Below are 72,089 nucleotides of genomic sequence, written 5' to 3'. Positions count from 1 at the left end.
CTTATCCTCCTCGTCATTATAAATTTGATATTTTTGGATCATTCAAATCGGATGCACCGTTCTTTCAAAAACTCAATTTCTATTTTTTGCATTCTTTGCTTCATATCTCCGTAACGGCTGGATCTGCCTCTTCCAAAAACTAATCAGCACTTCTCCCTAGCAATAGTGATCGAATGTTTTTGAATCAAGCAAATCGGTTGATCCGTGCGCCGAAAACGTGAACGAATAATTGCGGACACACAAAACACACACACACTTCCATTTTGTCTGAAGTATGCTAAAATCATAGATAAACAAGCTAAAATATTCATAAACCTCTGAAACTCGTAAGATATGCACAATTTTCATCATCTTCGATTTTCGGCTCATTACTATAACTTCTTCTCATGGGAAGTTGAAAATCACATCATCATCATATATTTTATGCAGATTTTAATAATGATATATAAATTTCGTTTACTTTCCTATGGGTTTCGTACCAATATTTATTGGTTAGATTGCGACACGGTGCTTATACGCGACTTGATATTTTTTCTCTAAGACCATGCACGAGGTGAAAAGGACCAACTGAAAAGGACCCTTACCTTCAAAAAAAGTGTAAATATCAAAAGATAGTAACTGAACAAATAATGAAGTTAAAAACAGCATTTTTACAAGGAATAAGTTAAATAAACTGTTTATATCCAGTGTTATATTTGTAAAAAGTGGCTATATAATTTCATTGAATTATTATTACGTAAATATGTTTGAAACTGTTTGCGCCCTGTCTGAACTATGTTACCTTGCCTATGGTGTAAAAAGCAACATCTTACAGCAAAATAGTAAAAAACCATATTTCCTTAATTAGGAATGGATTCGAAATTTTACTGAACCAAGTACAATAGTTGTTTGATACGCGTTATGGGTTGTGATGTACTTCATTTGTTTAAGCAGTATAATTACCTGAAGTCAATTAGGACCTTTGTGCCCCTCCCTACTCTATACGCATATGTAAACTAGTTGGTATTGGTATTTTGCCTTGAGGCTACTTACATGAACTTCCCGATATGTGTAAATCTTATTCAATAAAAAGATACATCGATTTATGAGTGATTAAAAGTATTCCGAGTGAGTTAATTACACTTCATTGAAAACGAACGAACACAATAATTTGGAGTATTTTCTACAAGGAAAATTTCATAAATCAATGATTTTCATAATTGAACCAGTTTCCGTAAGTCTTTAATTGTTTAGAATGTTCATTTAAACCAAGTACTTTATCGTTATACCAAGTGAATCATCTAATTTTAATTTTGACAAACGTCAAAAAAATACTTATCTTACATTGTCATTTTAGCTCATAGGAATCTTTATGTATTTCTGATTGCTAAATAAAACGAGTTAAAAAAAAAAAAAATTGACAAACGTCTACTTATTTTCTCAAACTTTGATGAATTTTCAAAATTAAACTACTTATCCAGTAAGTTCATCAAGTTCTATTAAACCATGATATATATCGCCAAAAAAAAGTTCCGCTTAGATTCCCAACCAATATTTTTTGAACAGTTTTTTTCAAAATGATAAATTTTCAAATCAGTTCAGAATTGCGGGCTGAAACGTGGACAAAATTTTTTCACTTTTTTGCGATTTACAAAAAAAAGGTTGGCTGATCGTGATAAACGCTAGTCCTCATCGAGATACATCGAATGGCTTTTAAATTTTTGAAATCGGTCCAGCCGTTTTTGAGAAGTCGTAGATTTACGGTAAAAAATCTGTTCACACACACATACTTTTACCAAATTTGGTCTCATTCGATTCAGATGGCTTGAAACATCGAGAGAACATAAAATTAGCAAATCGAATTTTTTGATGAAAACATAAATTTCTCCTTCGGGAAGTTCATTATACTAAAACTTACTAAAGTACTTTATCTATAATATCTAGGTTCGCCATATAAATTGCACAGAGCTTTTCGCGCTGCTAGGCCCACAGCATCTCCTTTATAATAACATTAATTTTACTGCATCAGCGAAGAAAAGCACTTGTCGTAAAAGGCCTTTCACAATCCTCTCGTTATCACTAAGTGATGGATAATTTATTAATCCTTTTATCATTAGAGAAACAAACCGATCCCGATGTGTTCTATCAATCACAGCTATAAATATATTTTCTCCTGAGCGTTGTATTGCGGTGCTTGTACGTAATTGCGTATGTAAGAACATCATTCATCTTGCGAAGTGAGTACAAAACTCAAACAATTGCGAGGACTGAGGACGTGGGCTCACAGGTCGTTGGGACATGACTTATTATATGTCACGTCATTTGTGCTAGGCAACACTCGATTTCAGGGATGTATTGGATCATTAACGATATAATAAATAAATTTGTCAGATTATCAAGACCTGGAATTTTTGGCTCCTCTGACAATGAGTTGATTCATCATATAAGTATTCCAATAAATTGTCTCAAAATATTGTTGGTCGTCTGCGATTGTTGTATATTGTCTGCAAGTGGTGTTGCCACTAAAAAGTGCAAAGGTGTTGCAAATTGCCTACAACGTTGTTGGTGTCTAAATTTTCAGAATAATGAATACTGAATAGTGGTTGTCTACTAAATAGTGATAATTGTCTCATGATGTCGCAATTTTTTTGACAATGTTATAAAAGTAAACTGCAAATTGTCTATAAAGGAACTTATAATAAATTATCTGAAAGTTGTCGACAATTTGAATTTGTTGTAGATTTTCCGCAAATACTGTAATTATCTGAAAAAATTGTACAATGTCTAAAGGTGCTGCAAACTGTATATTAACGTTACGTATGAAAATAAAGCAAAATTTCTGAAAATATCCTAGTGCAATAGTAAAACTTGTCTGAGGACGTAGCAAATGATCTCTTACTTCATTCATATAAGTATTCCCATAAATTGTCTCAAAATATTGTTGATCGTCTGCAATTGTTGTAAACTGTCTGCAAATATCTGTAATGATTGCCTGAAAAATTATCTACAACGTTGTGAATGGCTAAATTTTCAGAAAAATTTCTACTGAATTCTACTGAATTACTGAATAGTGGAAATTGCTTGAGGATGTCGCCAATATTCTGACAATATTATGAATGTAAACAGTGTATTGCCTGTAAATAAACCTATAGTAAATTATCTAAAAATGTTGTTGGCAGTCAGAGTTTCTTGTAGATTTTTACAAATACTGTAATTAGCTGAAAAATTGTAGTAAGTTTACAGTTATCTATAAACGTTACGTCTGAAAATACAGCAATAATTCTGAAAATAGTCTAGTGTAATAGTACAACTTGTCTGAGGATGTAGCAAATAATCTGAAAATGTTACGAATGCTCGAAAATGTAGAAATTTGTCTAAAGATGTTATAAACTGTCTATAAATGCTGCAGCCTAAACGTATAGTCTAAACGTATTATGAATATTCTGAAAACGTAAATTTTCTGATTATTTCGAAAAATTCCCTGAAAATATAGTAAATGTGATGATCTGAAAAATGTCAAAATCATTGTCTGTAAATACTATTCAATTTATTAGACTTGCAAATTTACACCATTTTTAGAGTCAAATATTTTTAAATTTAGCACTTCAAAGTAGGAGTGAGACATTTTTCTGCCACTCAATAAATTATTTGAATATTTTATCCTATTTTTCAAATTTTCAAAGTCATAATTTCAAATATAAATTAAAATAGATGATATGTGGCTTTTCATACTTAAAACATATTATGAACCAGATAATTAAAACAGCAATTGATCCAGTTGTAAGTTCAAACTAATGATTGACTTGGATTTAATCCTCTTGTACATTAACTAATTAATGGGTGAGGATAAAGTAACATATTTTTAATTATATATTAAAAAATCTGTTCACATACACACACACACATACTTTTTCCAAATTTGGTCTCATTCGATTCAGAATGGTTGGAAACGTCGAGAAAACATAAAATTAGCGAATTGGATTTTTTTTGTGAAAACAAACTTCTCCTTCGGGAAGTTAATAATATATACCTAAATTCTACAATATTTACTTCAGAAATTACAAAGTCACTTCAGAATTCTTTTTACAACGGCCTAATTAGTCAGTCAGTTGTGATATTGCAACATTTTTCAAATATAATTCCCAAATTATAATCGTAAGAACCTCAGCTTTGCTACCACAAAGTATCGAGTTCAAATTTCGCACTGCGTCCAATCTGGTATCAATCAGTAGTGATATTCGTTTTCGAATGAAGAATAGAGCAAAATATTATAGTAAGAGTAAGAATGGTCTATCGTGGTATTACTGTTCTATATCATATAACAATTAGAAATATGTAAAATTTTCATGACAAAGAAAAAATGGTAATCATTGGATTGCCTTCTAATAAATTTAAGTAGTAGACAAAATATTACGAATGATCATATAGTTTTGATTGCTGTTCAAATAATAAAAGTAAATTTGTAACTGGGTTCAAATGATACGGTTCCTAGCCAGTTACGTTAAGAAAATTGGCGATAATTTTATATGTACGAGATATGGCTTAAATGATTATGGCAATTAATCCAATGATTGCAAAAGAGTATAATATTTCTCTTGTCCTATTATTTACAATTCTACTCTTGGTTTTCTTGGAAAATTTGAATTCGATACTGGGCTCGTTGACACGTACTAACTTGTCCGACAACGATGCGCGATTCAACGAACGTGGAGCGATTCGCGCGTGCCGCCAAGTTTAAAAGTAATAATAAAAACAAAGTTATAATCGTGAGCACAATATATAAACCTTTGTTACTGTTGACATAGTGTATTAGTTAGATTGGTGAGGTTCTCATAGGAGAAGCAGACTATGTATGTATAGTCATTGGGAATGGCTGTTTTAATTAATTTATTTAAAAATCGAACTTGAAAATAATATTTCAGGTTAATATTTTTCCTAGAATTTAGACCAACGTTTTTTTTGTTATTGTTGAACATAATCAGAGCCTAATAGTTTTATAAACCGCTGTGCTGATTTAATTTTAATTTAACTTAATACGAGTCTCTTTGACAGGTGGCAACCCAATTAGTTGTCACATCTCTGTATGATATATGTATTATTATTACAATTTCTGTAATAGAGCGAGTATTTTTATTGGTGCAGCAATGCCGGATGAGGGCTTTTTACACTTGGAAACATATTGCTATCTATATTTCCAATTGAAAATCGTTGTCACTGCTGTTTCATAACAGACTGCTCGATTGGGTACAGAACCCGGGATCTCTGAATCATGTCCCGTCGCTCTTAACCGCTTTCAGGGCATTCTTATGAATTTATTTGCCTTGGTGTAAAAGCATTATATCAGGCGATCGATTTTGTGAGGTAAAGGTTTAGGTAAAGTTAAAGGGCCAGGTGGAGGTAGAGGTAGAGGTAAAGGTAAAGGTAAGGTGAAGGACCAGGAAGAGATAGAGCTAGAGGTAAAGGTAAAGGTAAAGGACCAGGTAGAGGTAGAGGTAAAGGTAAAGGACCAGGTAAAGGTAGAGGTAAAAGTAAAGGACAGGTAGAGGTGAAGGTAGAGAAAGTAGAAAGAACCCGCTAAGCACACTACCTCGTAGGTGGCATTTAAACGTACTTTTCAAAGTGATATATCTTTGAAACGGTGGCTCTGCAAAAAAAAGTATTCACACATTTTTTGTAAATAATTTCATATTCTACGCTTTTGTCTGAGGTCATTTTGCGATAAAACTGACCATTTTCTCTGAAAATCGGAAAAATTCATTTTTTGACTTTTGACTTTGTGCCAATTTTTTAGCTTGCGCCGGAAGGATGATGACTTTTAAGCTTTCTTTTATAATTGTATTTTAAGCAACTTTACCAAAAAAAATTATAAAATGAAAAGATAAGACTTCACATAATGTTGAATAAAATTGATTTTTTTTGTCGACATTCACTGACATATCAATTAATAATGTTCAAATTACTTCACTATAAAATTTAAAAAAATACATACATTAATATAATTAAATATTTTTTTAGTATAGTATGTATTTATAGTAAATAAAAACAATCTATATATAAATTATTTATAGATAAAGAAAAATTGCTTGAACTTTTGAACAAAATATGTGAATAATACAACGTAATTATTGGATATTTTAAATTATTCAAAGTTCTTTATGCTAATAAATTGAATAAAATTACTGGAGCAATTGGAATCGGTTTTGATGATCTCATTATAATGTGGCAAATCTCTAAAGGATATTGACATATTTTTATCGTATGCCAAAATTATATTGATTTTTGCGATTACAATAACATAGTCTAATAAACATTTTAGAAAACAAATTTTGTTATTTTAGAATTATTATTATTAACTTAAAAGTGTTTAAATCTAAGAAGATAAATTTGAAAACGGGTTTTTTTTAAAGACTATTTGGATCTTGATCATTTATTTATTCCGGCAGCTGCTGGTTTTATTTAACGATTCTTAATCCCTGACCCTTTAATGATCGATACCTCAGCGTCAGCTCCATTATGCACATGTGAAGGTGCTCATAGAAGAATTCCAAGTGAAGTTTCTATTGATGTCATCTTACGAAATTCAGTTGTTGGTTTTATGATTCTCTTATTGATGTTCGGAATGAATAAACACATCAAGTGTGTTTGCACTCGAATCAAATGAGTTTAATTGTTATTTTTCATTCGCACCTGAAATTCTAATCATGAACCTATGTTCTTTATTGGAATTTCTTGTATTGTGTAGCTGCACGTCTTAAGTACTGTTTTCATTTTGTGTTTGTTATAAACAAATTGTTAAAATTGATCTTAATTATCAGAACGGTTAAAGTATTTCTTTGTTTACTTGTCTAGATTTTTGCGTGGATGTATCAGGGTTCATATATCCAGTATTACAATTTTGAAATTTCAAAAAAAGTTTCTTCTCAAAATTTGTTATTTGCAAATGTAACTAAATATAAATTTTCAAATATAGATAGTTGCCAAAGCAATTTTCTCAAATTTAAACCAGTTATATTATAAAACAATAAACGCAGTAATTTATATATTACAATATTGTACTTCTAAAGAAATTTTGTTTTCAGTTTTATTATATTATAACAATATTTTATATATGAGAAATGTTCAATACACTATTTTGTATAAATATTTCTGGTATTATGGTTCAATATTCCCTGTATTGTATGGGCATCAGTTATTTTATAAACTATATCAAAAAATACAATAAGTAATAGTACTTACTTTATTATTTTTTAAATCTTAGCTGATATACGTTATTCCAATTCATCATTTATTTCTTATCATCTTTCCATATAATATTTTTCATCTTTCAATGTATAAATATAACTAGTTGGTATTGGTATTTTGCCATGAGGCATGTTACATGAACTTCCCGATATGTGTAAATAATCGACTTAGTCAATAAAAAATAAATTAATTTATGATTGATTAAAAGTATTCCGTGTGGATTTATCGGAGTATTTTCTAAAAGCAAATTTTCAAAAATCAATAGTTTTTATAATTGAACCAGTTTCCGTAGGACAATAATGATTTAGTATGTTCATTAAGATCAAGTACTCTATCGTTATACCAAGTAAATCGTTTAATTTTAATTTTAACAAACGTCAAAAAAAACTACTCATTTTCTCAAACTTGCCGTAATATCACAGTAAATTTTATAAGACGAAGATAAAAATCGGGTTTTTTTTCAACAGTTAATTACAAGAAAACGGCTTGGTAGATTTTCACCTAAAACTAATCAGTATCATTCCCAACTAATATCTTTTGAACAGTTTTTGATTTTTAAAATCGATTCGGTAGTATGAGCTTAAATGTGGACGAAAAGTTTAACACTTTTTTCCAAATGACAAAGAAACGGCTTGGCAGATGATTACAAAAAATAATACATATCAAATAACATATTTTTTGTTTTCCAAAAATATGTTACGTGGTTCTTTTATTTCATTGTGATATTTTGTGAACCAAATAGATCACAACAAACTAGTGGTGCATGGCATCGTGCCTTAAAGCAAATTGCTGGAACTTCCTGTACCAAACATTAAAATTTTTAAAAAACCTTTGAAATTTTTTGAAAACTTTGAAAAAAAAGAGATTTATGAGAATTTTGAAACTTTTGAAAAAAATTGAATTTTTTTTTATATTTCGAATTTTTTGAGAAGAAGAGAAGAAATATCGAAGCGCTTACGCAGTCTAACGGATAAACATTAGTACGGAGCCCATAGAAATTTAAACAAAATTTATACTATTATGGAAATCTATAAAATATCTGATAATGTGATGTGCATATGTCTAATGAATATTTTTTATTAGATCTCCGCAAAAGCTGGACCTGCAAATCTCCCACAAATTTCACCAGTTTTTCATTTTGTCGATACAAATAAATTTTTCTTGAATTATTCGAATCGGACGCTCTGTTCACTCAAAAACTGAAATACCAATTTTGATACTTTTTGCTCCGTATCTTCGAAACGGCTAGACCTGCCTTTGCCAAAAACTAATCAGCACGTCTTCTCATAAACAGGAACCGAATGTTTTTTTGAATCATTCAAATCAATTGAATCGTGTTCTCGAAATCGTCAACGAAAAATTGTATCCGCACATGTGTGTGTATTCATACACACACACATACATCCATTTTTTCTAAGGTATGCCAAAATGTTCAGAAATCTTTGAAACGTAAAGATAGTTTCTAGAAAAACCTAGAAAAAATGAGGTGGAAAACCGTATGATGGTCATCTTACTAATAGGGCTATACGTGATTGCCTTTTGCAACATTATGAAATACGGCTACAATATCAAAATATTATTTATGAAATTCTATAAATATTTTTTTTATATATAACATTATCTTTAAATTCAAATTGTTCAAATTCCCTATCTTTCTGGAATGCACTTAATGTGTGGAATATGAAATCGTAAAATATTCGGCAATGACAAATGATTCTGTCAACGGGCGACTCCGCGGGTCGCCTCCGTGACATGAGGCCAGGAGATGTTGCGTGCTTTTATGTGTCCCCGTGTATTGTACATCTCTCGATAATAAATAAATTATTGATATTTTATTGCTTGAAAACCGTCTCAAAAACGAGCAATAATATCGAACGTGTGACAAATCGATATAAAGGATCAGATCTGATACGATCGCATTTATGATTAATTTTTGGTCGCCTTTCTGAAGTCAGGAATTTATTTTACTATACTTCACTGCAAAATGATTGTTCATTGAATTTTAACAAGATTGCGAAATGTGACATGAAACAAATTACAAATGACAAATTTGTTATTTCATGTATAGTTTCTGTTTCCATTGATCTCTCATAATAATTGTCTGGAAAAATTGGAAATATACCAAATAGGTTTGAATAACTCTTTCTATCAGTCGATATATCGATTTTTTATATATATCAAAGATATTTTGTACATTATTGGACAGATTATGATTCATATGAATAAAAAAATAATTTTAATACCAACAAATCGAAGATAAGCAAGTCAGCTATCACTCTGTTCGCGGTTTTTAAAACTGACGATAAGTCCAATTAATTTCCGAATGAGAAGTTAGTAGTCACCAAAAAATGCGAAATGCTAAATTAATGTTTTCTTTATATTTAAAATCATTTTGAATTATTTGACACTAAAGTGTGTATCTGTCAAAATTTGGCTTTTCGTCGACGTTTTCTTAAAATTCGACTTCAATACTCCAGTTTTGCGAAACGATTTGCCAAGTCCTTTTTATAGAATAGTTGAGAATACTAGAAATTAGTTTTTGATAAAGTTTGGCAGGGCCGATTCTTCGCGATTACTCGCTTATAAAAATGTTTTTGCAATTTATAAAAAATCATTAATGTTTGGAACAATGGGTCTTTTAAAATTTTAGAACTAAATCGTTGCCATTTTCCCAACTATTCTTATTTAATTCGGTTGTTTACACTTAACAGTAAGTTTATACAACTTTCCTCGAAGCAAAGTGCCACTTACACTTAGTTTATTTTTTATTTTTCAAAATATATGTATTTCAGGTTAAAAAATAATGCATATATTACATCTTATCATTAATAAATAGTAATAAATTCAAGATTGTAAAATATTGATATTAAATTTCATTCGCACTACTAAGCGCCTAGTAAGAACAATGTGTTATAGATGTTCGTTTAAAATTGGAATTGCAATACCGATCGACCGCTATTTAATATAAATTAATATTGAAAATACTATGTTACTATTAAATATAGAAAATCAAATATTAATATAATAAACTTATTTGATTTGTTTTTGCATTCTACATGAAATTGTCAAAAAATACAAAGTTGAGTGCGCAACAAGCAATTAAATCTGCTTTGTTTTTTAATTGCACTTTCTACAGTAACTTTAGAGTTCTATATAAACCTTTATCTTGCGTTCTTTATGTATTTCAAAAATATTTTTTGCGCTAGAAATAAGTAAAATACCTACATAAAATTATTGATTTGTTAAGACTCAGGCAAATAACGAACTATGCAATTTGATATTATTCTTCTATAAACACACAGCACATATTCAAACAACTAATTTTATTGTAGAAACACAAACAGTTCGAAGAGCCTCTTCAAAACTCATGTTGACTTTCTACTGAGGACTTGGAGTTAAAAATTAATGGAATTCCGTAATTTGATTATATAGGACTTAAAGACAAATCATTGGTGAAAATACCTGAAATTTCTATCTACTCATTTGTAATGATGTATAAACAATCTTCAGACAGCAAATGATGTCTTATTAAGACTTTAACAACATAGAAGCACTTTTAAAGAAAATTTCTTCAGCAGCACTTGCGTTGATATGACTTTTAAATTAAATTTTATAGATAATTGTTTAGTTTTTATGAAGTTACCGACAACACACTCCCACATTCCAATAGTTAGTTCTTTTATATCTATTTATGCTTCTAATAGTTACTTTTGTATATTTAATAGTAACATTTTGTATATTTAATAGTAACAGTAAGAATGATATTGAATAATATCAATATTTTACTATTTTGAAGTTATTACTATTTATTAATGATGGAGTGTAATCTATTTATTATTTTTTGAATTCAAAATACATTTATTCTAAAAAATAAAAAATAAACTAATAGTAAGAGTAAGCAAAATCAAGAAAGCGTCGTGCTTAAATTTAAAATGCATAAATATCAATACTTTCGATGGATTACATATTTTTATTTATGTGAATCTAGATATTCTAATTTTTTTTTACTTGGTAGTGCCGTAGCTTAATGATCAGATTCACCTTGCAACAACTGGGTCACCACCACTGATATTTGTTTTTACTTAGATCTAAAATATGCCACTAAATGAAAATAACCTTTCTGCCTAAAAAATTACATATGTGTTTGAAAAAAATCTAATTATAAATACAGATATATCAAATACAGATAGATTAAGGAGAAATATATAACGGTGCTCATAGATCTGTTGAGTACTAATTGCTTTTCAAAAAAAGAGAAAAATCTCCATTTAAAAAGTTTTGGAAAATTACTTGCATACTCTGACTAAATTGCACATATCGCTCTGAATTTAGTGATCAAATTTTAATTCACATTACCTGGATATTTCTACAATTTTCAGTTTCATTTTGCAATTATTATATTTTGAATAATATATTATATAGTGGCTTAGTACGGCTTTGTAGAATTAATTACAAGGGACACTTTATGTAGAAATATAATGAAAAGAATAATAATCAAGCCTAATAGAAGTTAAGTAATAATTTAATTTTGTTTGAATATTTTAATAATATGCATTTTTAAATGTCATAAAAATCATAAAATGTTTATTAAATCAGTAGCAGTAAATTTAGAAAAATATAAAACAAATTTAAATTACCATAATATTTCATTAAACTTCATTATGCACCTGAACTAAGAAGTGCCCCATATATTAAAATACATATAGATCATAAAGATAAGAAATGCTAGGTTTGACGACATTCCTGAAGTTATTCTTTTAATAATTTATGTGGTTGTAAAAACAGTAGGAGCAATTATGTAAATCAGGTCATAAAACGATTGACTCGAATGCTTACGCCCAATCTGGGGTAATCAAATTAATATCTACCTGTGTATATATATTTCAAATAAGTAGTAAAATTACATAGCAGGGCTCACTTTGTTTAACGTATACCGTAGATCAATTTAGTTCCGCTCTTTCATTTATAGATAGTACCTGTCACAATTCAATGTTAATTTATTTGATAATATATTGCCCAATCTGTATCAAAAAACATAAAAGAGCGTAATCAATATTTTAATTAATTTTATTACTATAACAGATTCAAGGGCTATTACTTGTGTTAACGGTGAATGAAATTATCGATTTTTTTTAATCAATTTAAAAATACTCAATACTATGTGTTGAACACAATATTAGAAATGGGAATGCAGTATGCTGTAAATGACTCAATTTTAGAACTAATTTAAGTTATATTGGCACTTTTTATTAGCAAAATTAAAATAGCGATTTTCCACAAATGATTTGTTATGTAAAACTAGGAAAAGTAAAAATAAATTAAAATTAAACTTTTATTGAGAAGTACTTGAAATCTAGAGTTACATGAAAAGGTTTTTATATAAAACTAGCTATACCCGTTCATGCTTTGCTGTGTTTTACTTTCAATTGAAAATTAAAAAAAAAAAGCATAGTTGTTACATCTAGTTTTCTTATCTTCCATTTTACCTGTCTATATATCAATCTGTCTACCTCACTACTTATCTACCAGTTTACCTATCAATTTGTTTATCATTCAACTTGTTTGTCAGTTAACTAATTTACGGGTCTACTAGACAGCCTGTTCACCAATATACCTGTCCACTAATATACCTGTCAATTGGTTGAAGTAGGACTTCTTCAGCCGCGGCATGGGTGTAAATCCGTACAAGTGCGACGGAAGTGAGTTACGGCAAGGTTGAGTGCCAATGATTCGTTATTCGCTATCGATGAGATTATTTCAATACGAGTCGATTCTGATTGGTCGTCGTATTTGTGCGAGGCTTCTTTATATGCGTGACTTTATACGTGCGTACGTCACCGAAAGCGTGAAGCATGTTGCTCATTATTCGGTGTTTCATGTCATTACATTTTAAGGTTAAATATTAGTACAAATCTTGATTTAATGTCTCGATCGGAAGAATATTTTATCCCGACCTCGAAAAATAATTATAGTGTAAATAATACAGTAAATGAAAAATCTGTGCCGTATAAGAAACGTAAGTTTATTGAAGTAATTTGTAATATTCGTGGTTACTATGTATTTTTGAGGTTACTTAAATGGAAATTATTTTTATATGCAAGACAGCTACTACAACTATTCAAAGAACGAAACTGTATCGCCAGCGAAAAATTAAAAAAAAAACAAGAAATCAATGATTGTATGTTAATTTTAATTACATGAAGTTCTTCAAACACAATTACATGACAAGTGAAATTGTAAAAACAATATTTATTTAGGCGTTGTTCAACATAATAATTCTCTGCATTTTTAGAGATATTAAAAAATATTAAAACAGTACAGCTTTATTCTAACATGCCGAAAATATATCTTTCTCAGAATTATATCTCAGATACTTTTGGAAGTTTAGAAGAAGTCTACAATGATGGTGATGGCTATTAAGTATTACAAAGTTGCATATTTTTATATACAATAAAGAATAAATTGATATTCAGATTTATTACTCTAAACAAGAGATCAAGCACAGCAATAGTTTGTGTAGCTGTGTATCATTTATATACAGATATACTTTATAATGGACATCTATGCAGTTTATTCTTCGCTAGTGTTAGTGATTAAGATTTTGTTATATTACTGTTTAGTGTGTGAACGAATATTATAGAATTTGTTAATCAGTTCTCTAATAAAGGTTCAAGTCCTAGATGCTAATTCTAATGACAAATCGATCATGTCGTATGGCTTTAATTGCCTTATTGTTTTCAAATATTATTAATAGTTTTAATGCTATTATAAATTTATAATTTATTATTATATAAATATGTATAATGGTTGACATTAAAAAATGTGTGCATCACGACTCACGAGTGTTACCATATTGTTGATGAACATTATTCAAAATTGTTATATGATATATTTATTTTTAAATTAAATGCCATCTAGTACAATAGCAAAAAAGTTTTACTTCAATCGCGTGTGCGCATTTTTTATCAGTCTACCAATTTAGCTGTTCAACAATCTCAAAAACTCAATTCCTCTTATCTGCACTTTTTGCTTCATATTTCTCGGCTGGACCTGCCTTTGCCAAAAACTAACCGGCATATCTCCCTACCAATATAAAACGAATGTTTTTTGAACCATTGAAATCGGTCGATTCGTGCGCCCGAAAACGTGGACGCAAAATGTGGACACACAAAACATACACACACACGCACACACACATCCGTTTTTTCTAAGGTATGTCAAAATGTTCAGAAGACTTCAAAACGTGAAGAAATGCAAATTTTCATTTTCGATTTTCGGCCCATTAATATGACTTACTCCACGGGAATTAAAAAATCCAAATCTTCATTATTTTGTCAACTCCGGTATATATACACAACTGATTACAATGTCTATTTAAAAAACTTATCACTCTCTTGCTTACTTGCGCAAATTTTCGGCGGCGCCAAATCAACTTCAGAAGCATCTTAATATTGTTAAAAGTTGATTTGTGACTCATTTGAATGATGTTATTGTGAGTAGCGTTCCGATATGTTTGTTTGCTTACCTCGGTGCCTGTTAATGGTGTAAATTATTCCAGCAAACATTTGAGATGTATACAGAACAGAATAGAAGTAGCACGCGTCGTGGGAAAATGCACAAGTCGGCACCTGAATGAACCTTTGACATGTCTTGGCCGGATCGGACGGAAAGGTGTGTGTCCGTGCATACATTGGGATGAGATGAATGCGGATTTTAACAATGAGATAAATGTATTACAGTAAATGAATAATTATTATTGAAAGAAGCATGAAAGCTAAGTGATAAGATTCAGGATAATATGAAACTTTATTCCCGATAATGCTTCTTTGACGTGATGGCATCTTGAGAACTTTGTGCTAAAACAGGCTTACACCGAGCATGTATGTTTTTTTTTTTTTTTTTTTTTTTATTTATTATAATGGCATCTGATCTGGATCATATTGCCACCACTTAGTTTACAGAGAGATCTATATACAAAAATCTTTGAACACTAATCAATATACATAAACTTTGAATATACAATACAATATGATGTTGAATTTATAAATTAAATTTCTAAACTACTGTCCATAAGAAATTGATTAATAATATTATGTATGCTTTCAGTACTAATTAGAAGTAATTGATGAACGCTAGTAGGAAACTCAATTTTCTCTTTTTGCAGCTTCTTGTAAAATTTTTCCCTTGCAGAGTGATATCGGGGACATTCAAAGAAGATGTGATTGAGGGATTCTTCCTCATACCCACATGTGCATGCTGGGGAATTGATAATATTAATTTTATTTAGGTGTTGTCCAAATCTCCCATGACCTAGTCGTATCCTACATATATTTGTAATATATTTTCTATGTTGTTTTATTTTTTGAAACCAAGATTTCGTGGATACTTTCGGGTTTATTGAGCCGTACTTGTGTCCTTTTTTCTCTAGAGACTTTGTATAATTGAGTTGCCATTGATGCAGTGCGATTTGCTTGAGTTTCTGTCTTAGGTCCGAAGCTGGGATTTTATGTCCTTCCTCCCCGAGTTGACAAGCCTGTTTTGCAAAATTGTCTACAGCTTCGTTGTTCTTAATACCTGCATGCGCCTTCATCCACACAATGTTTATTTTATATTTTCTGTTTTCTAACTTTTCTATAGCCTCTAGTATTTCCAAAATAATGTTATTTGTCTTACTGTCTATTTTTCCTAACGCCTCTATTGCACTCCGAGAGTCGGTTAGAATAACACAGTTTTCTATATTATTATCTTCAATAATTTTTATTGCGTTTTTGATGCCTATAAGTTCAGCAGTAAAGATAGAAGTCGATTCTGGCAACTTGATGTATTTGACTGTATTGCTTGTTGGTTCAAAAGCTGCACATCCTGCTAAGTTCCCTATTTTGGCTCCATCTGTATATATAAATTTCGCTCCAGGCCATGTTAATCTTATCTTATAATTAAATATTGTGTTTCGTAAGGTTACATTCATAATGTTAGTGTTTACCAGATTTTCTTCTAGGTATGTGTTTATTTTTTTATATATTAATTTTTGTGGTAATTTAAACACTGGCAATGTGGAATTTTTAATTATATTATTTTCATATTTTTTTATATTTATGAGGCAATCTACTAATATTGGATTTTGTTTCTTGCGCCAATATATTTTTGTAGAAACTAGTTTATGTAACAGTTCCATTTGTGCAGGGATATTTTCGTTATCATTATGTATCTTTGTTAAAAGAAAATTATTTCCTAACATTGTTCTGCGGATACTTAAAGGTGGTTCACCAGTTTCCACCAGAAGAGCATTGGTTGGCGTTGAGCGCATCGCTCCAATGCATACTCTTAGGGCTGCGTATTGTATTCTGTCTAGTTTTTCCATTAATGATTTTGCTCCTCGACCATATATATAGCTGCCATAGTTTATTACGGATCTAATTATAGATTTGTAAATATTTATACATATCTGGGGATCTGCTCCCCACCAAGTTTTAGCTAATATTCTAAGTAGATTAATTCCACGTTCGCATCTCTTTATTGTGTATGTTATATGTTCTCTGAACATAAGTTTCTCATCCAGATGAAGTCCTAGCAATTTAATGCTCCTTTTCCTTGGCAATAACTTGTCGTTGACTTTAATTTGTGTCAATTCTTCTGGTATTCTGTGTCTACTGAAAATTATACTGGCTGTTTTATCTTGTGATAATGTTAGATGATTATTTAATGTCCATTGATGGAATTTAGACATTTCCCGTGTGAGTTTAGATATACATTCGTCAATACTATTTTGGGATGTATATATGCTTATATCATCTGCATACTGTAGTATATGTGTGTCAGCTGTAAATATTTTTTCTACCTGAGCCATGTATATATTAAAAAGTAATGGTGATAGCAATGATCCCTGTGCTAATCCTTTATTTGTTTTTTTGGGACCGTATAATTTGTTGTTTGCCTTTATAAATATCTGTCGATTTGTTATCAGCTCTAAAATTATATTCCTTATAGATCTTCCGACCTTAAAGTGTAATAATTTTTCATGGAGTATGTCTATATTTATTGATTCATATGCTTTATTAATGTCAGTAGTAATTAGGAGTAAATATTTGTTATATGAGTTAGAAATATGAATATCGTTAATCAATTTTGCTAGATAGTCCATGGTTCCTTTTCCTTTTCTAAATACATATTGTGTTCCTCCTAATAGTGATTCTTTTTCTAACAACCACTCCAATCTACCTTTTATCACCCTTTCAAAAGTTTTACATATACATGATGATAAAGCAATAGGCCTGTATGAGTTCGCGTCTAATGCGTTTTTGTTTGGCTTTAATATTGGCACAATAATTTGCGTTTTCCAATCCGGCGGTATAAAGTTCTTTATTACAAAGTCATTGAAAAGATTAGTAAGGTATGATTTGGCATTATCTGGCAAGTGGAATAGCATAATATAATGAATGTTGTCAATACCAGGTGAAGTATTCGCGCTATGTTTGATGGCCTTTTCTATTTCATCAAAGGAAAATTTTTCAAAATCGTTTGTGTTTTCTTGACAGTTGTTTTGCAAACTATTATTTGGAATATTATTACCTTGTACAGCAAATAAATTCATTAGTTCCTCTATAATATGTTCTGGAATTATTGTATTGTTTCCACTGTATTGTTTGTCTAATTTTTTTACTGTTTTCCATATTTTCTATTTTTGAATGTTCCATATATTCTATTTGTTTTTCTATTTTCTTTTTTTTGAAAAGCATTTTTGTATATGCATTTATTTTGTTATACTCCTGATAATTTATAAAATTAGAATTTTCCTTATACTTCTTGAAAGCTGTCTTTCTACTTAAGAATGCCTTTTGGCATTCTTCATCCCACCAAATTGCTGGAGTAAAATTGTTCTTGTAAAACTGTTTGTATTTTCCGACATATATTTCGTTGGCGGTATTAATTGTGTCGATAAAGATTTCATATCCCTGATCAGGAGATTGATATTCTTGACATTCATCAATTAATATTTTTATTTTTTCGGTGTATTTTACCCAGTCTACTTCTTTAGTCTTCCATTTTCTGGATGGAGTTATTTCTGTACGTAAAGGGATGTTTGATCTAATTGTAATATTAATCGGTAGATGATCTGAACCAAGCGGTTCATGAATCACTTCCCAATCTATTTTTGTCGCTAAATTTACTGAGCATAGCGTTACGTCAATCGGAGATGAACTGCAATTTGGTTTTTCAATCATAGTGTTTGAGCCATCATTGAGTATCACTAGGTTATAATCTTCAATTGCTTCATAAAGTGCATTGCCTTTTGAGTCGCATGAGTTACATCCCCAAGCATTATGATGTGCATTAAAATCTCCCGTAATTAGAAATGGACTAGTTAACTGCCGAAAAATTTGCTGAAAATAATGTTGTTCCAGAACAGCATCAGGAGCGACATATGTACTAATTATCGATATCTGTGTTGTTAAATTTATTGAAATGCCACAAATCTGAATTCTTGCATTATTGTTATTGATTTGAATCACTGAGTGTTTTATTGCTTTGTTGATAAGGATTGCCGTTCCTCCGTAATTGTCGTTTCTATCGCTTCTGACTATGTTATAATTCCTGATCTTATATATCAGATGCGGTTTGAACCAGGTTTCTGATAAACACGCGACCGCAATCTTATGTGTGTTTAAATAGTGTTCTATGCCACCTCTGTTTGCTGTAAAAGATCTACAATTTAATTGAATTATTTTGAAAGAATCCATAGTGATTATTTATGATTTTGGTCTTGAGTGTATACTAAGTATGAAAGATTTTATTTTATCTAAAATTCTTTCCGGTGCTACGTCATTCCTATTATTTATAATTTCCGTTATTGTTTTTGTGATCTGAATAATATCTGACATTGGTTGTTTTCCTTTGTGATTATTATTTATGATGTTTTGTTGATTGGTTTCATGTTTGAGTGGTGGTCTTACTCGTTGAACTGTAATGTTTCTTCTGTTGTTTTCTGAGGTTGTGATGCCTTGTCGTATTTCGGGTTTTAATAGTGTTGTGTCGTAATTCTTTCCCTGAGAAGTGTTCAATTCGGTGCTAACGTGTGGAAATTCATTTTGATGATTTGAAATTGAAAATCCGGCTGTGACTTTGGCGTAGGATTTTCCTTCAATTATAGCTCTAGCTTCCTTATATGCAATATTATTATTTGCTGCTAGTTCCAGTATAGTATATTGTTTTTTATATTCGCCACATGTTTTACTGATTGCTAGGTGGGGTTCATTGCAATAGATACACTTAATGTTCTCCACGGTACAATTCTTGCTGTTGTGATCTTCAGCACATTTGAAGCATCTCGCACCACTCCTACATTGCTTACCAGTATGGCCAAATCTAAGGCAATTAAAACATTGGGTAACCTTAATATAAGGGTTAACGCGACATTTCACTGCATATATTGACACTTTTTCTGGAAGTGATTGACTTTTGAAAGTTATAATACAAGCTCCTGTATTAACTATTTCCTTCTTATCGTTTTTTCTCGTTATGCGACGAACATAAGTTATTGGATATGGTGATTTGATATTTTTTATTATTTCATCCACTGTCAAAGAAGGGTCTACATCCGTTATAACACCTGTTTTAAAAAACAAATAATTTGGAGCGTAACATTTTAGATTATGCTCCGCAAAACTTTTTTTGTCCAGTATTTCATTAGCTATTTCTGGTGATTGTAATTGTATTTTAATTTGATTTCGGCCTACCGACTGTATATCTATCACTTGATTTCCCATATGCTTAAAAATATTTCTCCCAATTGCCATCGGGTGTAACCTACCTATGTTTTTTTCCGTTGATTCTATATATACTATAAATGGACCACTGTCTGAAGGTTCATATTTGTACTGATTGTATGTCGTTGTTGATTTGTGTTCATTCTCGATTGAGTTCTTTTCATTACGCATATCTATATTGTCTACAGATTCATTATTTACAGTTTTGTTGTATACGGTTTTGTTTACAGGTTGATTATTTGCATTTTCTTCGTATTCCATTCGTTCCATCATTATATTGTCGTTAATTTGCGTTAAATTATTCGTTTTATTTTGTTTTATATCAAGTTTATTAATGTTTACCGTACCTGATTTTATTATTGTTGGTATGATTTCAGAGTTAATTTTTACATTTTTTCCTGCGTTTTTGTTGACGTTCGATTTATTTTTTTGTTTTATTTTAATGTTTCCCACTGATTTTTCTGGTTTTTTTTCGCTTAGTTTACAAATTTCCATAATTTCGTCATTATCGACGTTATAAATTGTTTTTATAGCACTTGACACGCACTCACCAAGGTCATCGGGCCGAGGCCCTTTGTACCTGGTATTGTTTTGCTGCCCGAAGGCAGTCTCGTTCATATCACTACACTTATGTAATAAATTTCACTTAGTAATTCACTCGATGTTGACTGTTCGGCTTCTCGATTCGAACCCATGTATGGGTTCAGTTTTGTGAATTTGCAATATTTCTCCATACTACCATTTTATTTCTGCAAAAGTATAACGGCATTTCAAGTTCACAAGAAATTATGAAGCTTGATCGGCTGTGTCAAAATTAATTTGTTCTGGTGATTTATTACTCAAAGATACAAACGCTATGGTCATCCAGTTTAAGTTGATTTTAAAGATATTGTATACTTTTTCTCTCACCATCTAACCAAATGATGCTATCTATATACAACAGTTGAAGAAAAACTGTCTAAATTGACAAATGTAAACTGTAATTTATTTCATTATTGACATTACATATATTTGGTCACTCGGCAAAAATCATTAGAACTTATTTGAGATGTTTGGCCATATCCACCTTGAAACTCTTTGAATGGTAGACAATTCAATGATTATGATGGAGTCAAGTTGTAGGTACTAGTTTTTTGCTAATAAAACCCAGGAGTTTTATGAATGTGAGATGATGATATCGCTTGTAGGATGACAAAAAGTTATTGATCAAAATTCAACGTATTTGTTCTCTATATTTATTATTTCCACAACAAACAGAACTGTTCCTAGCTTTCTAAAAGCAGCAATGATATATTTTTTACCTAAGATTAATTCAGAGCCAACCCAATTTTTGTTTGACAACTTTCTTTGGAAACAAAATTTTTGCTCTACATTTCTGTAAAGTGTACAACAAAAGCTATTTTTACTTTCACTACTAAACTTGAAACTCTGTGATTGCAAGGCCGAAGCTCTTATCTGTTTACTACGAATGCTTCAAAATTATTTTTCGAAGTTGAGCAGTTTTGTTTAAAAAAATATTTTTATTAAAAAAGTTTTATTTCAACTTGTAAATTCATTTAATAAGTTTATTTTGTTAATCAAAGCCTATTAATACCTACGCGTTAAACAGTAATATATTAAGATCATTTTGCCAGTAAAATCGTTGTTTTAGAATATTAGACATTATATTATATTACTAGTCAGTTTCTTACAAAGATATTTTTTATCTTCAAGTCTTATTGTTGTCACAGGAATCAAAATTATTCCTAGTATGCTATGAGCTGTTTTGATGAAATTCCTTAAAACCTCACATTATTAGAAAGCAACCCAGTGGTTGTCCAGTTTCTGGCTATTTTTATTTAGAATCTGTACTGTTTTTGAATTTATATTTGGATCTGTACTGCTTTTCGAGACTAGAATCGATTCCAAAGCTATTCTAGTTGGTTTTATGTCTTATGTCTGAGCCCGACCACAGCAAGCTCTTTTTTTTTAAATTGCAAATATATAATTTTTAATTTTGAAACCTTTCAAAGTTAAGATTAGAGCTGAAGGCGGTAAATAATTAATTTAATGGAAAGTGCAAATTCATAATCTATAATCGATTATTTTTTGCAAATTATTTCCAAACATATTACATAAATTTTACATCTGAATCAATATAAAGAACTTAATGTTTTGCAATTTTTACACATTAAGTATAAAATTGCATATTTACAGTTAGATAATAAAATAATACCAAATCGTCGCCGATGCATTTGAAAGCAATCAATAATAGAAATTTCGCTAATCGATATTCTAACAAAACTCATCATGCAATTTCCGTGCAAAACACATAAAATCAATAATTTTCATTCAATAATTGTGATTGCGCTATAAAATTTGATCAATAATAATTCGATGCGGGTAACAATTCTATTACATATCAATTTGTCAGTATATTGATACATAAGCGAAACCAATGGAAGAATGAACACGACGTCATTAATTTGTCTATTATATTTTATGACTCTTAGTTCACAGGTCGGATATTATTAGATTTTAAACTTTAATAACTATATTATAATACAATTGTTGTGGCAGAAATACCAGGTTATTAATTACTTATGTTCGAAGCGCTAAAGCAAGTTGTACAAACGTTTGTTTTAATGAATTAGCAAAAAAAAGAACTGAATTAGTCTGAATTGTAATCATCGAAAAATCTGATTTGTTAATTTTATGTTTTCTCGATGTTTCAAGCCATTCTGAATCGAATGAGACCAAATTTGGAAAAAGTATGTTTGTGTGTGTGAACAGATATTTTACCGTAAATGGACGTTCTCTCAAAAACGGCATATCATACTAAAATATTTCGGCCCTACGACAAGTCGCTTAATTTTAAAAATTCGTCAAAATGTGCAAAAATTAGTTTCGTTTTTTGGCATTTGTTAAAATTAGACCTCTCATCGACGTTTGCTCAAAAACTAATTTCAGACATTTCTGAACCGATTTCAGAAATTTAAAAGCGATTTGATATATCTCGATGAGGATTATCGTTCCTCAGTTTCGTGCGACGATAGGCCAAGCGCTTTCTTTGTATTTTGGAAAAAAGTGTTCAACGTTTTATCCACATTCAAGCTCATTCTACCGAATAGATTTTAAAACATCAAAAACTGTTCGAAAGATATTGGTTGGGAATGATACTGATTAGTTTTAGGTGAAAATATACCGAGCCGTTTTCTTGTAATTAACTGTTGAAAAAAAAATTAAGCCGATTTTTATGGAACTTTTTTTGACGATATATATCTTGGTCTTATAGAACTTACTGAAATATTACCGTCTTACGACAAGTAGGTTAATTTTAATAATTCATCAAAGTTTGAGAACATGAGTAGTTTTTTTGACATTTGTTAAAATTAAAATTAGACGATTTACTTGGCACAACGATAGAGTAGTTGGTCTTAATGAATATACTAAACCATTAAAGTCCTACGGAAACTGGTTCAATTATAAAAATTGTTGATGTTTGAAACTTTGCTTTTAGACAATACTCCGAGTTCACGCGTTTGTTCGTTTTCAATTGTGTGTAATAAATTCACTCTGAATACTTTTAAACACTCATAAATTAATTTACTTTTTATTGATTAAGTCAATTATTTATACATACAAGGAAATTCATGTAATTTTCCTCAAGGCAAAATACCAATACCAACTAGTTTAGTTGAATTTTAATACACATTTACAATATTATCGCATTTTTTAATGGCTTGGTTACAATGCACAGTGCAATACTATGTCCTTATACCAAGGATTGAATTTCTTTCCTATTTTAATAATAGGACTAAGAGATTGTAATATCTTATAAAGATTTTATTTTTAAGACGTTATTATTGCATTTAACTTCTTTTTTTTAAATATCGTTTAACGGAATGACCCAATTTGGAGGCACCCAATTTTTTTACAACTTTGGAGTCCTTACAAATGGTCTTACTTTTACTTAGAGGTTGATACAGACAACTTATTGGGAATCACTGCTATAGGTCATCAACACATTTTTAGAGAAATGCTGTTTCTATTGTTAATAATAGGATAACAAACTTATTGCATTTTTTATTTATAATATTATTATTGAATTTGACTTCATTTTTTTAACTAATTTTCATTTTGGACGCGCACAATTTTTTCCTGGCGTTGGAGTTGTCTCAGACATAGGGTTCGTTATAGACAACTTTAGGAATCACTGCTATAGAAGGTCATCAACAATTTCAAAAGAAATGCTATGAAGAATTTACTTCAAGTACACATATCTAGCATTGTGTAGTTTAGCATTATAAATCTATAGATAATAATTCATTTCAATTTATAGGGTAGCGTTCTAAGCATATGACAATCAGAATATCTTGTGACAATAAATTCCTTTTGATTTAATAAATCAATCAGCTAACATATTATATCAACGTGTTTTAAGAAAACATTCTTAGTAAAACAGCTTGCTATTTTATGTTTTACAGTTTTTTTTGTTTTTTTTTGAGTCAGATTACCTTGCATTTCTGAGTTCAATTTCTCTATGTTTCGATCAAACTAAATAGAAAAATTGGTTAAGTCTACAAAATTTAAACAGAATTTCATTCATCAGAACAGCAAATATATCAAAAGTATTTTTTTGTTAAATATGATACAAATATTTTATAAAATTTTAAATTTTATACCAGGACGTCCAGTCACTGGATTTGCATTCAATTTAGACTCTATGCTCTATTAGCAAATTTGTTGACAATCCATATCGAAATAGGAGCAGATATTTGAAGAATAAAAATTAAAGTTAAGTATTAGCCATGAATGTTCATATAATAACTATGTAATGTATAAAATTAGGATTTTACATTACACCAAAATTTATTTACATTTCTGTTTTTCTATGTTAATCTAAAACCAGTTATATTTTTTACAACTGATACTGTTCTGAAAATAAAAATAAATTATCTATTCCTAAAAATAATTAAGAATAGAAATAATTAATTTAAATTAATAAACTTTAATAATCTAATGCAATTCAAAATTCAAAATAAATATGAAAACTCATGAAACTTTTCTACAAAAATGCACAAAACCATGATAAATAACTCCTGAATCATTATTTTCGATCTATAATTAATTTTCCAAAATTTTAAACTAAGTAGTTTTCCAAAATTTTAAACTAAAAGAATGTTTTAAAATGTTTCCAGCTCTCTTATTATTAAAAGAAGTTATAAAGTAGCAATGCGTCGTATGAAAGTAATTTAATATTTATGAATGTGTCGTATGGCTGTCTACTTATATGCAGCCTCATAAATCCTATTATGTGATATATAGATTTTATTATCCACTTTGCTTAAGCAAATACATTTTATTTTAACCTGTTAAGCAAATATAATAATATTACCACACATCATTTGACATGAGAAAAACTTTCGGATTCTGAACATGTTAAAATTTGTCGATTGTGAGAAAATTAAAAAACCGGCCGGACCTTTGATGAGCTTTTAGCAAGAAAAATAAATAAACTTTAGTTTATTTCCGAAGTTAAATTAGCATTGATTAGAAGACCGAAGTAAGTTAATATTTATTGAGTTTTTCTGATGGTGAGGTAAAATATTCTATATAACACATGAATAATCACCGGAAAGAGAAGTTTAAATTTTCAACAAATAATCGAATTGCAAATTTTTTGACGTTTTAAGTCATTGTGCATAGTTATTAGATATAGAATAGTTAGATACCAAAATTGAAAAAATAGGTGAACCATAAGTTTTCTCAAAATTTGGTAAAGATTGTCGATTATATATAGTTATTAAAAGTTTTTGCACCTTGCTTCAAGGCAAAATACACTTGCACCTATTCATACTACGATTTATCATTTAATCTAAATTTTACTAATAATTCTTTAGAAAAATTCTAATCCACATTATTCTTTATATATTTTGTTTCAGTATAAATAATATCATTTCACATTATTATGTAGCATTTAATCTTAAAAGATGATGTATCTTTAAAAACTAAATTGTTTTTGGCATAAAGTTATTAACTTCCCGTAGAGCAAGTTATAGTAATCGCAAAGAAATCGAAAATGAAAATTTTTATACATCTTCACGTTTCAAAGGTTTCTGAATATTTTGGTATACCTTAGAAAAAATGGATGTATGTGTGTATGTGCGTGTGAGTGTGTGTGTGCGGATACAAATTTTCGTCGACGATTTCGGGAACACCGATCAACCGATTTGAATAATTCAAACAACATTCGGTTCGTATTGATAAGGAGACGTGCTGATTAGTTTTTGGCGAAGGCGGGTCTAGCCGTTCCGAAGTTATGGGACAAAAAGTGCCAAAAGCGGTAAATCAGTTTATACGAGAACGGAGCGTTCGATTTTAATAATTAAAAAAATATTTTAAGATAGAGAACTGATTAAATTTTCGAGAAGGCAGGTCTAGCGGTTATGGACTCTCAATAAAAATATGTTAAAAAAATGTCATTTGGCGATTAAGAATTTTAATTGGACACATGTACATCAAATTATCAGATATTTCATAGAGATTTTATTAATGTGTACACATTTTGTGTAATTTTTTTTGGGTTCCGTACCAAGATTTTTAATTTTAAAATTTACGTATATGGTTCAAACGCATGTCCTCGACATTTTCGATAGTATGGAATGAACGATTTGAATAATTTAAAAACCATTTGATTCGTATTGACATTGAGACGTGCTGATTAGTTTTTAGCGAAGGCAGGTCTAGCCGTTCCGAAGATACGGGGCAAAAAGTGCAAAAAACGGTAACTAGACGATTTTAATAATTCGAAAAATATTTTAAGGTGAAGAACTGATTAAATTTTTGGGAAGCCAGATCCAGCGGCTATGGACTCTCAATCAAAATAAGTTAAAAAATGTCATTTGGCGGTCAAAAATGTTTATTGGACATATGTACATCAAATTATGAGATATTTTATAAAAATTTTAATAATGTGTACACATTTTGTGTAACTTTTTTTGGGTTCCGTACCAAAATTTTTAATTACGGTACGGGAAGTTCTAGCAATTTGCCTTAAGGCACGATGCCATGTATCCCACAAGGTTTGTAATAATTTGTAATAATTTTAGTTTAGCTTGAAGCTATATTCATTTGGTAGTATTTCTATTTTTCAAATCGATCTTTGTCCTAATTCAAGGTATTGTCCTAATACTCAACTCTCCTAAGATACTTTACAAATGTAATTCCTTTCGTCCTCATTTTATATTAACAATTTATATTATATGAAATATGCAGCTATAACAATAAATTATAGAATGAAAAGCAATAAGCAATAGCTCCTGGAGCAATCTATGATTGTTATATCCAACATAATTCTCCGTGAGTGAACTTTGACAATGAATTATTTTGATTAAATATATGCTAACGCCAGATTGAGACATGCATCTCAGGATTGCAAAAAGAAAATATAATTTTAGTTTCCTTTTAAATTATTTCCGCATAATGCATTGTATTTAATAATGAAATATCTGTATTTATATAAAAGATAACAAAAATATATATTAGAATTATAACAAAAATTGATGCCTCTCCCAAATGGCTGATCCTCGCCTATACCTCAGTAAATAATGGCATCTGCGCATTTACTAGAATGTTTCAGGAAATAATTAAATAAACTCATATTATCTATTCATTCTAAAACATATCAGAATTATCCACATAAACATATTTAGTATATACACTCAGATAAGTATATAAGCTTCTATCCAATTTTTCTAGCAGGGAATGATAGGCCTAGACAGCAAAGTACCTACGAAAAATTCTTTTGATTTTTTGCTCTTTAGTAACTTTTTCTAATGGAATTTAAATTATTTCTCGAAATGGGAACAAAGAATGCTATAGGGCAATTATAGTAAAGACATTTTCTCAAACGGATATATATATATATCGGAGTGCAAGATCATATGTTACCCTAAGAACTTTAGCCCGAGGTCTTGTTCTAGACTGGCAGTGATGAGAATGGAACGGTGAAGACATGCCAGGTCAAATCACAGGGTCAACGAAATGGGATATTAAGTTGTAAACAATATCTAGGGTTTATTTAAATAATATAAGATAAAAAACTAGTGGTGCAAGGCATTTTGCTTTGGCAAGTTTCTGGAACTTCCCGTACCGTAAATTTAAATTTTTAAATGCTTTAAAAATTTCTGAGAAGTTTAATTTTATTTTTAGAGCAATCGCGTTGCGTAGCTGTTTTAGAAACGAAACATCAAAGCGCGTCACAGTCTAATGGTCAAACATTACAAATTTTGGCACGGAACCCATAGAAATGTAAACAAAATTTGTAACTATTATTAAAATCTCTATAAAATATCTGAAAATTTGATGTGCATATGTCTAAACTTTTTTTTTATTTTTGAAACCGCTAGAATTGTCTTCCCAAAAATGCAACCACTTCTCTATTATATTAATACAAGTAATATATATATTTTATTTATTCAAATCGAATGCTCCGTTCTCTCAAAATGGCAATTCTTATTAGTTTTTACCCCGTATCATCGAAACCTTTGTCAAAATCGTCAACAATCAGCACGTATTCGCATCAATACGATTTGAATGTTTTTTGAATTATTCAAAATGGACACACCGTTTTCTCAATATTGCCATTTATTTTACTTTATACCTCGTATCTCCGACACGACTAGACCTGCTTTTGCCAAAAACTAATCAGTATCAGAATTGAATAATTTTTGAATCATTCAAATCGGATGATCCGTGTTCTCAAAATTGTGAACGAGAAATTGTATTTAACATACATATATACTACATACACTGAAACTTAAAGATATATAAAAATTTTGATTTTCGATTTTTTTTTGCAATTGTTATACCTTACCCTATGGACACGACACAGACGATCTTCGCAAAAAACTAATTATCACGATTTCCAACCAATATTTTTCGAACAGTTTTGAAATTTTCAAATTAGATTCAGGATTTTTGTCTAAAACGTCAACAAACATTTTTACACTTTTCTTCTAATTACAAAGAAATAGCTTGGCAGATCGTCGCGCAAAACTGATAAATGCTAGTTGTTAACGAGTTACATAGTCTTTGCTTTCAAATTTTTGAAATCGGTTCAGCCGTTTTTCGAAAAACGTCAATGAATAGTGCAGTACTCTTAAAGTAATGATTTTATTATTCTCAAAAATTTTGTAAATATGAAATGGGGCACCTTTTTTAAGGCAAGTTGCATGAACTTACCAATACATGTAAATAAGCAACTTTAACCAATTATAATTTCTAAAACACGAGCAAGTCTGTTCTAAAAACATAGTCTATTATTCTCAACTTGAAATAATGTTTATAATTCAACCACTTTTTGTATTACTATAATATAATATTTAGGGACATTCATCTAACATTGTCATTGAACTGTGTCGCCATTGATCCGGCAATTTTCCGAAAACTAATCAGCATGATATTTCCAAACGATATTTTCTGAATAGTTTTTTAATTTTCAAAATCCTTTCAAAATTGTTTAAGAAAAACTAAACGAAAAATTTTGCACTGCTGATCATCTCAAAAAACTAACCAATGCGAGTTCTTATTGAGTTGCATGGAATGGCTTTTAAATTTTTTAATTTAGTTCAGCAAAAATCAAAATTTGGCTCAATTCAAAAACGTACTGCTCATTTTTTTAAACTTCTGTGCTTGTCATAGAACGGTAAAGTTTAAGCATGATCTTCAAAACCATGATCTCTATAGTTTGCTAAAAGTTTCATAAAAATCATCGAAGACAATTTTTCAACAAGAAACGGGATAGACGATCTTTACCAAAATTTAATCAGCAGTCAGCACGATTTACAGCCAATATCTCCCGAACACTTTTGAAAAAAAATTTAAGATGGATTTGGTCACCAGACATCGAAAAAATAAAAAATAAAAACTTTTTGTGTAACCGTTTTTTGTTAATAAGTAAACTGCAAGGTTTTAGATAATTACAAAACCCTGTTCCATAACATATCTTATTACCTTGCAGAAATAGCGCATTAAAGTATCATTTAGCAGCAGAATTGATTTGATGCAATTGATAAGAACGCGGCGTATTCTGTGGGAATAGTTGAAACGCTTCCTTATAAAAACATTGCCAGTTTAACAACTTACGTTAGGATTAAGTTATCGCTTCGAACAAAAAACGCAAAGATTCCATTACGATTCAATTAATATACAATTTTATTGTTATTTAAATACTTTGCTAATATAATTTATTCCTCTGTTAAATTTGTATGCAATTCTGACAAGAGGAGCCTAATATTTTGCGTTTTATGCAAATGGTGACGCTTTTCACATTATATCGCAAAATTATATAAAAGAATTCATACCATTTTCCAAAAAATATTTGTTTTTGTTAATGTTTTGTTTATTGCTGGGGTCTGAAAGAAATTGGCAAGAATGTTCACATATATTTCATTACTTAACTAAAGATGCTAAAAACCAATGTAAGTTTTTTATGTATATAGTCATCCAATTTTTATCGAGTCAAATTGGCGTGGTCCGTAAATAATCGTAATATATGATATGGAATGTTTATATCATTGACAATAAAACCAGACGCGACAAAAAAAATTTACTTATGTGAAAGTATTTGTATGATAATTCTATTTATATTCTATTTCCTATTCTGTTTAAAATTTTCAGAAGGTTCTAAAAATTAATTTGAAAATATTTTACGGGAGCTTATGAAATTGGGCGACGAGCGCATTCTATCAACAACTCGTGTGTATGTTTACAAAAGATTTGTTCAATTTATTTTCTAAATTTTGTTTTTTTTCTGAAATTTTAAAAATTTCATTTTTCATCATTTTAAAATTAAAAAAAAAACGATTTTTTTTTATATTTTGATATGCATATGTCTAATGATAATTTTTCAGATGTTTTTCTAATGATAAATTTTCAGAAACATGCTAAAAGTAAACTTATATGAAATTTTCCATTTTGGATTTTTTATGATTACTATAACTTACTCTACGGGAAGTTAATAAAATGTTTCCAAATCCATGGGTAGCGCATTATTTAATTTAAAAATTTAAAATTCATAGTTATAATCAATGTATCTATATAACTGTATTAATTTTTGCAATCTCTCAAATGAAGTATCTCAAATAAAGATATAATTCTTTACCAATTATAAAAAAATGTTGATTCTTTCGCATCTTTCGCAAAAGGTTTCGCAATCATTCGTAAAAAGTTTGACAATAATCGTACTTTTATAATATTTCATGATAATTATTTGTGGTAACAACTTATCAATTTCTATATATATATATATATATATATATATATATATATATATATATATATATATCACGTATGTGTAGGCATATATAAAGGATTGGTTTTGGATTCCAATGTGGTCACTTGTCAGCTTACCATATCAGGATGTTTTTACTAAAAATATTATTTTTTACATTAATTTTTGTGGTGTCTGTTGCAAATTGCAAAATTGTTCCAACAGATGAAGGTGTTGAAGGTTTGTGGAACTAAAATTTTAGAAGTCATAAACTCATCAAAATAATGTTAATGAATCAATATTTCTTTAATTTAATTTAATAAAATATATATTACATAAATAATGGATATGTCATTATAATTAAGTATTTTATACAGATATAAATATACCAAACGTATGGTTTCAAGATCACCATCGTACAGGGTATCAAGTTATATAAAAATGATTAATTTTGCATATTCTTGTAAAAATGTGAGTAACTACTATTACAGGATGTGATCCAAAATTATGGTGTGTGCATGCGGCTTTAGCAAAAGTTGGGGACAAATGCTATCACTTCAGTAACTTGAAGGTCGAAAAAAAAATGATTTAAATGTATCGTAAATAGTATTATTTCATAATATTTTTGTATTAAATTACACAGATGGATTGGGAAAATGCAAGACAATATTGTTTAAATCTCGGATTGACATTGGCTATAATTTCAAACAAAAAGGAAAACGATTATATGAGATGCCACATATTGAATATATCAGGTATGATAATTAATGTAATTTGTTACTGAGTTTGGAAATGTTCAGGAATGCGCTTAAGATCTTACAAATATGTTACATTATATATTTATTATTATAACTAGATCTAAAAAAAATTAAAAACAAAAACATAGGGTAAGTTATAGAAATCGCAAAACATTGAAAATAAAAATTTTTGCTTTCGGTTTATGAACATTTTGGCATACCTTAGAAAAAATTAATGTATGTGTGTGTTTATGTTTGGATACAATTTTTCGCCCACGATTTCAGTTGCAACAAACATTATACTTGTATTGATAAAATACAAGTGCATTGGATTTGAATTTTTCTCTTTTAACTTTCAAAAATATTCAAAGTTTTAGACTTCAAATATGAATTTCAAATTTACAATTCAGTTCAGTTCTGATCATTCGGCATCTCTTGCTAATGTTAACATTCTCAAGTGTTCTGAGCGATAAAATAGTCACAGTATATTTTATGAACAATAGAATTATCTATACGATAATTATCTATTTGAAAATGTTTAAAACTGTAATTCATCGTTGATCAATATTTATCGTTTACTATTTTTTTCTCGAATATTTAATACTGGTACGGGAAGTACCTGCAATTTGACTTAAGGCACGATGCCATTCACCACTAGTTTGAATACAAATTCTCTTTGAAATACATATTTTATGAGCACATTTTTCTTCATATGAAACTTTGTCAGAATAATTTTTCACCAGAGTTGGCCTAGCTATTAATTCAATTTATCTTTTGTAATATTGCTTTTTTATCTTATTTTACAGTTTCTGATTGTTTACACTTTGCCAATATAAAAGTTTATGTCTAAGTTGTCCTTTTCTCCCTAACCACGTAGAAGCTAATTGAGAAGCTATACAAAAAAAAGTTGAATCTATCTTAAAAATAACCATTCATCATAAGAACAATTATAAATAAAGCATACTTATAATTTATAATCAGTTATCGTAAACTAAGAAGCTTTGCTCAAGAAAAAAAAACTAATAATAAAAAAAAATTACAAAATTGACAATAAGGCCGTTTATCTCGTAATGCCAATGTCACCCGCCTTAAGGCGATGGCTGGTTACACATGTTTTGTCCTCTACTTTCAAATTTCTAACTTAACTTGTTTCTGATGTAATTGTATTCGACCATTAACCCTCGCTTTTTTTTGCTGTATTTTTCTTATACAAATATATTAATAATGGGTTGTACTGTCTTAAGGCAGGTCTGTGAGCTGATTAGACTCCAACTCGATTTAGTGAAGAAGTAGTGTGAGAGTTTTTCCCATTTTCATTTCACACCGTAGTGCCCCACGTGGGCTTATTTTCAATTGGAAATGGACATCGCGCTTCCCGATGTCAGATTTCCAGATATATATATATATATATACAGGGCCGGTCCTGGGGTCCTTAGCGCCCGCATGCAACTTTTTTTCTAGCGCCCCCCCCCCCTATTAATTTTCACCGTTTTAACAGTTTATCATTAAAATTATATATATTAATTTTTAATTATTCTGGATTTAGTACACAAAAAATTAGATATAATCTAGAAGGGTATAAAATATATTGATTTTAAATTTATTTATTATTATCGATATTAATAAATAAAACAATCCCTGTTATAATTTCACATTTTAATAATATTCAATATGTAGTAACATGTTTACTTATCTATGTGTAGTAAATTGGTTAAGGATGTAAGTTCGACTACCATAGCAAAAGAATTAATATTTTTGTTAGATTAAAGGTATAGAATTTAAGAAATGCTTTTCAGAAATAGTATTTATTATTTTGATAAATAAATAATAAGAAATAAACAAATTAATTTTTAATTATTCTGGATTTAGTGCACAAAAAATTAGATATAATCTGAAAGCGTATAAAATATATTGATTTTATATTTATTTAGAAAATCGAGGCGATTCGGGGTTTGATTATAATCAAGTATTTTGAAATTTTTAATTATTTTTAACGTATGTGCAATATTAATATTTAAAAAACTAGCATTTCAATTTCAAACATAACACTCGTATTTCATGTTGGGTTTTTTAAATTTTAATTTAATTTAATTTTTCATCATTTACAATATCCAAAATTGCGTCGTAAACTTCTTCTTATTGATATCGTAAAAGCCGTCATATTCAGAGTATCAGCTTGTTGTTTTAAAGTTAAATTTTTAACGTATTTTAGAATATTTGTATTGTCTAAAAATCAGTAAAAATGCAAATAAATTACACATTGTTGAACTATATTAAAAAAAACTTATTATATATGATATGTATTATTTCTGCATAGTTAATAATTATTATATTTAGAGTATGGTCACCACTAGGTATAAAAAAGCCTTAAGATTTTGGTTCCAAAGTAAATTTTGCTTCCATTTTTCATATTTGTTCCACGCATATCTTCAATATTCAAAGTTCAACAGATGCGAAACATTTGCAACAAAAGCAAAAGTTACAATTCAATATCTCGGAATAAACAAGTCATTTTCTAAGCACTGACTCCCCATTTTTTATAATCTGTTTATATTTTTTATCAAGTTCCGATTCAACTAAATTAGCTCGCAATTATTTGTCAATAATGCCCAACAATTAATTTAATCTTTCACAGGTTTGCGCTTATGGGATTGAACACTAGATCATTTCTTTTTCGATTCCACGGTAACTTCAAACAAAGAAAAAATTGAATAAGTAGATTAAGCAATAAGCAAAGCTATTATATATTAAATTTCAGAATTATTAATCGGTTAATTGTTTCTACTGATATCACATTGCAAAATAAATATGCTTTTTGCGTCTCTGTATCCCTAGTTAAGTTAAATTATTTATTATAATTTATTAAGTATTCTAGATTTTAAATAAATAATTCTAGATTTTATATAAAAAGAATATAAAAATTATATTATAAATTTAATTTCCGAAACTCTTTTTGGCGCCCCCTAAGCTTGCGCCCGCATTTTTTGCATGCATTGCATGCAAGGCAGGACCGGCTCTGTATATATATATATATCATATATATAAATATATGTTATTTGCTGCGATAATCTAAAGAGACATTGAATCGTGTACAAGTTTCTATTTAAAACATCCGTTTTTTTAAATGTAAGAATTTAAGTATAGATATATTTGACAATATAATAATATAATTTGTAATATACAATAATAGCAATACAACTCCGCCTACCAATAAAAGTGTAATAATAAAGCTAAAAATAAAATTAGGTTTACTGGCAAAATTAGAGTACCAATTTTCACAATATATTTATTTAAAATGAAATTCTTAAAGAAAAAATGTTATAATATTTCCAATACTTGGTAAATGATAAAAAGATTTATTTGGAGAAAAAATCTTTTGATTTAACAGATGATCCTCACGGAGATCGTTTCTGGGTCGCTGGTCATAAGGTTGATGGAAAATTTGAATGGTGGAATAATATACCAATGGATTACGCTAATTGGTTACCTACACAACCTGATAACTCCAAGGGCATTGAAAATTGTATGGAAATGAGAGAACTTTCTACGGGAAAATTTGGATTTAATGATGCTCCATGCAGTTTTCAACACATGCCAATATGTCAGACAAAAACAAGTTTTTATTAGAAACTTTCATGATAATTGATATAATTGATGTAAATCATAGTATAAGAATAAATAATGTTAAAGTTTTTTTATTATTTTATCATACATATCATCTACATAATTCTTGAAGTAAAACTGCTTTAGGCGCGACATGGGTGTAAATCCGTACAATTGCAACGGAAGTGAGTTACGGCGGGGACGAGTGCCAATGATTCGTCATTCGCTCTCGATGAGATTATTTCTATATGGGTCGATTCTGATTGGTCGTCGTAATAAAACTGTATCGCCAGCAAAAGACTAAAAAAAAACGAGCAATCAATGATTGTATATTAATTTTAATTACATGAAGTTTTTCAAACACAATTACATGATAAGTGGAATTGTGAAAACAATATTTATTTAGGCGTTGTTTAACATGATACTTCTCTGCATTTTTATAGATATCAAAACACATTAAAGCAGTACTGCTTTATTGTTACATGCCGAAGATATATCTTTTTCAGAATTATATCTCAGACACTTTTGGAAGTTTAGCGGAGTCTACATGTTTTTCGTTTATGATGGCTATTAAGTATTACAAAGTTGCATATAAATAATGAAGAATAAATTGATATTCAGATTTATCACTCTAAACAAGAGATCAAACACAACAATAGTTTGTGTAGCTGTGTATCAAGATATACTTTATAACGGTCAATGGACATCTATGCAGTTTATTCATTGCTAGTGTTAATGAAATTATTCAAGATTGTTATATTATAGCTGTCTACTGTGTGAACAAATATTATAGACTTTATTACTTAGTAATTACTTTATTTCTCCAATAAAGGTTCAAGTCCTAGATGCTATTTCTAATGAAAAACCGCTCATGTCGTATGGCTTTAATTGCATTATTGTTTTTAAATATTATAAATATCTTTAATGTTATTATAAATTTATAATTTATTATTTTATAAATATGTATAATGGTTGCCATTAAAAAATGTGTGCATCACGACCACGAGTGTAACCACATTACTGATGAACATTATTCAAAATTGTTATATGAAGTATTTTTAACTTAAATGCCATCGAAATATATTGCCATCACTGGAAAAATTTGTAATTATTTATTATTAATTGTGAAAAATATGTATGTCAGTCGCAAATCTTTTGCCAAATATCATATTTTTCCAACAACTATATTTCATGACAAATGTTTGCGGTAGATTATATATATCATATACAAATAACATATCAGTATCTCTATATATAGAGGATCCTCTATATATAGAGGATTGTTTGATTTTTTAAAGTTAAAGTTTTTTTGTTAAGATGTTGTGGGTTAAAATATTAGTTTTTACATTAATTTTTGTGATATCTGTTGCACAATGCAGAATTGTTCCAACAGATGATGGTATTCAAGGTGTGTGAAACTAAATTTTGCAAAAAAAGCTTATGAAAATGACAATATTGTAACAATATTTTTATATAATCGTTGGCATACGTAATGTGTTATTACTATAGAATATTTCATAAATTTAAATCTATGCAACTTTTTATATTATAGGCTGCGATCCAGAATCATGGGGAGTGCATGCGCCCTTAGTAAAAGTTGGGGATAAATTCTATCACTTTAGTAACTTGAAGGTAAAACATATAATTATTTAAACGTTCATTCCATAAAGTATTATTTTAGATTCTATTTTATTGTATTAAATTATGTAGATGAATTGGGAAAATGCAAAACAGTATTGTTTAAATCTCGGGTTGACATTGGCTATAATTTCTAGCAAAAAGGAAAACAATTACATGAGATGTCACATATTGAATATATCAGGTATGAAAATTGTATACTGACTTTGAAAACGTTGAGAAATTTTCTGAATAATACTAACATTTAAAAGTATTGCAACATCACTCATTAGAGCTAGAATACTCATTTGAAGTTTTATGCAAGAATATCGAAATATATTTATAACACAAGCCTTTAAAGAAAAATTTTCAAATTTCTTGTTTTGTGACCAAGATATAGCATTGCACTTGGTATAATTATGAGTAACATTATTCAAGAAAAAAATCTTTAAATCGACAGATGATCCTCACAGTGATCGTTTTTGGATTGCTGGTCATAGAGTTGATGGAAATTTTGAATGGTGGGACAACATACCGTTGGATTATGCTAATTGGATTCCTACGCAACCGGATAATGCTCAAGGTATTGAAAATTGTATGGAAATTAGAGAATTTCACACAGGAAAATTTGGTTTCAATGATCTTTCCTGCGATTTCGAACTCATGCCAATATGCCAAACAAAATCAAGTTTTTATTGAGACAATTTATGATAAAAGTGGCAATATAACCACAATTAATTTGTAGTAAAACATGAATGTATCAATAAATGTTTTAAATGTTAAATCACATGAAAATCAACTTCTTTTTATTAGGTAATATTTGTACACAGCTCTTAGATACAGAAAAGGTACTTTTTTAAAAAGTTTATTGTTGTAACAGATTAAAACTTGTACTATTTGTAGAATGAATTTAAAATCAGAAAGATTTGTATTGTACATCATCTGCCGCTCTCGGTACGGTTAATGTGTATAAAACATTGATACTTATTATGATATTCTTTCTGAAATTTAGTTGGTAAACAATTTTTTTCTATGTCTACAGCAGCATGAAAAATAGAGATTCTCAAATCTGTGCTAAAACTACATTGAACTAAATTTTCACTATATTTAACGTTCGTTAACAACATACTTGGAAATGTCTTCATATTTACATATATGGTTGAATATTATATTAATGTACTTATATAATATTTAAGCATATAAATACAAGATATCAACATTTTGATACTCTATCTTTTGCACTCTAAGTTAAACTTCTACTCACACTTGATATAGAATTAGAATGAATCTTAAAAATCCATAATTGAACATGTGTTCTTTGCATTTTGTAATTGAAAAAGGGCACATTTTCAGATGAAAGGAATGAATTATTTTCTTTTACTAGCAAATCAGTTGATACCATCAAATGCATTATGTAAATACTGGCGTCAATACCGAAATTAATGAACAAAAATAAATAAAAAGAGTGCGTGCAAAGTTCACACGCGATTGAAGTAAAACTTATTTGCTACAGCAAGATGGCATTTAAGTAAAAATAAATGCATCATATAACAATTTTGAATAATGTTTATTAGTAATATGGTAACACTCGTGATGCACACATTTATTAGTGTCAACCATTATACACATTTATATAATGATAAATTATAAATTATATATTTATAATAGCATTGAAAATATGTATAATATTTAAAAACAATAATGTAATTAAAGTCATACTTCAAATATGTAATGATCGGTTTGTCATTGTATTTAGCATTTAGAAATGAACATTTGTTAGAGAAATGAAGTAATTGATGATTAATAACCTTTATAATATTTGTTCACACAGTGGATTATGTTAAACAACGCCTAAAAATATTGTTTTTGCAACTTCACTCATCATGTAATAATTATGTTTGAAAATCTTCATGTAATTAAAACATACATTCATTGACTGTTTTTTTTTACTTTTTCGCTGGCGATATAATCTCATTCTTTGAACAGCTGTAATATCTGTTTTGCCTAAAAACGAATTTCATTTCAATAACTTCAAAGATTTATAGGAACTACAAATAATATAGAAATTATTTCAATAAACTTATGTTTCATTCACGCGCAAATCCTGCATTTGTTTTATTATTTTCATTTTAATTATTTACGGGGGACAGGGTAAAATATCCTTCTGATTTAGGCATTTTTCATTAAATCAAGATTTGTACTACGAATTAACTTTAAAATGTTTATTTATCTATGCCGATTTTATTGTTGGTATCGGTACGCATGCAACGTTGATGCCGGTACGCATACCACGACAGATCTTTTTTCACATACACGACGACTAATCACAATCCGTATAGAAATGATATCATCGAGAGCGAATGACGAATTATAAGCACTTGAGTCGGCCGAAACGCACTTTCGTTGCATTTGTACGGATTTACACCTAGCTGCGCCTAAAGAAGTTTTACTTCAAAATAAAATTTTAACAGTCCATTTCAAAGAAACGGTTTGGTCGATCTCTGTTCAAAACTAATCAGCACGATTCTCAAATATACTTTCAAATAAATTTTGAATTATTAAAATCGTGTCAGAACTTTTGGCTAAAACTTTTTTACTTTTCTATTAATTACCAAGAAAAGGTTCGGCAGATCGTCGCACAAAACTGAGAAACGATAGTCCTCATCGAGATATATCGAATGGCTTTTAAATTTTTGAAATCGGTTCAAACGTTTTTGAAAAAACGTCAATGAAAGGTCTAATTTCAACAAACGCCAAAAGAACGTCACTAATTTTTGCAAACTTGGACGAATTTTCAAAATTTTACTACTTGTCGTAGAGTCGTGATATTTTAGTATGATCTATAAGACCGTGATATCTATCGTCAAAAAAAAAAATTAACAGTTAATTATGAGAACACGAGTTGACCGATCTTTACCAAAAACTAATCAGCACGAGTCCCAACCAAAACCTTTCAAACGATTTTTGAATTTTTGAAATCTATTTAGAATTGTGTGACAAAGAATTTTACACTTTTTTGCTAAAAATAAAGAAACGGCTTGGCCCATCGTGGGCAAAACTTATAAGCACTAGTCTTCATCGAGATACATCGAATGGCTTTTAAATTTTTTGAATCGGTTCAGTCGCTTATGAGAAAACGTCTACGAAAGGTTAATAATCAGATCACATACACACACACATACTTTTTACCAATTTGGTCTGATTCGATTCAGAATTATTTAAAAAGTCGAGAAAACATGAAATTAGCGAGTCAGATTTTTTTATGAAACATATACTTCTCCTTCGGGAAGTTAAATATAGATAAAATAACCGCAGTCTGTTTTTGCCAAAAATAGTATTTTTATCAACTACATTTTATGACAAATATTTCCGGTAGATTAAATATATCGCATATATAACTTATCAGAGTCTCTATATATAAAGGATTGTTTGATTTTTTAAGGCTTCAATTGTTGTCGGTTGTCTTGTTACGATGTTGTGGGTTAAAATGTTATTTTTTATATTATTGTCTGTGATATCTGTTGCAAATTGCGGAATTGTTCCGACAGACGATGATGTTCAAGGTTTGTGGAACTAAATTTTGTGGAGAGCGAAGCTCATATAGAAAAATCAATATTAAAACAATGTGGCTCTAATTAAATTTAATCATTGAAGAAACATTGATGATTTTATGTAACTTTTATTACAGCATGTGATGGAAAATTATGGGGTGTGCATGCGACTTTAGTAAAACTTGGAGACAAATGCTATCATTTCAGTAACTTGAAGGTGGAAACTAAAACAATTATTTAAAAGTGTGTAGTAAATGGTGTTAAATCATATTATTCTTTATTTAAATTGTGCAGATGAATTGGGAAAATGCAAAACAGTACTGTTTAAATCTAGGTTTGACATTGGCTATAATTTCTAGCAAAAAGGAAAACGATCACATGAGATGTCACATATTGAATATATCAGGTATGAATAATAATTGTAATTTGTTACTGAGTTTGGAAATATCTAGAAATTCGTTTCTGACTGAAGTGTTATATAATTACTCACTGTATTTTATAGTACAATATTAAAACAAACAAAAACTTCTAGAGCTGGTATGTTCAATTTAAGTTGGAATATAAGAATATATTTCTAACACAGAAATTTGAAGATAAAATTTTAAAATGTCTTGCTTCATAATATTGTGGTCAATATAAAAAGTTCATTTGTGCTAAGTAACAATATTTGAAAAAAAGTTCTTTAATCTAACAGATGATCCTCACAATGATCGTTTCTGGGTTGCTGGTCATAGAGTTGATGGAAAATTTGAATGGTGGGACAACATACCGTTGGTTTATACTAATTGGATACCAACGCAACCTGATAACTATCATGGTATTGAAAATTGTATGGAAATCAGAGATTATTATACAGGAAAATTTGGTTTCAATGACCTTCCCTGCGATTTCGAAATCATGCCAATATGCCAAACAAAATCAAGTTTTTATTGAAGAGACTTATAAAAGTAGTGGCAATATAACCACAATTATTGGATAGTAAATCATGAATCTAATAAGTGTTTTAGATCTTTGAAACTTTTTAAAATAAATTGAGAAGTGGAAATCTGTTGAACAAGCATATTATGCATTGCAGATTAAACGTGAAAGTCTACAACATGCATAGAAAAATTCATTCAAAACAATTTATAACAATATATTTTTTATTAGTTTAATTAATTTATGAAAGCTGAATCAAATACATCCAGAGCACCAAATTACATGAAATTCAATTATGTTATATTTGTATAGCTCTTAATGAACGAATTCGGAACTTTCATGATTGCACTTTTTCTTACTAATTTATTGTAATAGTAGATTAAAACTTGTACTATTTGTAAAATGAATTTAAAATCAAAAAGATTTGTATTGTACATCATCTGATGCTCTCGGTATGATTCCGTTAATGAAAGAACTGCTTACTAGTAGTGCTTACTAGTAGTGAATACAGAACATTGATACAAATTATAATATTTTTTCTGAGATTCAGTTGATGAACAAGTCTCATTTATGTCTGCAACAGCATGATAAATAGAGATTCTGAAACCTTTGCTAAATTGTCGCAAAAACACATATGAAAATGTCTACTTATTTGCATATATGTTTAAATATTATAATAAAGTGCTTGGATATTATTTAAGCATATAAATACAAGATGTCAAATCAATTTTCTAACTCTTTATTTTGCACTCCAAGTAAAACTTCTACTCACGCTTTATATAGAATAGGAAAGAATCTTAAAATATCATAATTGGATATGTATTCATTGCATTCCGTAATTGGAAAGGGCACATTTTAAAAAAAAGTTATAAATCTTTTTACTAGCAAGTCAGTTGATATCATTTAATGTATTTTGTAAAAACTGGTGTCGATATCAGAATAAATGAGCAAAAATTTTAAAAAATATTTCGATTGATTACTTTTAATAATTGAAAGAAACAGATTTTAAAATAGACATGGAAATATAGCAATGCTTTAAATCATAGTCAATAATTGATATTCTCTCAGAAATTGCACAAAAAAATATGGTTGCTAATCAAAATAAGTTGTAGTAATCTCAAAAAAACAAATCTTTTACGTTTTCAGGACTTGTATATTTTGCAATATTTTAGAAAAAATGGATGTATGTGCGTGCATGTGTTTGAATACCATTTTTCGTTCACGATTTCGAGAGCACGGATCAACCAACTTAAATGATTTATAAAACATTCGATTGCTATTGATGGGGAGAGGTGCTGATTAGATTTTATTGAAGGCAGATCTAGCCGTCTTGGAGATACGTGCCAAGAATAGCAATTTTGAAAAAGGGAGCGTTTGAATTAAGTGATTTAAAAAGCGTATCACTTGTATTGATATAATGAAGAAACGGCTAAATTTTTGGAAAGACAGGCCCAGCGGTTTTGTAGATCCAATAAAAATGCCATTTGATCATTAGAAATATGTACATCAAATTATCAGATAATTTATAGGTATTTTAATAATAAACATTTTTAACATTTCTATGAGTTTCGAACCAATATATTCATTAGACGGCGACGCGGCGCTTACGCGCTTCGATTATTTGTCTGTAAAACAACTATGAAAAAAAATTTAATTATTCAAAAGAGTCAATGTTTTCAAATTTTTCAAAGTTTTCAAAATAAAGTTGTTTTTTTTAATTTAATGTTTCGTGTGGAAAAGTACAAGCAATTTGACATAAGGCACGATGCCATGCACCACTAGTCTATAAAATTTATTTCGTCTTCGGTGAAAATAATAAAATAATAAAGCTAAGAAACTTCTACAGTTCGTGGTACAATATCGTTACAAAAATGTAAATTCCTAGAATTTCATAATTAACCAGTTGTATATGACGTCTCTTAAGGCAAATTGCTGGAACTTTCCGTACCATAATGAAATATTAGAAGAATCAAATTCAGTAAAAAAAATATATTTTTTGAAAATCAACAAAAAAAAAGTCTTTCCCCAAAAGCAATCTTTTCGTCAACACAAGCAGAAAGTTTTCTGAATCATTCAAATCGAAAGCTTAGAACTCTCAAAAACTACCATTTTTGCATATTTAGCTCAGTATCTCCGAAATTGCCGGGCCTGCCTTTGCCAAAAACTATTGAACACATCTTCCTATCAATAGAAATCGAATATTTTTTTAACCGTTCAAATCCGTTGATCCGTGCGCCCGGTAACGTGGATGAAAAATTGTATCCATACATACACACACACTCGCACACACACATCGATTTTTTTCTAAGGTATGCTACGGGAAGTTAATTAATAAAGATGAGATAAATTCAAAATCACAAATGTTTCAATTACCTCTCACCGCAGTTCGCCGTGTTTTCCGCCGTAACGCTTTTGCTATTCCTTCGGTCACGGCTATTAGAAGCGTTAATTAATTCGCTGGACGTTATACATAGTTTGATTTGAATTGTAGAAACAATTTTAATGGATTTGCTGTCATTACAAGGTAGTGTTAATTTATAAGGCGCCAGCGCATTGCAGTTTAGTAACTCAACACCGATGTGTGAATGCCACCACGAGAGCATTGCGATATGTTACTTAAACTGTTGTTTTTATGCATTTAATCGGATATAAATTTAGTTTTGATTTAGGTCAAATATTTGATTTATGGGACGTAGACCACTACTAACGACTACTGTTATAAATAAATAAAAATATGGTAGAGCGGAGCTTAAAGGTCCGCGGGTAAAAAGGACACTACCAATATATCTAAAATACAAGTAAAATTAAGATTTTTTTTAACAACAATATTTGAAGTAGAGGCCAAAAATGTATAACCAATCAACACCTTGATTCTCAAACTCTCTGTCAAAAGTATTTTTTTCGTTATTAGCTTTTTTGGTTGTGAGCACTATTGTTTAGTTTACGAGACTTCAATATAATTTGTTTTTGAAGATGTATTCTTATTTTTAGATTAAATTCAAGAGGTTTTTAATATAACTTCTATAAAAGCTTTCATGTGGTAGGGGTAAAAACAATCAGCCCTGTCCTGAACAATAAAAATTATTAAAGTGAAAAGTGAATTAGGTTTTAAAAAGCAATTTTACAAAAAATAAATTGAATAAATAGTACTTATAAAAATTGTTAGTTGCTCCATATCTTCTGATGAATATTTCTGACTAAACACCAGATCAAGGTTATATACAGAATTAACTCTGTAAAAAATGTACCCATAAAGTTTATGTTTTGCATTGTTTGAATAATGTAACTATTAAGTCCTTTCAAAATTAAAAAATAATACACTGGGATGTGTTCGTCTCTTGGCTGTGAGGTAAAAAGAGACAGAAAACAAATTTTAGAAAAGCAGTTACAAACATTTTTAACTTCCCATAGTATAAGTTATAGTAATCGCAAAAAAATCGAAAATGAAAATTTTTACATATTTTTACGTTTTAAAGGTTTCTAAATATTTTGGCATACCTTGGAAAAATGGATGTACGAGTATATGTGTGGATGTGTATGTATGTAAGTGTATGTGCGTAAGTGTATGTGTGTAAGTGTATGTGTGTATGTGTGTGTGTGTGCGGATACAAATTTTTGTCTACGATTTTGGGATCAACCGATTTGAATAATTCAAAAAACATTCGATTCGTATTGATAAGGAGACGTGCTGATTAGTTTTTAGGCAATGGCAGGCTTAGCCGTTCCGAAGATACGGGGCAAAAAGTGCCAAAAACGGTAACCCAGTTTTTAAGAGAATGGAGCGTCCGATTTTAATAATTCAAATAACATTTTACTTATATTGACAAGATGAAGATTCCGTTAAATTTTTGGGAAGGCAGGTCCAGCTGTTATGGACTCTCAATGAAAATAAGTTAAGAAATGTCATTTGGCGGTTAAAAATGTTTATTGGACATATATACACCAAATTATCAAATATTTTATAGAGATTTTAAAAATGTGTACACATTTTGTGCAATTTTTTTTATTCCGTACCAATATTTTCAATTATGGTACGGAAAGTTCCAGCAATTTGCCTTAAGAAAGATGTCACGCACCCCACTAGTTATCATTAGGAATTAATTAAGAATATTACTGAACATAGTTTGTTAGTTGTTTATTTGATATATATTATGTGTTGTGATAGAGTTCATTTGGATTATGCAGTATAATTACTTAAAGTCAAATTGGACATTTGTGCCCCGCCCTGAAGATTTTTTTGGCAATGCAGCAATGACGGGCAAGATCTATTTTCACTTGGAAACCAATTGGTATCTATATTTCTATAGTAACTATATAGTAAAATCTGATTCATACTACTTGAAAGCAGGTTGTCCGAGGCGGGTAATGAACATGAAACTTCTATTGCACGTGGTAGCTCCAAAATCTAGAATAAAACGTAAACTGCAATTCAATCTTCTGTCAACTAGAATAAAATATCTTCTTACAAAAGCTAATAGTCTACCATCATTTATGTTGAATTCTTGAGCATATAATTTTTTAACTCATTTATGTAATAATTTGCAACATTGGAATTTCACCAGTTCAAAGAACAGTAATGGTTTACGAATCCAACCAGTAGTAACAGAAGTATTTCTCGACGTACTGTTATGCAGGAGTATCATATTTCCTAACTTTTTGCAGAAACGTTTGCTGCATTAATGCGTCGCTAGCTTGTCTCTAACTCTAATCAACATCTTTACTTTATTTAAAGCAAGATTATGTTTGCTTTTTAATTTATTGTCCCCGACTTTCTAAATGACGATTTAGCGTTAAACAGATTGTATCTCTTGACATGTTTAATGGATTATAAACAAAACAGGCTGTATTTGATTAGCGACTGTGATATTATATTTCATACGCTTAGAACTTTCTGTATTATCAACACATCTAATAGAAAATGAAATGAATAAAATTGTATGTTATATGAATACGACACAGATTGTATCATATATCATTTTCATATTTTATGCAAATAAGCGTACATATCTAATATTATTATTGCACTTCATAATTATAAAACAGGGATTATACCAGATTTATATAACTATGGAAATGTGTTAATCCACATTGAATAATTATTTTCAAGCTTAATAAAAAATATATTAAAAAATATTGTTTACATAAATAAAAATGTAATATGAAATATTATTTTGTTATCCTTTAATGGCAAAGCTGACTTGATCGCCACTTCACATAAAATCCATTTGCAGGTGATTGGAAACACGTTGTATTTAATTTTGTGAAGACCAATTCTGTGGAATGTAGGAGAGTTATAAAGTTGACATCTCTGCATTTTCTGGTGTTATCATCTTATTTGGTGCGAATGATATTTATTATAGCTTGCTGTGACCGATGGCCTTGGGTTTTGGATAAGTAGGCGTTTAGAAGACCGGTAGTTAAAACTGATTAATATGCCCGCGATAACCCGAGGTCTGGACATACTAAATGGGTATGCCGACGGAAGTCCAGTAGTCAGGGCTAGTAAATGTGTTAGCCTGCGATGACCTGAGGATTGGGCACACTGGATAAGTAGGACAACGGAAGACCAGTGGTCAGGGTTAGCAATGTACTAGTAATTACCATCTATTACCGGAGTCGCAATCACCCATCTATTTGAAATTTAGTTGTCGTCGATGATTCAACCGTTGTATCATTGATCATATAGTGTTATTTTCTTCGTCAGAATCAATTCGGAAAAGTGTTTATTATAATAATTAGTTTCAAATTTTATAAGAAATACATTTAAGTATTGTTCATAAAAATTTTAAAATGTCATGGTAAATTATTTTATACTCTAAAAGTGCCAAAGTTGACTTGATCGCCACAGCAGGGTAAGTCAGAGATCTTGGCACAATAAGTCTAAAATATTAGTTAGATTAGCAATTTAGGAAAGTGGTTTAATAAGATTTTTCACCTGAATGGGTTTGATATAAGAGACAGCATTTTCGTTATAATTTACTTGTGCATTAAAAAACGTAAAAATACTATTCAGATAAATACTATATTTTAGAAGAAATAACTAAACTAATGCATATAAAATATGGTTTGATGGTTCGCTAAGTCCACAAATAGTTGTTTTGATTACCAAATTGAACCTTGATTTGACCTTTGATGCAAAAAAGATAATCATATTTAGTGCAAACTGACAAATAACATTATCACATGAGATCTGCTGTATAATTAATCAAATTGAATTTTTATCAACATTTGAACCGAATATGAAAGATTTTCTCTCTGCTGGATGAAAGAAAAACAAAATAAAAGCATCAGGATTTTGCACTGGTTGAACATCTGCGTATTACATTTACAATTATCTTCCAGAGAATGACAATATTTATCTGAATTTACTAAAAGCCAGATTTACTGCCATTATACAGGGTGTGCCAGAATTCAACGTCCACCCGAAACATGGTATTGATCGTAACTATCATGAACAAAATTATAAAAAAAAATATGTAGTTTGCAAATTATTATATTATGCTAAGATTTTTATTTTTTTCCTCTAATTTGTTTATTGTAAAACTATCAAACTTTACTACTTTATAATTCTAATTAAATGCGCAAACTCTTAATAGAACTTACCAACACACTTAAGTACATTTTTTTAAGGAAAGATTTTCTAAAGTCGATCAATTTAAAAAAAATTAACTTCATAGTTTAACAAATAGTCTTATTTGTGAAAAATTTGGAGTAATTGTATCATTATTTTTGACTGTGACTCTCAAAACATTATTAACGAATACGGATCTAAAGCTTAAATGAACAGAATTGATAAAAATTAACCACAATAAAATAGTCACAGTTCTACTAAAAGGTCTAAAGAGTTGAACTTAAAAGCTTATAATTTTCAAACTACTGGAATAAATTTTTGTCCTATTTTTTTGATAGTTACGATCAATACTATCACTACGTTTTGGCTTGAGTTCTGGGACACCTTGTATACATGTTTATCTTGTATTAAGTGAAAAAATTGTATTAAACGTCGTCATAATACTATAAAGCCTGGCAGCATTTAATTTCTCCAAAATCTATTACGGAAATCTTTATGCTAGAATTTAAAAAAAAATTAATTTGATTCTTTTTATTGATGTCATTAAAATAAATTTTTGATTGAATAATGTTTTTACTTCTGCAAACGTTGCTTCAATTAGAAAAAACATGTTAGAATTCATCATAATATAGGCAGACTAGCAATTTAATTTCTTCTGCTAATATCAATTATTTTGTGCCATTAATAATGTGCCAATAATATTCTGCTGCAATTCTATGACATTGCTCTAATAGTTACAATATAATGACAAATGTCGAATATTTGTCATTTGTCAGTTTAAAACGTGATCATTTTACCGATATATTTAATATGCGTTGCACCGACATTTTCCTCCATATAAATAAACCTAAAAAAAATTCTCACACTACGATATACTTGCTAGTCTTGCTACAGGTTAGATCCGATACAAATTGATGTTTTAATAACTCAATACGATTTTAATGCATCATTTATAATACCCATTCAACATCTGTAACAATGACATTACAAAAAATTAGTAAAAGAAAATAAAGTACTTTTATCAAGCTGTGTGTTTGATATCGAAAATGCGCCGTAATCGTGCTTGCTGCTTCGATTCGGTTTATTAACTTTTAAGGTGTAAGAAGATTTAATTTCATAGTGATAAGATCTAGATTTGTTTGAGATTAGATATGAGATTTAATAGATTTGTAATCTATAGTTTATTAAGTCATACATCTGGCTGCCACACGCATTTTGCCCATGTCATATACCTTGTATTTCAATTAAATTTGGTTTGGAATATTACATGGAGTCAAGAGGAAGTTGTATATAGTGGAAATTTTTGTTAGAATAATTATATCGAGAATTATAATCTCAAATGAAAATTTGACATCGAACCAGCGAACCTGGGACTAGTTTGTACTTGCCCACGTCCGAACTGGTTACGCCACAACTAGGCTCATTTGTCAAAATATGATGCAAACAATTTTGTTATTTAACAAAAAATTATTGGCATATTAGGGTTAGGTTTATATAGATAGGTCCTAGAATAAAAATAATAAAGATTAACCGATAATAACCGTCAATTGTCAAAAGTTTGGCCAAAGCCCTAGGTTTTACTTAAAAGCTTATTTAGTTAGTTTAGTTTTCAAAGTGCACGAGATAAATTTCTCTCTAATTGTCTTCTCCTAAATGTGACACCGTGTCGGATTGAATTTTGAGCCTGTATATATGTGTGTATGTCACGCACAATTTCCAAATTGCTTAATTATTCAAATTTGCATAAAATATTGTGTGCACAGATTTCTGTGAAAGACTTATTAATAATTCGTAACTTATTCCAATCAATGGTACCTATCTTCTGTAAACGTATGTAAATTAAGAGAACTCGTCTCCAAGTATATGCAGTAGACGTTTTTCCGTTTCGATTTTCAAGTGTTTTAGCAAACATATTCGAGAATATTTGTTGAGTGCGGTTTGGATTTCTCACCTTCATAATACACTCACTTGGACATCTATTTCTAGGTTTAGATTTAATATACTGTGCAAAAGAGAATTTTCTACCATTATTTAATTAAGTTTTATTAAAAAAAATAATTAAGCGCTTGTTTGCAATAAGTCACAGTCTGAATATGGGGATGTGGGGTTGAAATGAGACGGACATGTATTATTATTACAACAAAACTATAATTATGTTAAATATACATGTTATATTGTCTTCAGAGTGTATCGTTTTTCAAAATTGTAAGGGGTATGCGCCAATTTGCATTGAATATTATAAACCACTAAATAATGGTCAGAATACAAACAACGCAGTTTGTATATCCAAAGTATCTTTGCCAAAGCATTGATAAATTTTCTATCCGAACGCAAATGCGTATAACTACTGTCAAGCCATAAAAATATTGATATCTAGGGATGCAAACACACCCTGAATTGCTAATCTATAAAGCTGCGAATGACGCAATAACAATCAGTATAAATTCAGAGGTGTTTAAGTTCACACAAGTATGAATATATTCGTCGTTCAGTTCAATACTTTAATCATGCTTAATTATTCTTAGTTGTTTAAGTTATAAGTAAAGTGTACCAGAAGAAATAAAATAAATAAATACAACAAACGTCTTTGTCTGTTTATACTATTAAGCTTCCATAGATTGGTAACAGTTTTGTTAACAGAAGAACCAACTTACATATTATTGGCATCGTCGATGGGACCTTTTACACATTTTGGAGTGTCATTGGTGGTTCCTACAAAATATATGAGTTTTAGTTTTGCGATAAAATCTATATGCTCCTTCGATTTCTAAACATATTCAAAATATATACAAATAAATATTATTTAATATGTTGCGTTCGTGGCCTTATGGCAGTCATACATTACAAATCCAACACTATCTTATTTTATCGATATAAGTTCAAACCTCGATTTTGTTTACAATCTTGACTTCTGCATATATAGAATTCGCGAATTCCGTATAAACATGTAAATCTCTGCAAAACGGCGTTTATAAAATCAAAAAATAAAATCGAGTACAAGCAATAAACTGCTGTAATGACTATTATATTATCATAACCTGCAAGGAACGAGTAGAATTTACGACTTTAGAGGAGATCAGAGTTAACTAGTCTATTCTGGTTCACTATTCATAAAGCTTTTCATTAAGATTGATAACTAATAAAAATTCGACAACAAAAAACTGATATTCAAATGTCCAGATTTGTAGATATCCATAGTTCTTAACTTGAACTAGTAATCGTTGTAACTTATTGAGACCTACGAAAATGATAAGAGTCACTTTTTGCTATAGTTTTCTATCCAGAGATAATTAAGGTTTCAAAAGTGACACCCCTTGTAAGGTTAATTGGGTCTAAAACTATTTGTTAAGAGAAGCTTTTCATCACAATCAAAAATGTTATATACTATTATTGCCAAATTTTGTTTTTGTTTATCTAAGAGATGAGCAACAATTACTTATCAATGTCATTATATTTGTAGGGCTCATTCGTGAGTAAGTAGCTAGAGTGTGCCGGATTCAATGTCAAACAGTAGTAACATCGGTTTTCACTTGGAACTATAGTGTTTCACTTGACCCTCATCCGGTATTACAGCATCAGCAAAATATTTACCCTATTGCATAATTAATAAAATTTATCACGCAGAGATGAAACAACTGCTTGCCATGTATAAAACCAAACTAGTAATTAGTTAAATTAGCCAAATAGCTATAAGACATTTTAAGATCTGATTGCTATTCATAACAACATACAAAAAAGTTGTAATAGTTTTAGCAGCTTGATCTCAAGTAGCAGTGATATCGGTTTTTACTCAAAAATATGCAATATGTGTCCAAGTGAAAATATTCTATACTCCAATGCAGTATGGGAAATGTATAGTTGAGATGAGAAAACTTCATTAGTATTGCAAAAATTGTAAAAATTAAATTCATCACATAGAGGCAGGACTATTTGCGTTGTCAAAAACTGACGTAGTTAGTTAAGTCACAAAATTTCTTAGGTTTCTAAGCATCGCCGCTCAATTAAAGAATAAAAACATTTTTTTTTTCAAAAAATGATGCTGGTTTTAATTTTGTTACTGAGTGATCTAGTCTAGCTAATCTAGTAATTTATATTAGCCAAGTAATAATCTCGTCTAACAGCATAAATAACGCGAATAACTTATTTTTATTTAAACCATTTTTTTCAATTATTTCAATTTACCCCCGCATTCAGTATCCGCAATTTGCAAAACTATTCGATACTTTTCGCGAGGCTGGCGTCAAGCGTAGAGATGGTTTTATTACACAAAACGTCGATGTTCACCAGAGAAAATGTTGTAGGAACGTAGTCCAATGGTGTGGGTGCCTGTTAATAATGTTAATAATGTTCTGACATAACATATTAAATGCCTAGTTTCTGGGAACTAAAAGTTGCAATAAGTAGCCAATAGCCCTGGGACCTTTGCAGAACAATACTATAAATAATTCGGCCTACGGAGTAAGACCGATAAGCTAGATACTGGTAAACTCTTTAAAGGTCTTGATATTTTTCATTGTTTATTATATCCAATATATATATATATATTTATATATATATATATATATATATATATATATATATATATATATATACTCAGTTGATGATACGCTTACTATCTTACTACATTTGATTTCTATTAGATTAAGAATGCTCAGCGGTTGAGAAAAATTACTCCAAATTACTAAAGATTGAGGTTGAGAAAAATTACCTCTCGTAGGCACACCTGCTTATATAATCATGAAATGTCAACAAATACTTTGACTATAATTAATTAGTGAAAACTTCTTTGGACTGGTTTGCCATCTATTCAAAAAGCCATATAATATGGTAAAATCAATAACTAAACTGTATAAGTATAACATTTCTTTAATTTTGTTGATATTAGTTGAGTTTAATTTTATTGATATATTTTACCAGTTTTTAAATTGTTCCCTTCAGGATTGTTTTGGTAATATCTCAGATGGTACGATTTTATTTTCAACTTCCCGACGGAGAAGTTTATGTTTTCATAAAAAAAATTCTATTCGCTAATTTTATGTTTTCTCGGCGCTTTAAGCCATTCTGATTCGAATGAGACCATAATTGGACAAAGAATGTGTGTATGTGAAAAGATTTTTCTGTTCTACGGTAGATACCATAGTTTATAGATCATACTATAAAATATTACGATACTACGACAAGTCGTTTAATTCTTAAAATTCCTTAAAGTTTGCAAAAATTAGTATCGTTTGTTTGGCGTTTGTCAAAATTAGACTTTCATCGACGTTTGCTCGCAAATGCCTGAATCGATTTCAAAAAAATAAAAGGCAATCGAAGTATTTTGTTGTGGATTATCTTTTCTCAGTATTGTGCGACGATAGGCTGAGCCGTTTCTTTGTAAATAACAGAAAAGTGATTTTTTTGTCTTCGTTTTAGCTCTCAATTCTGAATCGATTTTAAAAAATCAAAAACTTTTCGAAAGATATTGGTTGGGAATGATACTGATTAGTTTTAGGTAAAAATCTACCAAGTCGTTTTCTTGAATTAACTGTTGAAAAAAATAATTTTGCCAATTTTTGTGAACCTTTTTTTGGCAATGAGATGAAATGGTCTTATAAAACATACTAAAATGTTAGGGCATACGACAAATAGTTTAATGTTAAAAATTCATCAAAGTTTGAGAAAATATTATAGTCAAAAGTTGCTTTTATGATGTGATAGGTCAAACATTATTTTTTATTAAAATTTAAAAAAAAATATAATAAAAAGCTACAATTTTAGGGCATACAAGCACGTGTCTGTGCAATATAATTAATAGAATTAGAATTAATTGAAAAGTGTTTGAAAAAATTCTATTCGAAATCTCAATTTTTAGTTTTAATTGAAAGCGATAACTTTATTTTTGAAATAAACAGTTAAAAATTTTATCTAAATATCTAAATTTCAATTTCGATTGATTAAGTCAATTCTTACACATTTCGGAAAGTTCATGCAACTTACCTTAAGGCTAGTTGTCATTTTCAACTAGTTATTTCATTATATCACTAAAGTTAATACGTTTTGCAAATAGTATTCGAATAAGAATGTCATTTTTTTATAAAAAATTTATTTTCAAATACCTTGTTTAACCTTAAAGTATTCGCACTAGACATTAAATCAATCCGAATTGTCTCGCGATGACATCTGGTGTTTAGAAGACCTTAAATAAACTGCAAAAGAGCTGTCTTCAGTCAGCTGCCTGGTGTGATTTACAATGCAACTATGCTAATATTCAATTCCATCATAATTTATCATACTTATTGTTAGTTTTAAACGTTCGTTCGGTATGTAATAGAAAATCATTTCTTTCGCTTTGCAATTAACACAAGTGGCGAGAGAATTGCGCAGAGTACTTCTTGTTTCAGCATGGACCGGCGTTAGTAGTGAAATCAGAGGTTAACAATCTTTTTAACATCCAAATAGACAAAAATATATTATAATTATCACATTGTTATTTGGTTGTAAAATAGAAGTTCTACTTCATTTATTTTATACAATGTTCATATTTCATTCAATGTTAATTTTCAATGAGGCATGTATATTATTGCTATTTGATTTTAACTTGGGTCTTATCATTTCAGCTAAAAAATACACCGTCAAAACTCGTACACAGTTTTTTTATAATTTTAATTGGTTTCTCCATTTTCTCGAATATGAGGGCAAACAATTGTAAACTAACATATTCTAAGTGATTGGAACTTCGGGTTCTAAGTGATTAGCAATCTTCACGTAAAGGAAACCGTGCATATTGTCATGAGCACACCAAAATGTTGAAAATAATTAAATTAATATAATATTTTTAAAGTTTAATCGATCTGTATCAATTGACAATATATTGATATTAACTTCGCGTAGGGTGAGTTATAGTAGTGGGAAAAAAATCAAAAATAAATTTGTTTGCATATTTCTACTTTTCCAGGTCTCCTAAAGATATTGGCACACTTCAGAAAAAATGGATGTATATGTGTGTGTATGCTTTGCGTGGATACAATTTTTTGTTCTCGATTTCTAGGGCATGCATCAAACGATTTGAATGATTCATTCGATTCCTATCGATGGAGATACGTTCTGGTTAGTTTTTGGCAAAGATAGGTCTAGCCGTTTCAGATATGCAAAAAGTGCATAAGTGGCAGTAGGAAGGTCGGCAGGTCGACATGTAAATAGGCTAAGAGATAGACAGGTAGACAGGTAGATGAATAAAAAGGTACAGACAGTAGATAAGTAGAGAGGTTAATAAGTAGACATGTAAGCAGCTGCAAAAGTAAACAGGTAGACACTTCAGCAAGGGGGCATTAATCCAGTTATTTTTTTTAGGGATTTCTCCTTCTTGGTGATATTCGAAATTACCTCTTCCTCCCGCGCCAAACTTCCAGTGTATTTTTAGTTACGAAAAAATAGTATTTTTTAAAAAATATGTTTTTTTTTTTTAAATTAGGTAAAAAATAAATACACGTGATATCTTACTATACCCCTCCTTTCCCCACGGTATTATCCGTGATTTTTTGTCAAATCCACCCTCTCTCTAAAAACCTCACAAGATTAATGGACGCCCCCCTAGTAAACTATTAGACTATTAGACACCTAAACAAGTAGACTATCAAACAGATCATGTACAATTCATTTATTATAATAAACAATACAGTTTATTGATTAAATTGATTATTTACACATATCGAGAAGTTCATGCAACTTGCTTTAAATCAAAATGCAACTTACACCTACTTTTTATTTAAACTGTCCTTATTCTCACCATTGTTAAACACAAGATACATACTGCGCAAAAAATTCTAATAAAAATTAAATTAAAATCCCTATACGTTTTAAAAAATTTGTTACCTCTGCTCCAAATGAATATTTATTTAATGGATACTTACACAGTGTTCAAATGAATATATTTAAGCTGTAAATTGAATAGTTTTATGATGGAATGTCTCATAAATAAGTAAACAAACTGTTTGACCAACAAACATTGTTCCGTCGTTATTAGTTTACTCTTAACTCCTGTCAGCGCTATTTGACAACATTGAAATATTCTCACGATATTTTGGCAGTAGCATAAGTAAACTAGTGGTGTATGACATCGCGCCTTAAGGCAAATTGCTGGAACTTTCTATACCAAAAATCTGAATTTTTAAAAAAAGAAATTTATGAAAATTTTACTGTTTTGAATAATTTTGTTTTTTTTTTATATTTTGACAATAGCATAAGTAAACTAGAGGTACATGGCATTGTGTCTTAAAGCAAATCGCTGGTACTTTCCGTACCGAATAAAAATAGATTTTTGAGAATTTTGACATTTTTGAAAACTTCAATTTTTTGAATAGTTTCATTTTTTTATGTTTAGGCAGCGACATAAGTAAACTAGTGGTGCATGACATCATGCTAAGGCAAATTGATGAAACTACCCATACCAAAAATTAGAATGTTCAAAAAAACTTTAACATTATTGGAAAACTTTGATAAAAAAAATTGATTTTTAAGAATTTTGATATTTTTAAAAGTATCACTTTTTTGAATAATTTTATTTTTTTATATTTTGGCAGTAGCATAAGTAAATTTGTAGTTTATGTCATCGTGCTTTATACCTTAAAATTTTTGGAAAACTTTGTCACATTTTTGAAAATTTTACATTTTTGAATGTTTTTTTTCATATTTCATTTTTTTAATGTTGAACTTTTTTTTCAAAAGCAATCTCGCGGTGTTTACTGCGTAGAGACGAAATTTGATGAAAATAAATAAAATTATGTTTGAATCATTCAAATCGGACGCTCCGGTATCCCAAAAATTGAATTACCATTTTTAGCACCTTTTCCACGTATCAACGAAACAGCTGAGCCTGTCTTTACCCAAAACTAATCATCAAGTCTCCCCACTCCCCATTGGTTTAAATCGCTTACAATTTATAATTTAATATGTTCGCCGATTATTATTACGTGTACAATTTTCTAATGGAAAAATATCACTTTTTCAAAATCTTTTACATATACTTGATCTTACCTCAGACAACATGGATGTCAGCATTTCTTCGCAAAATTGCACATAGTCAAATTGTTTACTCACATGCACTTTGTTTTACGCAAAATTATGCAAAATTATTTTAATTAGCACTCTTGTTTCAACAATTAATTAATTTACGCAAATTTTATTATCTACGCTCACTTCTATTTTAAATTGTTTTTTATTAGGCTGAATGAAATTTTTGGATTAGTAAGGGGTACGGTCAAAACTTTGCCTACGCTAAAAAAATATTAATTATATAATTATTTGACAACACTCTAACTATTAACTATTAGTTTATTATATAATTATTTGACAACACTCTAACTATGACCTAGTTTACAGTATTTTTGCGAAAGCACAACGAGACGTGTGACCGTACCCTTAGAAATCATGCCTAAGAATAAAAATGCACTGACCTTTGTTTAAAATCACCGATTCTTCTGGAACATCCCGATTACCGATTTGTTGTCTGAAAAATAGAAAAAAAATATTAAGCAATTTTTCAATATATTATAAAATTTCGATTTATGCTAAATAATCTGTGCATTACCTCGTGATTTCCAGAAGAGAGCTAACCAGAACCTGGGACCAGGAACCAGGAAACGGAAACAATCACTATCACTGCACTAGAATACTACAAAGGCCTTTATAAAACACTACAAAAACACTAAAAAAACAATGAACAAACTCGGATTGAAAAATAACTCAAAAATCGAGAAAATCAATCACTAAAGAGTCAACACTAGGCAAGTTATTTGACAACAAGAGAATATTTACCTTTTTAAAAATACTGTTCATTACTAATAGAACTTGAATAGATTTCTATAGTGATGCTCGTCTGATCAACTAAAACATGAAGATAAAAAACTTAGCGATTTGTTTTTTCTTGAGCATCTCCAGTTTTATGGTTGGTCCTAAAAATCTTTGTATCTTCTGACTGGTTAAATGGATGAACGTGCATTAATAAAAATTTAATGTCAACTAAGAGGTTTTTTTTTTCTTTAAATTTCTATTAAAATCCATCCTTCTGATTTGTATTTATAAACATCTAGTAAAATTACAACCTTAGGTATGAAATTCGTGGTCTTTTAACCATATTAGCAAAATTTTGCACGACATAAATTAAAACACTATTATAGTCCACAAACTGACCAATATTATTTATTCGTCCAATTATATTTATTCAATATCACTACGTCATTGTCCTTGTACTTTTTTAATGGATTTTATTCACTTGTTCTGGATCATAATTGTGCATTTTTCACGATTTGTGAAGTTGACACTTTATCCTAGTGAATTCTTTACTTTATTTTGGAAATGTTTTCAAGGACCTTTATATTTTCAGAATTGGATTTTTGCTGGAAATAAATAAATTAGTTAAAAACATTTTAATAAAGATATCGTTAACTTCCTCTATTGTGAGTTGAAGTGTAGAATTAGCAAAAAAATCAAAAATGAAAATTTTAACTTATCTTTGCGTTCCAGAGGTTTCTGAATAGTTTGGCATACCTTAGAAAAAATAGATGTTTGTGTGTGTGTATGTAAGTGTGTGTGTGTGTGCGGATACGAATTTTCGGCGACGAATTTGCGATCACTCATTAACCAGTTTAAATAATTAAAAAAACATTCAATTCATATTGATAAGGAAACGAGCTGATTAGTTTTTGGCAAAATCAGATCTAGCCATTCCGAAGATATGGGGCAAAAAGTGTCAAAAACGGTAACAGAGTTTTTATGGGAACAGACCGTCCGATTTTGATAACTCAAAAAACATTTTACTTGTATTGATAAGATGAAGAACTGATTAAATTTTTAATAAGGCAGGTCCAGCGATTTTGGAGATCTAGTAAAAAAAGTAAATAAAAATGCCATTTGGCGGTCAAAAATGATCATTAGACAATTATCATCAATCAAATTATCAGATATTTTATGGAGATTTTAATAAGGTATATCAATTTTGTTTACATTTGTATGGATTGCTTTGAAAATAAGTTTAAAATTTCTAAAATATCTCAAAATAAAAAACATTTTTTCTAAAAAGTCAGTTTTTATGAAAAATTTAAAATTTCTTTAAAAAAAAATTAATCTTTTTTAAAAAAAATAATAATTTTTGGTACGGAAAGTTTCTGCAATTTGCCTTAAGGCACGATGCCATACACCATTAGTTTGTATATACAAAAGCAAACAAAATACTAAATGCCCATGGATATGTGACTAATGAAACCATTCATAAAATGTTATTTACATTCAAAATACCTTTGTTTACAAAAATGTCCAGATCAGGTTCATAATTTGCATTAATTTTATCACTAAATTGATTTTAGCACCATATTGTTTTTATTTGTTTTATTCATTTTTTATATATTTTTTCTACAATTGTATTAATATACTATTTTGTCTATACAAGTTGAACGAGAATGTTGCGCAATTGTGTGCACGTCTTCGGTAAATTTCGGCACTTGCAGATATATTAGGACCAATCATATTGGACAAATTAAAAACAGGTGGGCGATTCTATTATTTATGATAAGAGGAGAACTTATAAATTTACCTAGAACAATTGTACGAATGTAACAACTATTTTGACTTTTGTAACAAATTTGAATGAATGTTCGAAGTGGATGGACGAAACCAATATTTGCTCCTTGGGCGAGGCCCTGTCAAATTATTTTAAATTTATTTGAAGAAATTGCATGTATTTTTCAATTATCCAAATTTTTGTAAAATTATTAGAAGCAAGAAACCACTATTTGCACATAAGGGAAAGTCGAATCATAATATTTAAAATATACAACAAGGAATAAGTTGCTTTTTGCATATATTTGTACGGCGACGAATATATATGTTTACAAAAAAAGTAAATAAACTAGTAGTGTATGGCATCGTGTCTTAACGCTAATTGCTGACACTTCGTATACCGTAACAAAATGTTCGAGGAATATTAAATGTTTTCGAATAGATTATTATAAATACTGTAAAACTGTTTAATATTTATAAGGTGTATATAAACTGAATTGCAAAGTTAAAATTATTCATTTAAAGTATATAAGTGTGCTTCAGAACTTTATCAAAAATTAAAATTAAAATCTGAGTTATTTTCGATATACAAAAAAAGAGTTGAAAAAAGCAATTGTTTTGTCAGCAGAAGCAGAAAGTTTTTTTAATCATTCAAATCAGATACTTAGTTCTCTCAAAAACTGCCATTTTTTGAACATTTAGTTCGGTATCTCCAAAACAGCTAAACCTGCCTTTGCCAAAAACTAATCAGCACATATCCCTATCAACAGAAATCGAATGTTTTTTGAATCATTCAAATCAATTGATCCTTGCGTCCAAAAATGTGTATGCCATAATGTTCAGTTGTTTCTATTTCGAGGATTAACTTTTTTTTTAAATTAGTTGAAAAAATAATTTATATTTTTGTTACTTACAAATGATATGCGAAGATGGAACTGAGAATTAATTTCGGTTAAAAAATGAGAAATAAAATATAACTGTAATTCACTTTCATCAAAAATGAGGTACTCAGTCATAGTCAAAAGCTTACTAAATATTATAGCAAAAAAATTATTAGGTGATAATTCATAACAGAAGATTCAAAAAAAAAGTATATTAAATATAATGTAATGAACTAGACTTGAACGTAGTTCTTAGACTTATGAATTGATTTGATGTCTTATTTTTTCATTATTTTTCCCAATGGCAACCCATCGGTTTACCATTCTCTTATGTGCGGTTTTTATATTAGCTCTTACACCTAATAGTTATCATATGATTGAATGATGCAGCTATGTCCACGAAGGACAATTTCCACTTGAAATTATATTATGATCTATATTCTTAGAAATTTGACATCAAAGCTGCCTGATGTCAGGCTTTGGTGGTAGCGGGAATCGAACCATCGAACCCTCGACTAGTTGGTGCTATTTCACGTTCGAGCCGATTTCGCCACGCCGGCCTTATGTCTTATATGACCAAATAATAAAAAAAAATCCTATCAACTGTGGATTGTTTTTTAAGAACTGTTTTGTACAAAAGTATGATGTCTTTTGATCTAAAAAAATAAATGTCTTAAAAGTCTATATATTCTTGCTCAATATGCAAGGCAACAAAAACTGCTAAAAATATTTGAAAAGCTTTTTGTAAAATTTCCAAGTGGCAATGGAACCGTACTCGCCTTAAAACAAATATTAAGCAAAAATTATATATATATATATATATATATATATATATATATATATATATATATCAGGTAATAAGAAATATAAGAAATTACCTCCATTGCGGCATAACTGTACCTGGTTCGAGATGTATCTTTCACTTGCTCGATTAACCAATCACATTCATTCACTTTCTCTTCTCGGCCAATCAAACGCCTTACCTGTCGCCAACCGCTAAATTATTGCAATTAATGTCGCCGCGGTTGTCTCAAATAAACACTTATTGCAGCAAAAACAATCGGCCGCGTTTTTATTTGACATATTCAACCGACGGCAATTACTGCTCGACGCGGTAATAAACAAACATGTTATTGCAAAGCTCTTTAGGGTAATAACATTTTTGAGTAAATTAATTTGAATGCAATAATTATATTATTTTATGTTTGCGTTTGTTTATTGCAGTTATGTAATCCGAGTTGCATATGGCATTTGTGAATTACTTGACTCTATCGTAATTTTTTAAATTGATATCATTGAAAGTGATATATATGGTTGTCAAAAAAATGCCTTTTGTTATTTTTCATTTTGCTATAGTAGTTGCAAATTCCCTATTTCAAAATTAAAAAAACTTTGATTTTTTAAATAATAGATAATTTTTATAATTATACCACTTTTCATAGGCCTATATTATTTTAAGGAGGTCCTTTTGACTATCAACTAAAGATGGGTAACTCACTCCGGAGTTATCAATCAAAAACAACCCCTCCCTCGTGAACCCAGAGTTGTGTAGGAAATTTTGTCATATCCGACTTTCCTAAACTGGTATCAAATCTATTACTGCATTTTTGCTTTGGGAAGGAAGCGGTTGCTTTCTCGTCTCACAGGCAGTTTTATCACCTTTTAGGTATACGAGTGAAAATAATGCCATTGTGTATTTTCTAGAAAATACAAAAATATTACTTCAAAGAAACAGAACAATGAAATTGTGTTCAAGTGTGAATAGCTCAAATGTATAATTTATTGAATAGTAAGGGGTCATATTTCTAACTACGACAATCTTTGGCCGTCAATGACGGCTATCAGGAATATACATGCCGAAAAATACACGAAGCGAAATACATTTAACCTGTTTTTTTCCATAGCCTGAAATAACAATACTTTAGAGTGCAAAATTTATCAGTGATGTCAATAGTATTAAAGCATTAATTCTCGAATGGAAATAGCAGAAGAAAAATTTAGAAAGCAGAAGTAATATTATTTATGATATCAATTGATTACAGTATATTGTAACTGCCTATGTAAATGCCCTAATACCATGCTTACAAACTTTGATTATTTTTATAATTAAACCACTTCTCATTAGGTCTATAATATTTTAAAGGATTCGTTTTGACTATCTACTATATCACCATTCAAAGTTTTATGAAAATCCAAAAAGATTATACCTGAGAAAATCCTAATTTAGTACCATATCTAATCTATTGTTTTAATACTTGATATCAATTGATTCAAATATTTTTAGAGATGGGGACCCAGATTGAAAATTTATATAGTAAAATAGTTGTGCAATGTTTTAAATATGTAAGATTCATGTAAATGTAAAGATGATATTATATGAATTGTTAACATTTTTCTAGATTTTTGTACTTACTGGTAAAAGGCTTATTAAAATCTCCAGAAATGACGAATATTTTACATCTAGAAAAATGTCTGATTCATACGAGAACTCATAATTAAAATCTGTAAAAATTACAAATAGTAAATATTATGTAACAATAAAACAATATACTTGATCTCCATATGAGTATGGCGTAAGAATTTATTTATTTTCATAAAACAAATATTTAAATCTCCAAACTTAGAACAATATATACATGCACATAAAAATATATCAAATTTCTATTTAACCTAATCACAATATTCGCCTGAATTTAATTGGTTCTTCTTATAATACAATATATATAAATATAAAATATAAATATATAAACTAGATTTTTTGAAAAACAAACTATACATTTATTTCTGGCTAAGAATACGCATGGCGTTTATTTACTTAAATATACTTAAAAAAAATAATTGATTTTTTTGATGATATGAATGATTTGCAAAAATTTAGTATATATTATTTGTAATCAATTTCATTATATAACATATTTTTTTCAAAAAAAGTGTTGCTATCCTGTGAATGTGTGTAAAAATATCAATTAATTGCTCAATTTTCAAATTTATTTAAATAAAAAACAGTAATTTAACTTAAGTACTTATACTTATTGGTAATCTATCTATTAAATATAAGGCACATGGAATTCAATAAAATACATTACGCACGTCTAATTCAAAATTTAGTAAGATTTTTTTAATATTAATAATTCCATTTGCAAAACTTGTTAAAATATGATAATGATGATTCGAAATAAGTTAAAATTGTACTTTTCGGAAGTATTTTTGAATTCAAATTAGACGGCATAATTTTGTATTCTAAAACTAAAAATCGGTCTCACCGAATAAAACAAAATAATAATAAAAATAATCTCAAACATAATGATAAAACATATTTGAATTTATAAATATAATAATATTCTCTCTGGTAAAGGCTATATAAACTATTTACAATTATCAGTTTAATCGACAAAGGCACCATTTTAAACCCGATTTTGTTCGATAAATCATTTTTGTATTAATCATTTCAATGCATCAATCTACTAAATTTAGAAATGTCTTTTATAAAAATATGTCACTGAAATATACATCTTTCTCGTTCACTTATTTGCTAAATATTTTGTCGAATGGCCATCTTGATTTGGTCTCAAATGCCTTCTTAAAACTAGTGTATCTGCAAAGAAAGAATAAATATGTTAGATAATGATATTAATATTTTTATTAATAAATAATTATTATAAATATTTATGAAGCATTCTCTTTTCGACAATTTCAAATATTACACATAGTCTTAAGAGCATGGCCCGTTATTCCAAATTAGAATGCATTTTTATAATTAAACCACATATAACAGTTATTATGTAGATTAGTATGCATATAACATTTTAGGATGTTCTTTGCGCATGTGAACTATATTGGTATACAACATTTCATTGATGAAGTCCAAAAAAAATTAACGATTAGAAAATATTCCTTCAAGCTTTCACAAAACCTAATCACCACAATTAAATCGGACGCTCCGTTATCTCAAAAACTTAAATATCATTTTTGGCCCTTTTTGCCAACCCTGCTACCGCCAAAAACTAATCAGCACGTCTCCTTATCAATAGGAATCGAATATTTCTCATTATCATTCAAATTAGTTGATCTATGCGCCCAAAATCGTGGACGCAAAGTTGTATCCAAACATACGCACAGATACATACAACGATTTTTACTAAGGTATGCCAAAATGTTCAGAAACCTCTAAAACGTGAAGATATGTAAAAATTTGCGATTTATTGCTAAGTAAATAAGTTAAAAAAATATAAAGTTTAAAACTCTAATCGTTGAGATATCAGATTAATAAGTGCATATATGTGAAATTAATCACTTATTAATGAATTATAGCCTTAAATAATAAACATATATATGAATTTATTATTAGGAGGTTTGTAGCGTAGCGACGAAACTAGCGCGTTGCAATGGGGACAACCTGTTATCAAGCAGTAGTGGAGAGCATTATCACTTGGAAACATAAATCCTAAATATGTGTCAAAGTGAAAATAGCCCTATCCGGACACTGTTACATCTAATTGAATAATGATTAAAATTAATATTTTTTTATCAAATACAGACAAGTTAACCGTTGGGTTACCATCCAAAATGCATGAGAAGAAAAAGTTCTGATTGTTGTTAAATGAGAATATACAAAAAGTGGAATAAGTTCCGTATAAAATAGGGTAAGGCTGAGGCACAAAGATCAACTTTTACTTTAAGTATTAAAATTTATATCAAAGTCTCGTAAACTAAACAACAGTGCTCACAACTAAAAAAATAAGGATGAAAGGAAATACTTTTGTTATGTTTTTAACTTCCCGTAGGGCAAGTTATAGTAATCGCAAAAATATCGAAAATGAAATTTTTTTATATCTTTACGTTTCAAAGGTTTCTGAACATGTTGGCATACTTTAGAAAAAAATGATATATGTGTGTGTATGTGTGTATGTGTGTGTGTGCGGATTCAAATTTTTGTTGACAATTTCGGGAACACCGATCAACCGATTTGAATAATCGAAAAAAACATTCGATTCGTATTGATAAGGAGACGTGCTGATTAGTTTTTGGCAAAGGCAGGTCCAGCCGTTCCGAATATACGGGGCAAATAGTGCTAAAAACAGTAACTCAGTTTTTAAGAGAACGGAATGTCTGATTTTAATAATTCAAAAAACATCTTACTGGTCATTGATAAAAAGAAGAACTCATTAAACTTTTGGAAAGGTAGGTCCAGCGGTTATAGACTCTCAATAAAAATACGTTAAAAAAATGTCATTTAGCGTTCTAAAATGTTTATTGGACATATAGTGCAGTAAACGGAGCGTTTTAGGTCTGAATTTTTTTACTGTGCTCCGAATTTCATGATATTTTGAAATTAGGTTCATCTTACCCTCAAGTTCAAAAATGAAAACAATACGGGTTGCGCCATCACCCCCGGGGGGATGACATCCCTTCTCAATTGTGTAATAACATTTTTTCAAAATAACGTCGGCAATCGATAGAAGAACTATCAAATATTATTAATAAAAATCTTTTCTAAAAATTATTAATAAATAAATTAAATCTTGAACGAAATAAAAAACGACTTTGCTCTTTCAAATCTTGCTTAATATTTTTCCTAGAACATTTTATGTAATACCGATTTATTGACATTATTTTGTTCATTACATGATTTTCGTTAAAATGTATATTTTAGGAGATATTTGCAAAAAAAAACGAAGAAAAACGCCAAAAATATATGAATCTTTAGTGGCCGGTAACTTGAAAAGTATTAGTTTTTTTGAAAAACTATAAGATACATTTTCTTCTTATAATTAGTTCTTCTATCGATTTCCGACGTTATTTTGAAAAAATGTAATTACACAATTGAGAAGGGGTGTCTTCCGCCCGGGGGGGTGATGGCGCAACCCGAATTGTTTTCACTTTTGAACTTGAGGGTAAGATGAACCTAATTCCAAAATATCATTCAATTCGGAGCACAGTAAGAAAATTCAGAGGTTATACCCTTTTTTCCTCTCCGTTTACTGCACTATTATGTACATCAAATTAACAGATATTTTATAGAGATTTTAATAATGTGTACACATTTTGTGTGAATTTGTTTGGGTTTCGAACCAAGATTTTTAATTGCGATGTTCTAGCAATTTGCCTTAAGGCACGATGCCTATGCACCCCACTAGTTGTTTTTTATCTCCTGTCGTAAGAATCAAGGTGTTAGCCGGTAACTCTACTAACTAACTCTACTTGTTTTTGAAATATAGGCTAGCTTTCTACCGGCGAAGCTTTAGGTCCCGCTCTACCCTATGTCAAATTCTACAAATTAGTTTCTGTTTGTGAACATTATAAAATCTTTCCGCGATCAATGAAATCAGTCGTCGAATTAAACCCAGGTTACTGTATAATCCTAAGAAACCACTATAAAAATATGAAATCCTGATCAAAACCAGAAGCTGCTGCAACAATCTATATTTACAGTTAATAATTTGTTGTGACTGAGTTGTTCCCATGCGAATGTAGTTAGTTAGTTACGCATGCAAGTTAGTACTCTACATAAGAAAAGAGATCGATAATGTATTCATGAATATAATCCTGATATCTGATCGACCCGAAAGCGAATAATCCCAGCAGCATCGGACGATAGTCCGGTCTTTGTGCTATAAACCGATTACAATCGATGTCTCGGAATCTAGATTAAAATCAATATTCTCACGCTTAGGATGACACTTGATAAATTATTGGAAAATTTATTAAATGCAGTTTTGAATTTAAACCCTCGTACCGCGAGACAAATGGACAAATATTCGTGTCTGCGTGGGGTCTGAAGACCCGCGAATGTAATGGACCGATTTTGTAATGCAATATTTGAACCTTAATATGAAAACTTTGATGATATGATGTATTATGAATATAAACTGCATATCACCTTGTTTACTTGAATTAACTACTTAGAATATAACTTCAATTCCAATTGCAAACACTAGATCTATATCACAATAGATTGTAATATTGGAAATGATTTGATTTTCAAGGTTGTTTTTTTATAATTTTCGATCAAACTACAATAGATGCCTGAATCATACCAAATAAATTTCCAGTGAATTTGATATAATAATAATTCCGAAAAATCTGGCAATGTGAATCTAAGCACTTTTTATTCACAGAAAATTATTTTAACTCTTTGCACTCCAACTCTCCAAACAATGACAAGCGAGTGCGAAAGGTTAAAAAAATACCCAAAACGCAAAGTTGTCATATGGAACCTAACCCACTTCTAGAGTATATTCATTTGTTTTTTCTATTTCTAACATTTTGAAAAATATTTCCTAAGTTCAAGTTTTAACCAGAAAATCTGATTTGTTAATTATATATTCTCTCATCATTTTAAGTCATTCTGAATCATTTCACACCAAAATTGAAAAAAATATATATATCTATGAGAGCTCAATTTGAGCTTCTGTACATGTTTTCTCAAAAACGATTTCAAAAATTTAAAGCCATTTAATGAAACACTATGAAATAAATTAAGTTAAACTTTTTGTAAGGGTTTTTGTCAAAAATCCTGAACCAATTCAAAGAATTCAAAAACAATTCCAAAGATATGAGTTGGAATTCGTTTTTGGTGAAGATACCAATCAATAGGTAAAAAAATAATAAAATAACAATATACAAAAAATGGTTTAATTTTAAAAATTCATTAAAAGTTAGAAAAAATGGGTCATGTTCTCAGAACTTACATAATGTATGTCATAGTCACATTTAAATAGTCCTATGTTTATCTGAGCACATTGTTATAAAATATTATTGTTTACACATATGGAGAAGTTCGGGCATATTGCCATAAGAAAAAATGCTATTTACACCTAGTTGTTTAGGACTTTTAATGAAAACGTTTGAAAGTATCACATTTTAACATTTCAAATAAAGCTCTATATTCCTCTGCACATTCTTCATCTGTTTCAAAATAAAATGATATCCTTTGCTGAAAATATATTCAAATTTTTGTATTCATCATAGAAATCATCTTTAATAGAGAAAATTTATATCAAGTATACGATAAATATTTCGTACTAAATTATATGCCATTTATAAACAAAAACATCTTTTGATCACATAATTCATAAAATAAATAAGCCAAACTGGCATTTTAAAATATAGCCTTGAATACATTAATATAATATGTTTATACAGAAAATATCAAACCGTTCGCATTAATGTGCAGTTAGGAACACAGATATATTATATTATTATAAAATGATATAATAGGAACAGACAACTATCATCGTAACTGTCATTTGGTTGCAATAAATTATGCATATGAATTGCAATAATGTTACTTGGCTATTACTATGGCGCTAATATTTTATATTTCAGACTAAAATTAAAATTCATAAAAGTATGTATCATAATATATTATAGTATATATAATAAATCAGCAAAAGTAGAATGCGGTAGAATAATAAATTTAATTTATATATGGAGACTATTAAAGTACGAATAGCATTTCTAATAAATTGATTAAAAATATGTTTATTGAAGAACTGCCAGAAGTTCCTTCCCACAATGTCAAAAATATGCGGTTAGCAATTGCGGTATTTCTCCGTTTTTATTGAACAGAAATTATTAATAAATAATCAAAATATAGATATACTAGATTCATAAAGATTAAAACAAAATATTCCATTTTTTGTAATGTTGATTTGCCAATCAATGGAATTTATAAAATGGCATCACTGTTCGTAGCTTAGTTACAGAATTGTAAATTTAAATTTGCAAAATTATATATTTTTATAAACCTGCAATTATATGTTATATTTTTGGAAATATTACGCATATCTCATAAAATAAAATTATTTTTAATTTCCCGTTTTAAAAATCAAAAATGAAAATTTTTATATATATTTACGTTTTAAAGGTTTCTGAACATTTTGGTATACCTTAGGAAAAAATGGATGTGTATGTGTGTGCGGATGCAATTTTTCGTTGAACACATTTCGAGAACACGGATCAGCCGATTTGAATAATTCAAAAAACATTTGAAACCTATTGATAAGGAAACGTGCTGATTAATTTTTGGCAAAGACTGATCTAACCACTGGTCAACAATACGGGGCATAAAGTGCCAAAAATGGTATTTAGATATTAAAAAAATCAAAATTTTCAAAATCCAATTTTTAAAAAAAAAATCAAAATTCTCAAATATAATTTTTCAAAATTTTTGAACGTCAAGTTCCAACAATTTGCCTTATGGAACGATGCCATGCACCACTAGTTTTCTTGTTTTTTGAATCAGAACTATGAGCTAATGTAATAAAATTTCTTTTAACAACGTTGCTTTCTAGAAGGCAACACAACCGTTGGTCTATTTATTTTTAATATATTTTTTTATTAGATTTTTTTTAATATCCATTATATATTAATCTAATGTAGCAAAAGCAGGGACGAGTTTTTTTCGCTCGGAAGCATATTTAGATCTATATTTTTTAAGTGAAAACTGTTATCAATACCGCTTGATATTAGGCTGTCGGATACGGGTATTGAACTTGAACACAATATGATTGCAATCCTTATAAATATTTATGCTATTTAGCAATAAAATCCATATTTTTATAATTGGCATTTGTAAACCAAAAAAATCTAAAGAATAACTTTTCGGTTTCTCTGTAATATGAATATGATTTTGTTCAATTTCTATGAATATTACTTTAATAAAACTTAAATATATTCTATTTGACAATTTCGCTTTTGCATACAGAAACCCGAAAATACAATTTAACATCAGCTATATAATAATAATTTATTAACTTTATTTACATAGAGCAATAATTTACTAACTATATTTGTAGATTTAATTGTAAATATTGCAATGCTCGTCTACACACACCGAACAAATATTGATTTCTTTTATAATAACAGCTCCAAATTTTTTTTCAATAGAACCAACTATCGTTAATTATTTTTTGTCTTAGCGTATCCCAACTTTAATTAAAATAAATAATTAATTTAAAACGAAAATAGTAACCATGATACCAGTTTTGATATCCGCCTATTAGTACTATACATTCTTTTGTACTACTTTTGTAACAAACAAACAAATTTCAAAACATCCTATCAATGGAAAACTTTCAATCACTAATGAAGTACTATTTAATAGAGTAACACAATTTGATCAGCATATTATGTAAAATATCGCATCTTAATTAATATTGAATAATATTTTTGAAATAATAAACAAAATTACAGTCTTTTTTGAGACATGATTAATTAATTTAATTTTTTAAGACTCGAAGGTCGAATCAGTATGCACATTCTCCTTGAAATTCACATTGAATACTTTTAAGAGACTTATTATTAAACGAGGAATTAGTAATGACGACAAAACAAGCGAATACAACACAACTACCTAATTATATTGGTGCTTCGCGAGAAGTCTTAACATACGCTTTGTTATAATGAACGATTGTGTTAAGCCGAAGAGATGTTGGGCTTCGAGGAACGCGAACGGCGGCTGGTGTAAAAAATATTTAACAATGAAAAATATTTATTCCAAGTAATATTTTTTTCACATATGATATATATATATATATATATATATATATATATATATAAATTCCACTGAACACAATCCTGAAAAGAAAAGGAAACTGGTTCGGACCCGTTCCGCAAAAAGAATGCCTACTGCACGACGTAGCCGAAGGTAAAATAGAAAAACTGAAATAAATGGGAAGAAGAAGAATGCAGATGATTGACAACTTACGCGAGAAGAGAAAATACAGGGAACTGAAAGCTGAAATACAGGTTCAGGAAGCATGAAAGCAGAATTTGGGAAAGGAAAGTTCATAAAAAATGTGTAAAAACGGAAGGGAAGAGGAATAGTGGTAATGGGAATGTTAGACGACAAAGGGTAAAGGAATCATTTATTTGTGATAGCTCCTACACCATGTACCTGCCTTCGGGCAGACTACTATTTATTATCATTATTAGTATTATTATTAATATTATATATTGAACCGGGATTAGAATTACTAACTATTTGTTCTATAAGCTGTTATGATTTGGTTGTTTTTATAAAGACAGTGTACGAGATCATTAAATTTATTTTAGAGGGTTGCCTGGAGAAGCTTTATTACTCTAAATATGTTTATATCTATATTTTCAATTACTGAAATTTTTAAAAATTTCATAACCCAAGCTTCAACAAATTTTATGCTATATAAGTAATAAAGAAGGTATAGGGCTGTGCACACAGGTCCAATTTAACTTTAAGCAATTATATTGTAAACACCAAAACAATTATATTATAACAAATATCACAGATCAAACTAACAACGATCTGACTATGTTCAGTAAAAATTCCAGCTAATTCATCATTCCAAAAATGTTTTTTTGCTGTTTAAAAAAACTGTATGACCTGCTTTATTTTATCCCACATGCGGGGTAAATTGGAACGGGTAGAGGGCGAACAAGTCCAATTTTTTATTTT

The 72,089-nt window shown here is 29.3% G+C and overlaps 2 protein-coding genes across 2 annotated transcripts; one reads left to right on the top strand and one right to left on the bottom strand.

Moving 5' to 3' along the window:
- Nucleotides 1-15,268: 15,268 nt before the first annotated feature.
- On the bottom strand, nt 15,269-17,812 carry LOC113388180. The gene has a single exon (XM_026625582.1). The coding sequence runs from the start codon at nt 17,810-17,812 to the stop codon at nt 15,269-15,271; it is 2,544 nt and encodes an 847-aa protein (XP_026481367.1).
- Nucleotides 17,813-30,433: 12,621 nt separating this feature from the next.
- LOC113388179 (macrophage mannose receptor 1-like) lies at nt 30,434-42,253 on the top strand. The gene is made up of 10 exons (XM_026625581.1): nt 30,434-30,448; nt 31,883-31,994; nt 35,365-35,577; nt 37,132-37,211; nt 37,290-37,401; nt 37,657-37,779; nt 40,885-40,964; nt 41,042-41,153; nt 41,442-41,564; nt 42,210-42,253. Exons 1-10 carry the CDS (start codon nt 30,434-30,436, stop codon nt 42,251-42,253), a joined length of 1,014 nt encoding a protein of 337 aa, XP_026481366.1.
- The last annotated feature ends 29,836 nt before the right edge of the window (nt 42,254-72,089 follow it).

Source organism: Ctenocephalides felis, unplaced genomic scaffold, assembly GCF_003426905.1.
Source record: "Ctenocephalides felis isolate EL2017-DRISC unplaced genomic scaffold, ASM342690v1 CF-g0.4_SCAFFOLD_03572, whole genome shotgun sequence".
Taxonomy (NCBI): Eukaryota; Metazoa; Arthropoda; class Insecta; order Siphonaptera; family Pulicidae; genus Ctenocephalides; species Ctenocephalides felis.
Note: the sequence above shows the minus strand (reverse complement) of the source record. Positions and strands in the feature narration are given on the sequence as shown.

Coding starts and splice junctions, on each gene's coding strand:
- LOC113388180 (XM_026625582.1), bottom strand. CDS start 17,812: ATGAATTTATTTGCTGTACAAGGTAATAATATTCCAAATAATAGTTTG.
- LOC113388179 (XM_026625581.1), top strand. Junction 35,578..37,131: donor TTTTCAACACATGCCAATAT/GTCAGACAAAAA, acceptor TTTATATTATAG/GCTGCGATCCAGAATCATGG. Junction 40,965..41,041: donor ATCATTTCAGTAACTTGAAG/GTGGAAACTAAA, acceptor TAAATTGTGCAG/ATGAATTGGGAAAATGCAAA.